Here is a 60948-nt window from a genome sequence, read left to right as displayed (position 1 = left end):
CACGGAAACAGCCAGTCATCTAATCATCACTATTAACGCATCATTACGCGTTAAACAGTAATGTAACAGAATTAAACTTGTGTTTTACTTTTTTAAACCGTTCTTTTTCTAAAGTAATATGCATATATGAACTGAACCTGTAAACCAATAAACAAGAAGTATAAATTGAAAATAAATAACCTATTACACTTGTTTTATTTCTAATGATTTCGGCAACATTTGTTGACAACGGAAATAGAAAAGGCTATTAATGGCCTGTACGATTTGAACTCAATTTATGGAATGATTATCAGCAGCATGCACTCCTTACGCATTCCATAAAGAAAATATTTTACCTTTGATTAATGTTTATGTAGATCCAGACCAGTTAAGTAGCATTAAAAGATGACAGCTTTTGTATATATAAAATCACATATTTCGTAGGCTTCAAGACAAACATATCAGTTTGCATGATAAAATAATACGTGCAGGTACCTAAGTGTATATTTTTACTCTCAAATACAGATATTGTTAAATTAACCACCAAACCTGTTTTAATATACTTGAATTTCGATTCAATGCTTTGTACAAGTAGTTAAGTGTTAATCCTTTTAGATGTATCATTGTTTCTTAGCTTAAAAAAGTCATGTAAATAAGAGTAATTATCTTTTTTAGAATAGACTTAATTGTTTTTTATCCTTTATTAACAATATCAAGATATGTTGTTGTATTTTTAGTCTCCTTCAATTTTATGAATGGATGTGCACTGAACTCTTAAATATTTGTATTTTATGTTTTGTCATTTTGTGTACATATGATACATGAATAAACTATAAAACTGCAGTGAAAATCATTTATTATGGCACATTATAAAAAATATATCAGATAACTGTTGTGAGTCACAATTGTTCAATTACTAACTAAGATATAATATGTGTTTTATTTGGCTTGCAACTCCGAGCATATTCATTTTATCTGAAGTAACATATCCGAACGTATTTGTAAGTATATGTACCTTAAATGGTTTTGAAATGAACTGTTCCCATTTATATCAGTATATAAATATAGAACACGGTTTTCTGTAATATAGAGACGAAGCACATGCGACCATAATTGCCATTCGTTATTCGCAAATAGTTGCGTCAGGTCCGTCACCCTTGGTAGTGACTGTAGGCCAAATTAAAACTTCCTCGACGTTTGGTTCGAATGTCCAATTAAACATTTTAAAATACAACTATTATAAATTATAATAAGCACTTTTGTCATTTGTGTTTATTAAATTTTTAATAAAATAACTAATACAACTAAAAAGAACATGTCGTTCTTATAGTCTGCAAAGCATTGAATATACATCAACCTTTGGGCGACACGAAAACACGGAAAGTACGCTTATTGCGAAAATATTTTTTTGAGGGAATTTCGGAATCTTTAAAGTTGAACACAATTAACTTTTCTGTTAAAAAATATTATGTTCTTTACATTTATGAATTCTTATCTAAAACATATACCTATGACAAGAAAATTATTGATAAAAATTTAAATGTATCCCAAAGGTTGTTTTCAAAATATACACACTTTTTTGAAATTCATGATTTTTCCTTAAATGCTATTCCTGCTGATTAGTGCTTAATGACTGAACCTTTTTTAAAGCGTTCAAAATTGTTTGCAAAATTGTTTTATTATTTTAAAAAATAAATTGATAGAAAAAAACACAATTACTTTTGGGCGACACAACATATATCCTATGGGCGACACGAGTCTCCCAAAGGTTGCATCAAAGTTACCCAAAGGTTGGATTGGTCTAAATATATATATATATATATATATATATATATATATATATATCTACTTAGGGCATTAAGGTGACCGTATATTTTTTACGGCATTAAGGAGACAATTTGTATATTTTTTGTTTTATACTTTATTTTGCTTTTTTGTTGATAATTTAGTATTGAAATGATCATTTATTATGAGTACAAAATTTAGGCTTCTTAAATTAATTAACAAAAAATATACGTAATTTGGGGTCTCCTTAATAATTTGTAACTATATTGCAGGTTTTAAGGGGACAGGTATATATGTAGAAGGGTTTATGGAGACCAGTGTATATATAATATTATTTTTGAGGCATTAAGGGGACCATCCATATTTTATGGCATTAGGGGGACAAATTATATATATTTAACTTTTGACAGTATAGGCTCCCGTAACCTTAAGAGACAACTTGGTAATAGTATTTTTTATAATTGTGTATACTATAATAAATCCACAAACAATGACCAGTCGAAACGGGAGGACTGCAAATTTCATAGGATATTCATCGGAAATCTTTTACAAACCATCTCATTCATTAAATGCAAGTCAGATTCAGTCACTTGGTCTCTGTACCGTTTGATAAACAAAATATATAATGACCAGGGGCGGATCCAGGAATTCTCGTTAGAAGGGGGCGTTACTTAGGGGCGTTTGCAGGAGGATTGAGGGTTACTCAATCAAGTAATTTTTAACAATTTGTAGTCGGAAATGATGCATTTATATGTGTATATTTTATTATTTTCGTCTCATATATTGACACAAATAGTAAACTTGGACGATTTCAGAGGGAGCGCACGCCAACTGCACCCCTTCTCAATCCGCTAGTGAATGGTGACTTAATATTTGATATATTATGGTTAAATAGAACTTTCAGTTGAATTATATAGAAACTGTAAATGCTAAATACAAGTTCTGTGCTTATAAAAACAATAAAAGTTTCGTCTGCACACGAATGTGTCTGTTAACGCTTGAACAGTTGTATAGCTCATGATTAATGAACATTGTTCATTGGGTTCATTGTGACCCATGGAAGTTTTTTTTATTAAATTCCAACTTCCCCTTAAATTTTACTTGCCTAAAAGTTTAACCTAAGTCAATCAGGGGCCATAACTAGTATTAAGGATATGGAGTTATGTAACCTCATTGGCTTATGGTCCTGAACAATTGTGTGAAGTATTAAGTCAATTTAATGAAGGGTATAGAACGCCTTAACCAATAGGCTACGGAGACGGTTTTAATGCATGTACTCAATTGCAGATTCAGGGGGCGGGTTGGGGTGGGGGGAATCGGTCCCAGCGCGCGCCGTCCCCCACCCCTTTGAATCGTCCGTTTATAATATGTTCTCAGTCAATATCGGGAAAAATACAATATTAAGATAAAAATGCACTATTTCGGACTATAAATTGGGGGAGTCTAACCCCCACCCCGGTCCAACATTTTAAGCCATTCAATTTCTGTTCTGAGGGAGGGACGGATGTGGAAAGATTAAGCCCATGAGTTTCACGTACCCCTTCTTAAGTCAATTCCAGGATCTGCCACTGATATCTGTAATCAGATTTGTTGTTTCATAATGTTATTGTTCCTTTAAACAGTTTAAACCTTTTATGTCATCAACATAAACAGACGCATGTTCAGTAAAAAAATGCTCTGTATACAACGTTCTCGTACTCCAGAGCGATGATGCTATGCATTATATTTATCACCATCTGACTGACTGAGTAACTGCCAAAACTTTTCCGTTAAAGAGACTCTCTCATGTTTTGGCACCAAACATATTTTTTCTCGTAATGCATCTGAAAACACTTACATGTATACATATTTATTTTACTCCTTGGTACTGAAATTGCAGAAATAATAGTAACCAGGTTGATTTTCTTACTTCAATTGCATTTTTAAAAAACGATTGAAGTATTAAAAATTAATCTTGTTCAAGTTGGGAGCAAGCACATAGGGGTGCAGATAACACATAGAATAAAAAACGGATCTCTTATCCACTCGCCCACAGGGACTCATACTAAGGTGTTGAATATTTTAACCTTAATGGAAGTTATTGGTTTATCACGTGATTATGTCAATCAACTGATTGTGCAACAGCCTTTTGTTGAATCGGGTTAGTAACGCATTTCCAAATATTGGACTTCAAAGACTATATGTTAGCACATATCAACATTTATTGAAGGGTTTCAGCCATCAATAGCTTAGCTTTAACACTTCGTTTGATACGCCATACTTTATTTCGTAATAACAATCTATAAAATCCAAGTAAAAGATGCATTTTTAAAACCCTTAACACTTCGCTTATATTCACTCAAAAACTCATGTTCGAAAGATTAAAAAAAGTATGTCATAATCATATCCTCTTTAGCGGCTGAGGAAGCCGGTCCAAACCATTCACATACTTTCCGAGTTTCTTAATACGAGGGTATAGCCAGAAGTTCGTGGAATTCCTTAATACAATCAACACATTTTAATATTTTTCAACGAACGTCAGTTCGCTATAAAATCTATTTCAGCTGTAAATGACATAGAAAACTTCAAACTGATACATAAAATATAAAGGAAACTACAGCTTTTTCATTAACATGAGATCAGTATAGCCCGCGCAGTTCAAACGTCAGAATCTGACATCAACGTCATAACTTATCAAAGTAAGAGCCGTTCGCCGCAATACAACGTCGAAGTCTCTCTACCCACTGCCGCTAAATGTCACTGAACCACTCTGACTTGTAAAAATACAGGCGTGTCTGAGCTTCACTCTGTAGTGCCTGAAAGTCATTGAAGCGTTTACCTTTAGTTCACATTTAAGTTTCGGAAATAGGGCAAAATCGCATGGTGGTAGGTCTGGCGAAAAAGGGGGTGGGGGGGGGGGTGGGGAAGGATCTCCGCTTCAAGCTGGATTGTCGCGGTAGTCGGTGCCTCCTCCGGTCTATGCGCTGATGCATTTTCCTGGTGAAGAATCCACCCATCATGCAACGCCAGTGGTCTCTTAAATGCCATCGCCCTCTACAAGTCACGCCTCAAAACCTTAAATGGAGAACATAACTGAGGCTTATAACATTTGTCGCGTTTTGCGTACTTCATCAAATATAATTAAAACTAACACTTATTCAATCCCATATTTTTAATCATAAACTTTTTAAAACATTGTTTTATGCAGATTTTATCAAGTCCTAAATATTGATAAAAATGAATTTTGTTATATATCACTTTACCTTTTAGTAGGAAGCACCCGTCACAGATTGGCTCTGCGGAACTGCATGGAGTAGGATAACACCGTGCACATCAAAGAAGAAAATGAACATATACTTTCCTATCGAGCAGGATGGTCGTGCCTTCTTCGGAGGCGGGGAACTGGTAGTCTTCCATTGACTGCTTTGCTGTTTTGTCTCGAGTCGAAATAAAACAGTCAGGTTTCATCGCAAGTGACTATTTTCTCAAGAAAACGGTTTCCTTCCTTTTAGTACCGAGCTAAGGATCGGCGTGATTCCCGTACTCTTTTGCTCATCTCATCTTCTGTCAGCAGCCGTGGAACCCAACGCGCACTCACTCGACTCATTTTCAAACTGTCTTTCATTATCCTCCGTACCGACCCATAACTCATGTCCAACATCTTGCATATTTCATAAAGAGTGACTCGACGATCAGCGTCAACGATGTTTTTCACGGCCTCGACGTCACACACTGTAGTTTGTGAAACCGGTCGCCCAGACCTCACGTCGTCACAAATGCTTTCCGCCCCTCACTGAACCGCTTGTGCCACTTGTAAACGAGCATTCGCTTCACTTGAGTTTCACTCGATGCTTCATTCATCAGTTTAAGTGTTTGCGATGGAGTTTTCCCTAGGTTTACACAGAACTGTATCACTGCCCGTTTTATCAATCTGTCTTCTGGCGTCATTTTAAACAAAATTTAACTATTCCGTTCAAGCTAAAATGTTTCCTTTGAAATAAACAAACAAACGCACTGACTTAAAACTTCACTTCATCACACGTTATTAACGTCACGTCAAATGTGCAAACCTTCGCGCCGTTTTATTGGTTTCAATGTGAGTGGTCAACAAAACAAGATATTGTCATGGGTTATTTTAGCAACTGCGGAGGAATGCGCGACCACCTGTTTCCATAGTGATCACTACGTTGTCGTTATAACATGCTTTACGATGAATCTCGCATTCTTAATTTCAAATTACCTGATTATTATTGTATGAAAGTTTAAAAGATATGCTGCATATTGTTTTCATTTTATCAAGCTTTTCCACGAACTTCTGGCTATGCCCTTGTATATAAATCTCTTATAAATTTGCCAAATAAAATTCAACATGGGTAAACAATTATAAAAAAATAACGTATTTTATGTATTGTAACATATTTATAAAAAATAGTCACTTGAATCAAATGAACATTTTCAATGTACTTTCTTTCTCGCGGAAAGTGGACATTTCATCTTACTCCAACAAGTGTGGGGTATGGTTGATTCTCTTCGTGACTGAAATCAACTTTTTTAAACACTTGGTGCATTTCAAATGTAGTCCATATAAACATCCCCTTCAGATTCTTTGACGATTGCATTTCCATGGGAGATCACTGCGTAGGATAAACATACAAGTGTTGTTTAGCCACACTGTGGTTTCAATTATGTCAGGGGCGTAGCTACCCCTCTATTCATGAGGATTCATAAATGTGCTGGGGGTTCGGGGCAAACTTGAAAATTTTGAAAACCATGGTGCAATCTAGTGCATTCTGGGCGTTCCGATGTGCATTATTTAGTACTGGAAAATAACCAGTTTAAGATTCATGTAGTCAAGTTCGCATACTGCAACTTTGGTTGATTTTTTTGTCAGAATCATGTGGATTCAGCCGCGTATTCACGTATAGGCGGCTACACGCCTCTATGTTGTGCATATGAATGTGTCACCATGTGACTTTCTCTTTCAAATTCTGTTAGAAAATTTATTGTTCTTTTTTTTGGTTACATCTTATTTTTCTATGATATTTACTTTCATAATTTCCTAAAGAGACTTTTGTCAGTCATTCTAATTGCAATTGAGTGTTTTGACATTTCTGATAAGATTTTCCTGCTTCCTCTTCTTAATTATTATCAGTTAATTATCTCAGATCATAATCATAAACCTTACTCTTTGAGACTTTGACACTTCTCAATTATCTCAGACTTAATCTAATTGTAAATTTTATTTTTGACAATAATTATTTTTGAGTGACACTTTCTAAAATCTTCGATCATTATCTTTTTATCACTTAATTCTGATTGGTAACTTCTACTCTTTAAGTTAGTAAATAAGTATGTACATTTTTCATTTAAGGAGAAGGAGAAATATATTCATTAGATATACATATAGACTAGGAACTTTGTACTTCTTTTTTTACTAAGGAAATATTTTTGAACTACTTTTTTTTGTGACTATATAATTAATTCACTTACTTTCATAACTTAATATATCACATGGACTATTGAATGTTTCTTGTTAAATAAGTCTTTGGATTTATCTTTGTTAACTATTCAACTCAAATGTGGAATTAATAAAGAACCAACTTTTAAACATCTTAATTGGACTTGAGTTGTTAATCAAAGTGAACCATTAAACGTGATCTGAACTTAAACGGTAACTCGCAGTTGTGCCAGCTAATTCCCCAAATTAATGGCCAATTGCACGTGCCCCTTAGACAGTGTGGCTCGGGCTCGGTGACCACCCCTACTATACCGGAGTGTATATACTGGCCCGTTCCCGACGCTGCACGACTTAACTGGGGTGCACGGTGCCAAATGTATAATTTGGTTTAAATGATGCATCCTTAATATAACACCTCCTTGCTGCTACACCAATAGAAACTTCATGGGATGTTAATAGTAAAAGAACTAGCACTGACGTTCCCATTTTTGTCTGGGTCATTTAAATAATAGAAAACAATTTACAAGATAAACAAATTTGTTTTGACTTCTTTAATGAATTATATAAAAACATTGTACAAAGATATCATGACACTTTTAAACAATAAGTATGGTTGTTAATTAAACAGTATGCTAGCTTTAAAGATTTAGGCAAACCATTGGAATTTTACAGCGGTCTTAAAAGGTGTATTTAAAGCTGCAATCTCACCGATTGATCGTTTTGACTACCGGTACTCTTTTATTGTTTGTCTATAAATGGACAATTTTTTTGCATAAATGTCTAGACCCAATTTTAAGTGATATAAGACTGCTGAAAAAAGATCAGATAGCAGTTTATCATATTTATGTTAAAAAAATGATGTTTTATGGCTAAAAGCATTACGAACAATTTAATGTAAATGAAATTTTCGACACTTTTACATTTCTGATGGGTTCTATTGTGAATTATCTAATATGACTGAATTAAAGGAATGATAACCAAATCAGCAGATTTTGAGACAATTTTGTGTCTTAACTGACAATCTGTAAGAGTGCAGCTTTAAGTGTTGATCTAAAGCTTCATATACACATTGTTATATTGTCAATAACTGTTTAAAAGGTCTCATGTACTAAATAAGATAATAATTTTCATACAATATCTAAAATTGATCAAAATAAATAAAGTACCATTATACCTATTTCTTAAAAGTGCCGTTTCTCATCTGACAATACCATTCAAAGCCATCATTTCAACTATGAATTTATTTTTAACTTTCAACTTTTCTATAGCATATGCAACAAAATACACCAAAAATACAAGCCATGAACAATATGATTGTTCAACTTGCATTATCTTTGGCCTTTTGAAACGACCATTTTCCAGTTTTGTCTATTTGTAAGTTATGCCCTGAGGAATAAAGTATGACTGTATGAAAATAAAAAGCAATAAAAACACTAAAAATATGCACCAACCCCTGTAATTTCTAATACAGTAGTAAAATCAAGAAATTAAACATTTAGAGCTGCACTCCCACAGATATACCGTTTTCACAACTTTTTTTATTTTTGAATGAGCAATGTTTTGCGTAATTATCTGCAAACCAATGATAAAAGATAGCTGACAAAAGATCAGATCACAGATTTCATATTTCCGTTCAAAAATTAATGTTACTAACGGTTTAAGAAAAGTGCATAAAACATCAATGTTTTAACTTAAATAGAAAAATCTGCCATTTAATTTTTCGCAAAAATTGGATGGTTCCAATCCAAGACATAAAATGAGAAAAGTTGTCAAAACGTCCAAAATGTGAGAGTGCAGCTTTAACGTTTGAAAGTAACTCTGTTTGCCTCGTGCCCCTAAACAGGGTTTAATTATATTATATGCCCAGTGGGTTTGTCCCTGTATATTTGATTGTATGATTGCAGTAATGGATACTGGTCTAATTATCTTCTGACAATTTTTCACCAATTTTAAAGAAACAGAAAACACATATTAAGCTCATATAACGCTGTACAATTTTATCTCATTCATTAGGATGAGAAAAATTCCCTAAAAATATTAATTGTGGAAACATATCTCATTTAAATACATACAGGAAATGGCGACATCATTTACCCTTTAGTATGAAAAATGCAGTTTCCTGATATTTGAATAGCTGTTCTTTATTTAAGCATCTCAATTCATTCAACATACACATAGTATGTATCAAGTTTCAAAGGAAACCAAATCATCGTAACGATGGTTTTCAAAGCAAATATTCACACTCTTGACAAACTTCTTTTCCTAGTTTCAACTTTTGAGACTTTTTGATGAGCCTGCACCTTCCCCCTCTTATGCTGTGGCTTCAAGCAATAAAGCTACCAGCTCAAGTTGCACAACTGGTGAACAAGACTGCTGATAGTCGACAAACTGCACACCTGATGCCATGATAAATCATGTCCATCGACTTCCAGAATGAAGAAATGACGCAGCACAGAATTGGTTTCAATTGGACCTCTCTGTACTTTCTCCCCCTTGTTGTAGTCAAAGACTATATCTAAGTGTGCAGTGCGGGATCTTGGGAAGCTTTCTGCTCCTCTGATGAAGTAAGTTTGGCAGAGTGTGAAACTCCTGTCTACTCATATGCCTGGACACATGTGATCTATGTCTTCTTGTGTGTGCCCAACCATCACCTGAAATTTTTTTAGAGGGAGTTAGTGCTTGATTACAAGTCAGTGTGACAAAACAAGGTCTTTCATTTATGCCACCAAGAACTAGTATTCCAAGTTTCATAACTCGTATGTTAACTCAAAGCAATTGAGCAGAAACTGTTTGGTAATTAATTTTAAGTCACTGCTTCCACTTATACTATCAGTAATATTGAACGTGAACCGACTGACCCAAATGCTATTCTAAATAATTTTTATGTGCAGAAACCTTAATCCTATTGACACAAAAGTAATCCAATAGTATGTCTTCACAAAACATTCTACAACAATATTTTGTCAATTTAACTCAAAGATTGATTATTGTTTTTTTGTCAGACAAACACAGAGATGGCCCTATATCGCTCACCTAATTTGAGAAAGGATTCTAACTTAGTTATTGTTTGGACACTAACTGGACACTTTTGGTCTGACTTTATAATGCTGCTGGTGAAAATATTAAAAGTCCCTAAATAATGGGCTTACAAAAACATGAAATAAAATGTATTTGTTTAAAAATTACAAAGGGCCATAACTCTTACAATATTTAAGTTTGTATTGAGCAGAATAAAAGGCTTTGCCTAAAATACAAACTTAAAACTATATTTACAAGTAAAACAAAACAAGAGCACCGCGAAACGGAGCATTATACGCCCGAAGAAGATTCGGCTCGAGGACTTTTAATGTAGTGATGTTTTGTATAAAGTTATTTGAAAATCGCTTTATTAGTTACCAAGTTATGGCCCGGACACGGAATTGCTAACGGACGAGTAACAAAGATGTGGCCCGGACACAGAATTGCTAACGCCCCCCCCATGGTGATTCTAGTCTTTGAGGTATGGACCTGGAAATTGCGCGCGACACACCCTTTTAATGGAGTGATGATTTGTATAAAGTTATTTGAAAATTGCTTTATTAGTTACCAAGTTAAGGCCCGGACACGGAATTGCTAACGGACGGACAGACGGACGGACAGACAGACAGACGGACAGACGATGGAGGCCATAACATAATACGACCCTTCGGGCGTATAAAAATCTACAAATATGTTTTTTGTATCTGGTTTTTGAGAGAGAATGATCGGAAGAAAACATCACACATTCACAATCATATTAAAAAATAATTTAGTTTTTTTTTTAAATTATATTCTATTTCAAAAACACTGCAAAAGACGAGACACTTACGTTTCAATTTCTTGATTTAATACATTGATGATTATCAATTCTTATGAAGCGAGATGGGTCTTACACTCTGACCAGTGCAACATGCATGTTCTTAGTTGCTCAGTTATTACCTTTCTTAAAATTCTTCTTTTGTTGTATTTTCCATCGGAATGTATAGCACCTCTGTGTTTCTGTTTGTCTCCTGAAATAGTAAAAGTTTATTAATAATAATCACAATAATAATAATCAGTGACTTTTACTGAAATTATTTTCACCGATTGTGCCTTGCACATTGGGGAACAAAGTTGACTTCTGAGGAGAAGATTTTTCCATATAGACATACAACAAAAAGTAGCTCCGCACCCTGGAGCAATGATTTTTATGAATCAATATCCGGTGAAGAAAATTCATACAGGGTATTGAAACATTTTTTTTCTTCAAATGAAGACTTTTAAAAAAGATAACTTAACTAGCTCTTCATCATATTAAATAAAAATTAGCAGTCTATGCCGCACACGGAGCCCCGCATTTGATCTTTTACCATAGTTTGATTGAGAGTTAAGTTTCACATCGACAAGTCTTTACAGGTCTATTAAAGCTGCACTCTCACAGATTGAACGTTTTGAAAAAGGTTATAATTTTTATCTTGGAATGAACCAATGTATGCAAAATGCATGGAAACCTGTGATATAAGACGGCTGACAAAAAATGTCTTTGAATTCCCGTCAAACATGTCCGAACCAAATTCAAACTTTGGATAATCACTGTGATTCACGATGAAATTCAGCACTTCTTGCCCAGTATATATACGTTTACTTTAAGCGGAAGGCAAATTAAAACAAACACATTTGTCCGAAAATTAATCAAGCTTTAAATGGTAGTAGAATTGTCATTTGTTCATGTAATTTTCAAGAATCAGGAAAGGAAATAAATGTTCTCATGTTGCCAATTTAGTCTCGATTATCTAGACGCTTGTATCCAGATCTATATCGTTCATTGACTCTAATTAGAGCGGCTTCATGATTGAGACTAGCCGGTTCTTTGATAATTGTTACGATCGAACAGTGGTTGAAAATGTAAAGTGAGACCAGTTTTTTACCTGTTATTGAACAAACTATTATGTTGGCAGGACTGTCCTCCTCAGCAATGCAAAGAACAGCAATGACTGGCTGGCACTCTGTAAAATGGCGATTAAAACATTATGTCCAATTAAAACTGTCCCATTCTAAACAATCCATCAGCAATATATATAAATGAGCTGCGCCATGTGGAAATGTGTCTTGGGAAGTTGACATCATTCCATGTAATGATGTCATAAAGATGAGCAGAAGACATTACTTACTATGCAGTAAAAGTTCTTACTTTAACAGTAAAGATATCTTTTTTTGAGGAAATTAATCAAAGTGAGCTCTTTTATGTCATGTTTCTACAGTACCGTAGGTCTTGTACACATCTATGTTACATATATAAATAATAAACAGGAATAAAATGAGGAGTTGTGTACACACTAATTCCTCCTTATGTACTGTGTAACTCAAGAAAAAACAATTCATAATTCTAGTAAAAACAATCCATAATTCTAGTAAATCTCTAGAATTCCCTTACTTTTCTCGCTGTACAAAAATGAATGAGGAGTTGCAAACAAGCAGGGCCATAAAACTTTTGCCATTTAAACTGTACCACAACAGCAATTTAAAGACAGTGATACTCATTGATGGAATAGGCACTTAGACAGCTACATTTTCTGAGAAATGGAGATCAGACTAAATTCTCCAGAGATAATTTATAGCTTTATTTGAAATAAAGAACATGTTACAGTGTTTATGTTAAACTTGTTACTTATCCCTGATAACACAATCATTACCTTCAAAATGGTGATAAAATAAAAACAAATATACCTTATTAAACACTGTTTACTATCACATCTGTACCCCCCCCCCCTCCCCCCTTCTTACATACCTAAGCGGCTCTTACCAAAGTAAAGAATGAAAGGTCCATAAGGCCAATTATAAACCATGAACCATGAGAATCCTGTTTACTAATTTGATTTTAAATCACCCAAAAGGCTTTCTACACATAATGGTTCCTTAATTTAAATCTAGCCTCCAAAGTTGTGATTTCATTGAAAGACTTGAGATACCTTATTTAAAAAAATGACGAAAGGAAAGCTTAAACGCAGAAGTCTGGACGGGTATACGAGCCTGGAAATAAATACACAAAAGCTCACCATGCTGCTAAGGATTCTTATATAATTCCCGGCCCAAGCTCAGCTGGAGATGTTGATTCCACACGGCTGGATAACCGGCCCAGTGCACCCAAGCTTGGCAGTATCTGCAAGAGGAGGGTGTATATTTGGGAAAACGCATTTATAATCAATTTGCGAAAGTTCTTATCCGCCATAAGTAGTGAACATGTATGTGGCTTATAGATTATCTGAAATGAAGTTTAATAAAGGAGACAAGGTTCGGTCTGGGATCTAAACCTGGATTTTGATGCTGAAATTGTAAGTTTTGTTCAAATGAAGTATAAACTTAAAGTGAGTACAGAGATATCTTGAAGCCCAGATTTATCACTTACCTGATGTTTGTAGGGCTACAATTTGCTGTAAACTGCAGGAACTGTCCCCATGAGCCTTTTGTCTGTTAGGGGAATGGTGGCTTAGGTGATTGGTGGTACCACTCTGCATTTCTTATCCACACACAACACAGTGTATCTGAAAATGACAGAGAATGGCCATGCACTTATGAAAGCTATGCTAGAAATACGCCGTTATGAGTGTATCAGATGACATTTCCACACAGAAATTGTGGGGCCACCAATACAGCAGTACTGACATCAATGACGAAAACATATATATCTGTCATGGAGCTGTGCTGGTTCTGTGGCGTCAAAACCACTGCAACTTGGCAATTCACTAGAAACATCTTTTCAGAAAAAAGAAACAACCAATACTGGGTAGCCTTTGTCACCCAGTGAACACCCAGAGCATCTTGTTACTTTGAGCATCTATTTACTTAGAAGTACAATGTAGCGTCATTAAGATCTCAAATTAACAAAAAAGTGTATCCGAAAGCTTTAAATACTGAACGAAGTGTAACTTTGAGGCGGGCTGCGAGCAAATACTTTCAAGGGCAGAAATCTCCCAGAAGTTTGAAAAAGATTATGCAAAGCTCTGGCTTGATGATTTTGGCCCAATTTCAAATTGTTACTCAGTAACACGACGGCGTAAATTTAATCAAACATCAATATAGTTACACAGGAAAATAAGAAATAGCTTTAAACTCTCTCACATTCATGGCAGAGTGTCTGGTGACGGTTAAACATTCAGCCTGGTGGCTGGGGTAACATATCTAAAGCCCTAAATGGATGATCTGATCCCAGCCAACAGATCAGCGAAACATGAATTGTATTGCGTGTCCAGGGGGGGGGGGGGGTCCCAAGGATATCTTGAATAATGTTTTATGATTGATTAGATAGTATATTTATAAAATATGAGATGTGAATATGTTTCTATCATGTATGAATTAGAACACTTTAGATTAGTACTTCACAACACATGCGACCACTTCGCACTTGTAGTGTTTTTTCACGAATATCGGAAATTGTGTAGTGTTCCTCAATGTTCTAGCTAAAGTCGTATAATTAATTTCAAGAAACAATACACTCGTGATTTAAAATATTTGAATACAACACAAGTGTTTTCAACATTGGACCATTTTCAATCCAATATTCATTATTATTCTTTGTCGAACTGAATGATATTACTGGCCAAATAATTTAACGTGTAGTCCATTGAAAAAAATCCCTTCTCTCTAGCACGAGTACGGTGGTTTTTTTTTTCGAACACTGTCACAGTACCGCTACATCAACATTTACAAATGTAAATAATGTTTTGTTATCATGTAGGTTGCCCGACTTTTTCTGGCAAATATAACCATTTGACCTTAAAATCTAAATAATATCTTGTTCAACTAGTTCTTGCATGAATAACATTATATATTGTTGAAAATATCTAGACGAATTCGAAAGTAACAGGCATAATAATGTAAATTAATTTCTTCACAATCGTTGTACAATGAATTCATATTAATCTAAGTATATCATATATAGTTGGGTCATAATGCTAAAAATTATTGGAAATGGCCGCAATGTAAATTGCTCATGTGTTTTAATGTTTCTTAAATGAATATGTCGCATTCCTATACCTCAAGGTCAAGTCAATGACATTTAAAGGTCATAGTACAAAAATGACATTTTCTCTAAAAGTTTGTAGTTGTAGCATTTGATGCTAATGCAAATTCATTTATATTCAATATGTGATGACATAATCATAAACGGAATATTTCTTTACAACATTTCTTTAATTGTTAAAGATGCACTCTTACTCCCAAGTCAGATTTAACACAATAAATTCAGTAGCCGCCTTGCGTTTTTGTTAACAAAGCCGGCTGACACACAGTTCATTCTCAGTTTGCATGTTGTGTACTGAAAAGTTCCAGCTTTCCATGACACTCGCAATAAACCTATCCATGAATTAAAACAAATTAACAAATAACTACCAGGTAATTATGGAAATATAAATGTCATTTTTTACTTAAATTATTGATAAATATAACTTATATTGCAGTCAAACTGGATAAAATATCAGGAAAATGTGTCCTGTTCCAAAAAGTGTGTTTTGAAGTTGCAGACAATAGTCCAAAGACCAAGAATTTAAGTGTTCAGACAAGGGCAGGCAAATCTTAAAAAAAAATCAAAATTTTAAAACTTAAATAAAACTAAAATTATACAAACCTTATATAAATCATGTGTTAACTTGAAAATACATACAAGAATACAATGTACACATAATCAAATGCTACCTCAGAGAATCATTTTTTTCAAGAACTACTTAAAGGGGTACTGCAACCCGCAAGCCTTTCGTTGTGGGCCGACACCTTTAAACCTCTTTCCCGCACATTAATTAAACACGTCTTATGTTTTGTCAGTGCCGGTTTTGATGACCAGTATAAATCCAAAAGCAGTTTTTCTGCCAAAATTTACCCAAATGATTTGGATGAATGCTTAACAAGAAAGTGCAGTGTACACAATCAAATAAAGTATTTAGTGTTCCAGCAATAATGAGCAATCTGAAATCTGACCCCTTACATTCCTTAAATATTCACAAAGTGTTAAGTTCTTGTGTTTGTTATCTTTTTATGATTCAAATGGTAAAAAAATGGTGCAAATGTGAGAAGCCCTGAAGAAGAAAACTGATATTTTAATAGAAATAGTGATGAAATCACTGACATTATGTTTACTTAGCAACTAAAGCAACAGATCAACCAGACCTACCAGTATGCTAATCTATATTTAACTGCTAAATTTTAAAAACCCAAAACATACAGATAAGATATGTGGCGCAGTTGTTTACATTGTGTGATTTAAATGCATATATTTTTGTTGGTGATTAGTTTAAATCCAACTGAAGCAATCTCTTTATCAATATAAACCTTAGTTCATCCAACAAATTAAATATTTGAATGTTAGAGGATTTGTTTTCAGAAGATCAGCAATAATGTTTTTTCTTTAATTGTCTCAATGAAAAAAATAATGTTCAAGTTTATAGGCGCTGTTTTATCTGAGAATTTCCCTGGGTGTGAACCGCTTACTGTGTCCAAGTTATCCAAGCTGGATCTAAGACATTACTACAATATGGGCAATTTGCTCTGCCATTTTTATAGATAATACCCGGTAGTGTATTCCAAAGGTATTCTTTTGGTACATTGAACTCACAACACTATTTGAACTCCTGACGTCCAGCACCGCTGTCAGATTATCTAATCAAACCACTATGCCATTGCATGCTCTTTACTGAACAAAAGATAAATGAATACTCACAATTTTGAACAGTATTTTTTTGGTCACAGATAGCAACCTTTTAATCCCACTTAAACCTGTCTTCCCTATTTGGCAAACAGAGAATTTTTAGAAAATTTGTTATCTGATGATCCTGTAAATTTTGTGTGGATTGACGAAATACTGTTCGAATTTAGCAAATCAAAACTAACATTTTGGGTTTATTCAGTGTAGACCCTAAAATATCAATTTTGATTTATTAGTATGTAGGTTTGTTTAAAAGCTCAGTACAGTTTACTTTACTTGTTAAGTTATCCAATTTCTGTAAAAAAATATTACTAAACTTGACTATAAAATACTGTAGGGGGGCGTGTCGTAAAGTTAAGAAAAAATCCAAATAATGCAACAGTCAATTGCAGCATGGGCCCCCAAGGTCCTGCTAATAGCGGGGACTTTGACTTTCGGTCCAGCCAATCCCAGGTAAAATTCCCGCTCTGCACAGACAAACAGCTGGTAAAAGCCCTGTCAAATGAATTATGATCATTTCGTAACCGCTCATTGTTGGTCATTTCGTAACCATTGTGTTAGTCAATTCGTAACCGTTAAGAAATCGAATGGTCATATCTTAACCGTTGACTCCTATAATTATGAGGAATTAATTATAATAAATACCATTTGAATTTACAAAATAAGTTTACTGTAAGTATAAAACATAAAAATAACAACATAAACAAAGTTAAATCTAGTAGTTGTATTCCTTCTTTATTCCTAATAGTGTAGTGCGATTTGCCAATAAACTCTGAAACTATGACAAATAGAAACATTCACACTAGCTATTTTTTATGTTGCGAAGGAAATATTATAAGCAGGCTGAATATTAAATGTAATAATTTTTTAATTCATAGATGTTCTACCATTGAGAGGAATTGTGACCTTAAGCCAATATTTTTTAAATATATAGACCATATTACTTTAGAATTTCTTTTTTATTAAATTGCATAGAAGTATTGTAAAATGTAGTGAGTTTGCCGAATGAGATTATGCGCTTTTTATATGCTTATTGTATTAAAAATGTGCCGATATGTTTAATTTTGTATCTTGTTATTGGAAATTAATACCATAAGGCCAAATAAAAAATAGGTGTGTTTCAGGTAACACTGCTAAAAAAAATAGGGTAGGTAGGTCGGAATATTTTTTTTTTTTTTTTTTTTGATATATTGATTTCAGTAACTGTTGACTCAGAAAGTAACAAAAATAAAAGTCATCAATTTTCAGGTTTATCAGTAGTTTTTAAACATGTTACATGCTTCAAGGGAAACATTCTTTATTTGTCTGGTTAAATACTTTTGACAATGGTGGTTGGATTTTAACTAAGTTATGGTACACCACTCTGCTATTATTTGAGACTTTCCAGGAACGGTTTTACTTTTCTTTATGCACCCGTTGGCTTTCAATCACCCTCTGTAGAATACTAACCTCCCTGAAACATAATTACATGAAGAGTGGGACAGCAAATTTACCATATAAGCCATTAGCCAAGGAAACCTCAATGCTGTCAAGAGGACCTGGGGGTTCAGGTTTGAAGAACAAGTAACATGCAGGTTTTATTGCCAAAATTGCACACTTAAGTCTGACATATCAATCCGAAAGTCAGTATCTGACACATTTGTATCTGACAAGAAAATATAGTTCAAGAATTGAAACATACCTGCCACACAAGCACAAACGTAATTCACCTTAAGAGTTCGGACATTCTATAAATTCCGACATCCATTATTATTTTCAAAAATAATTTATTTTAGGTACCTAATTTTCGGACACCCAAAGGACATCGACTGAACTTTTACAGTTACTAAGTCTCACAGACAAAAATTATTGATCTTTATCGTTACAATGCCTGGCTAGATTACCTAACCGTATACATCACTGTGATAAGTTAGTTGGTTACTACCCATCCTAAACGATTTATTGCCTGGTGAAAAGGATGTGTGATATATTCAATGGAGGATTAAAGAAACAACAAGGGCAATGCAGAGATTAAAACACAGACATGACATGTTTGTAAAACGATCCGCCAATTAACTTTGAAACTTGTATCACACTTTTAATATAGACTTTATGAAGCAATAATCGTACAGTAATACTCATTGAAACATCAATCATGCCAAGAAATACCAGCCAATTTTTCCACTTTTCATTTCTACACAAGAGCCAATTTCAGCTACACATTAACCCCTAATTGACCGAGAATCTGACCATGTGTTTAATCATGTTTTCATATCTAGGGAGTTGCTGTAGTTTGGGTCAAGATTTGGAAGAATGTATTTAATTTTGCCCAGAAAGACGTGAAGAAGTATCAAGTGTTAACTACAATTAATTAAAATTACAGAGTACTTAATTTAGTAAAAGTTATTATTTACTTATTCTTAAACAAAAATATGATGTTTTTAATGAGTAACATTATCGTTTTAGACATACATGTGTATGACAGATGTTAATGAAAATGGTATGCTTAACCAACCGTTTTATTTGGAATGAAAATGTAACCTATATTACATTATATAGGAATCTGGCCGTCTCGTAGGTCGAATTATATTTAAGGGTATGCTTTACTAAGCGTATGGATATTGATTTTAAAATGTCAGATTTATTGGGTTCACATTTTTTAACAAAAACACACACTCTTATTGTTCATTTTTAAAGCTTTGTTGTTTTTATTTCACTGTAAAAAAAATTGAGTTCGTAAGTATACGTATACACCATGGAAAATGGGAAATACAAACGAAACTTGAAAAAATATATCACATTGGCAAAACTGAATCTCCGAATGTTAATTTTACTTCAATTTTGTTCATATTATCATGAACACATGAGGCGGTTAAAATGCATTTTCGTATAACTGATTGGGATTTGTTTTTGCAATGTTTCAATCTAAAAAATTGCTTAGTTTTGTGTTCATCTGGCATTGTCTTCATACCGTGACCTGTGAAAGAACATGTTTTGACCGACATAAACTCACAACAATGGTCGCTGTCCTTGAGTGACTCCTTTTCTGTAAAATATTGACCCACCCCCACCCCAAATAATAACATGACTCAGAACGTTACTGTAAATAGGTATTTAACCCAACCGAACAGAACCGACTATGTTGGTCATTTAATATGTGTGCTCTTAAGTCTTAGTAATACAGGTGGTAATGCTGCAGCTATTGTTGTTGATACTGCCACTACTGCTTCTGCTATTGCCAATGTCAACACCACCGCCACAACACCACTGTCAGCACCACCACAACCACCACCACCACCACCACCACCACCACCGATGATGATGATGATGATGATGATAATGATGATGATAATGATGATGATGATACCCCTAAACTACTGCCGCTCCTGCTGAATTGTTGTTGTTGTTGTTGCCACTTCTACAACAACAGCTACTACTATTCCTTCTACTAACTATCATATAAATTCTACTGATGCTGCTAATCTTGCGTTAATCAATTATATGTTGCTGTGAATGAAGGAACTAAGCTTTTTGTATCAATGCGAAGACCCTTTATTTATCTATTTATAATGAGCGCAAAGTACAATGAACCCTTAAAGGGACTGTACACCAGATTCGCACCAAAAAAGTTTTCTTCTGTAACGAATCTCAGGACAATTATCTAATGGACTGTGTTACGCTTTATCATAATTGTAAAAAAAAAAGTACCAAAATGTAAAAAAAAATGTGTCGGAGACCGGGTTCTTCAGTTAGTAAGTTTCAATGCAGTGTACACATCGATGCCAAGTTTATGTCAGTTTTCGAAAATTTTCTCTTTTTTTCCGCTATTTTATCATACGGAGTATAGCCCCTTTAAGCAGATTTTCGACATCCACAGATAAACAACTCCCCGGTATCATTCTATTAAATATACATGAGTCATAACATTTTGAGCCGGAAGTTGATAAGTTTGACTGGGGTTTGTGATTCTATTTGTTTCAAAAAACTTCCTCACGCCGGCCAAATCCTAAGAGCCTCTTATAGAACAATACCGTACTCAAGTTGTTAAATTAAACGACTTGATTACGGTATTGTTCTATAAGAGGCTATTAGGATTTGGCCGGCGTGAGGAAAATATTTAGCTGTCGGGGAACTAAGAAATATAGTTAGTACATTTGTACTTGATGTTTTCAATCTTTAAACATAATTAAACATAATAACAAGAGTGTGGTTTAGATAGTTAAATATTGTTATCAAGGAGATTGTTCATAAACAATATCAAAGATGTAATGCTTAGCTTAGTTAATTAATAATTATACTTTTTATAGTTAAGAAAATCATGTCAATACTTGATAATAAACTATTATTGAATTTTTATTTTTATTTTTGACAAGTGTCGTTATCAACAAAATGAGATGAAGCGTTAAATCTAAGAACCATGCACTATAGAAAGATTTTTCTGAAAAATGACCAAAATTATTGCTCCCCTGAATTTCATGCTGGTCGTAATGGCCATTAAATGAAATGAATTAGCTGTAACAGCAGATAACTGATAAAAATTTCATGGAGAACCAAGTCAGTCCTTTAACCCTTAGCACAAAACCACTGAATGGAACATAATGCATATGCTGCTAAAATCCAGGTATATGCTGGCATACAGGGGTTTCCTTCTTAATTGAAAATTGGATAGGATTTCTTGGCATGAAAACAATAAAGTCAACACATTCAATGATACAGGTAACTATTAAATGTGATGAATTAAAGTTATAAATGCAATACTCAAGTTACAATAAAAAAACACCAAACACATTAATCCTGCATAACAATATCCATGCTCTCCATGAGATCCTCGTGGGTATAACTGAGTTATGTGACGTCACACAATGGGACTGTTTGATCTGAAGCCGATAAAAGGTGTTTATTCATTTCAATGCATGTATAAAATGGTGTTGAATGGGATTTTAACCATCTTGATGAAGGAGCTACAGTGACTTATAGGCGTAATAACCATTGATAACTACGGATAAATTAATAAGTGGTAAAATGCAGACATGAAGAAAAAAGGCAGGTTTACCATACATGTAAATAAAATGTAAAAATGGTTATTTTCTATGAATTCGTAGAGCGAAAAATTAATTATTTTAAGGTGTCCGAACTCTAAGGTGAAGTACGGTAAATACATTCAAAAAATCCAACTCTAATATTGTCAACTTTACGTACATACATTTCGTAACAAATGCTTTTCGTACCCAAATCACATTTTTTTCAGGGAAAAATAGGTTAGGGTCGGCGGGAAAAATAGGGTCGGTCGGGTAACCTGAAACAGACCTATTTTTTTATTTGGCCTAACAAATAATTTAAGGTTGTTTTTTGTCGGTTTCGGATATAAAGTATGCAGAATATGAATCAATTGAGAAAAAAACAGAACAAAATTTTGTTCGTTTTAAACAATTCAAACAAATATAGTCAATGAAATAGGTCAAGAATGACCATTTATGTAAACGTAATTTTACTCAAAAATACATCGCGATCAGTCTTTAATTATTGTTTATAAGTAAACAAAATGTAAGAAAATAATTAACATATTTTGGTAGTATAACAAATCATTTCTACTTTAGCATGATATATATATATCTAATAACTATTGAGTAACAAAAATTATTGGCTTGTTACTAGTGAGAATTCGAGTAATGTCTCCCAATTGGTGTCTTGGTTGCTGTGCAATATACATCCAGGTTCGAACAATACACTTAACGAGGTGCTAAGTGTACTATTTATCACCTTGTTAAATGGTGGTTATTATATGAGCAATTGACCTTACGACAGGATTTGATTGACAGGTCCTATCAGCCAATCAGAATGTAGGGCTGATAAGCCGTGTTGCTATCCGCCATTTTGTCCGTCAAACTGACCAGAGTCCGTCATATACATGCGCTGGCAATTCCTCGCCTTTTTAAGTATTATGGTAAAAAGGTGTTGTCATGGCACTTGTAATTCGGATACAAGGTAGCCAGGCCGACTAAAGATGGCTTACAATTCGTTCTGTATTCGAAACCAGTGAGTTATTTAGAAAAATGCAAGTGCTGTATCAGACTCTGTGGAAGACCTCATCAACAGCTGAACTTGGAAATTTTGAAAGATCGTTCAAAGGCGAAACATCTATACGTCTGTACAAAAGTATTTTTTTGAACAAAACTACTTATTTCAATCCGCTCAAAATTTATTTAATACTGAAATTGTCCGTGCATGACCTAAATAAGTGTTACTATTTTTAAACTATAAACATCGTACATTTATGCTTTGGCTTGTGTTGTCAAATCGGCATTAATGGCCATTTAATATCAGGTTCAACATGGACACGATTGATTTCATTCAAGATAGAGGTATTTTTGTTGATACCGTTATGTAGTTTTTATAAACTGCTTTGCTTTCAAAGTAAATCAGGAAATATCGTACAACTAGATTTTTGTCCGAACCATCGCATGCTTTCGAATCTCATATACTCGTATGGTTCCTATGTAAACAATGGCTTTTGTAGCTGTCATTCCGACACATTTCATAGATTTCTTATTTTCATATCAGCACTTTGTCGACGGGAAATCCAATCAAGAAAACACTGACCCTCAAGCAGCTACTGTATTTGACCAGCTCACACCAGCTAGGCCTCCTCCAAAACTCAGATAAATATTTGAGCCACCAAAACAAAACGAGAACAGATCGGTCTGAATCGTTAAGGTTTTATTTTCTGTATAAAACAATTTATTTCACTGTACATTTAAATCAATTATTATGTTCATTAGAACTTGATTCTGCCAAACATGTGCTGTAAAGACTTAGACTTATTATGAATAAAGAACGAGTCAAACATGCATGTATTTTCATTGTTATTTTTATATTTTGGGCCATTTACGTAAATCTACAATATTTAATGATAGTTCATCCAATGTTCAGAGTCCGGATCACATGCACACTCGATTAACAGTTTTCTTAAAGTTGCACTCTCACAGAATTCTAGTTTGACACTTTTTGTCTCAGAATCGGCTTATTTTGGCATTCTTTAAATTAAGACCTAATATATAAATCACAAAGCAAACTTCTCAAGCCAAAACATGATAAATGCAATCGAATCCTGTGTAAGTTGTCAAAGTGATCAATCTGTGAAAGTGCAGCTTTAACAGTGAAAAATAACTTCTGCTAATGCTATATATTTTAAAATATATTTGCCACTGCAATAAAGAGATATTCACCTACAATATCATACATAAACATCAAAGAAATATCAAAGTTTAAGTAATGTTTGCAAAACAACAATGTATTTAATAAATCTGATATTAAATATGCAACAACTGGTGTTATACTCCAGAACTGAAGCTAACATCATAGAGGTACATCCTTCCAAGAATCCATCAAAACAACATGCTGAACAACTTCAAGAACTCTCTTCAAAAGACCACACTTTCCTGAAATAAATAAAAGATGCCAATATTAAAATAAATCAGTTACATGTATTGTTAAATATTTTAATACTAGCTGTAAATGCTACTGCCTTTGATGTTTGCTTTCTACATGTATATCATAATGAAATATTGACAAGATACTAGCTGATGTTTTGTGGTTGTTGTTTTTCTCTGGACAAATAGTCCATTTCTTTTGTACAGCAAAGTAAAAACTAAATGTTATAAAAAGCTTTAAAATAGGTCCTACCGTTTATTTGTAAAACTTGTCATCACTGGTTTTCTCTTGCGGTTGACATTGCCTGGACTGGCAAATATCATGTGTGTGTGTGTGTGGGGGGGCGGTTTCCGGTCTTATGCTAGGTCCCCTGTGGCGGTAGGCTTGTTGAAGACAATAATAAGGGGACTTCCTTATCTCCATCAATCAGAATACTTTAATGGTGTCAACGGTAAATAGCAGGAGACCCTCCACCAGCCTTAACCGGTAAATGGGGGGAGGGTAGTGTGTGTGGGTTAGAACCAGCTGCCCAGTCAGCTTAGTTGGTTAGAACGCCAGGCTAGTGTTCTGGTGGTTGTGAGTTCGAGCCCCACACCGGGGGCACTTTTCCTCCCAGGTCTACTTTTACAGCCAGAGTGTGTGAACATGTTCCACAATTTCTGTAAGAACAAAAATCAAAGCATGTGAATGTTTGAGCAATGCAAAAGTTACAGATTGGTATCACCCACGATTGTCACTTGTCAACTATTACATTATTATTCATAAGGGGGAGTGTTCAATCGCTTAGAACTGAAACTTTTTATGCATAACCCCAATAAACCATTTCTGCTCATACTATAGAATACAAGGTTATACTGTATAGCTGGCAAGTAACTGTTATTTAATGTCACTTCCGGGTTCCCCATTCGGGCCATTTATGATTTACTCATATTGTGCGATGATTTAATCTTTGTTTCAACAATACTGTAAGAAGGACCGGTGTTATTAAAAGTTAAACTTACCCTTGTTTGCATTTACAGTATGCGTCACACACACGCTTTTCCTTTGTATCGATGTCAATGTTGACAACATGGCGGCTATCCGATTTTCTCTGACTTGGATAGATTTCACCCCGTAAATGTTAGATATCGTCATTTTCTAAAGATATATCGAGCCTTCCGATGTAGCAGCCAGTTACAAATTCCTTTGACTTCTATTTTTTTCGCATTGTAATGTCACATTTATGATAATTTGTCAGGAATATCGGAAAGCGAAACGACGCGAGACGCCATTACTTCCTCGTTTGTTTGACGGACATAGACAGAGTTCGCTCCCTTGATATCAGGGGGCGTGGCTTAGAAGCCGCTGTCGTAAGGTCAATTGATTACTTGACGGTTACGAATTGACTAACAGAATGGTTACGAAATAACCAAGATCAGCAGTAACGAAATGGTAAGGTTACGAAATGACCAGATCCCCGTCAAACGCCCCTGGGGACATCCTAGGTTAGGCCCATTCCCTGTTATCAGCGCAAAAACAATAACACCGCATTCACTCAGCACTGCCGGTCCACCTGGAAGGTAAAAACATGGCCCATTTCCCCTGCTATCCCCGGTATAAACAAGACCTGGGCGCCATTGTTACAATTGACTGGTGCATAACTGTGGCAGAATAAGGGAAATATTTTATTGTTGCATTTATTATCAAATATGAGAATTTAAGACACATGCAAAAAGCCACAATACGAATTGGTGATAGTGTTTGTTCTGTTCTGCTATTCAAAGGTGATGAGACTGACTAATGACATGACATTGACAAACAAAATGTAAGGCATTTGTATCCTTTCGTCTTTTATTTATTAAAATCTGAGATGTTATGGGAGCAAATCATTTTTTAGATTGGAACATACCAAATAATAATAAGCGACGATGTACAGTAGTGGTAAACCAAGTTTGCTAGAAATCAATCGAGTTTCTCCAAAATACAAGCAAAAATTACACCGGATGTTGATACTAGTGATTTAGTTTCGGATGAACAAAATCCGGATAAATCATTTGCTTTTCATCCAAAGGGTGGACGATTTATACAACTGTACAAAAGTCATAAAAATAAACGAAAAAACGTTGAATATGTATTTTAAACACTTACCAAGTTACCATTCTCTTTCTGTAAGAGATGAACGCCATACTGCATAATTGCACGGAGATAGTACCACGGAGATACCCGAAAATTTCCGTTATATTCCGGAAAGTTAAATTTCTGTATACTTGAAAATTTGGATGCTGATGGTACACGAAATATCGATTTTCCTCATTTCTGTTTTTTATGGAATGAAACTTCGGGATAATATACAATAAGCTTTAAATAAAGTAAAACAAATAAAAAATGCTTAGTATATAGCTATTTTTGACCAAAATTATGATTTTTTCCCTGGTCGCCTTAATAGCTATTTTTATGGATACACAAATATACTAACACAAAATTTTAAGAATATTTTTTTTTTAATATTAAAAGAGAATAATATTTAAAACAATGAAATGATCACGTAAATAAACATTCAAGCTTATCAACTTACTGTCAATGGACATTTTTATTGACATTTGATACATCAAATCTGGACTGAAAATATTAAGGAGACCAATTTTTGTCGCCTTAATCCAACGGTCCCCATAATACCTAGATTAATATATATATGGTCACCTTAATATCTGTAGTAGATATATATATATATATATATATATATATATATATATATATATATATATATATATATATATATATATATATATATATATATATATATATATATTGAGATTAATTATATGTATTGCTCTTTTTAAAAAAAAACATTCACATTTACACATACAATTATACATACAAATACATTCACACAAATAACACACAAACAAATTTGTCTGGGCTTCAAGTTATTATACATTTAATTTAAGCACTTTCCTGACGTCACTGCTACTTCAATTCCGTCTATTTTTAAGGGCACAAGCAAACGGAAAGGACAGTATAGTTTAAGACCACATGCCTTTCGTTGCTGGGTTTGACATAATGTGAATTAGGAGAAAATAAAGGGAACATGAACCGGAAAAAGTGCTTACCTTGCACTTGAATAAATATCATATTTAAAACCACCACTTTGTAGCAAATCCTCATGGTGAAGTTATGAACTGAACAGAATTAAAACTCCTTTTCGTTAGTATGTAACCATTAAAATTACGACACTTCTTTTTTATTTAAAACAAATATATACTTGAATGATTTATTAAGTTTTGCTTCCAATGAATTACGCTTTTAAGATTAGTCGACGTTTAAACAAATGTTAACAGTCTGTTCCTCGTCTCTACGAAACTAAGGAAGTTAAATCAGATATATTTGCTGACTGTTATACCGGATACACAACACCAGTGTAATGGATCAATTATTAAACTCCATTAATACTTCGCTGATTTAAGATTTTGTGAACGCCGTCAGTATAACATGAAGATATGGCCTTGTCTTAAACGTGCTGTCGGTGGAGAGTAAGTAATATACCCGCATCTGTATATATATCGAACGAATTTTATTTGTTCGCTTCATACTGGCCACAGGATAAAAGAAGTACATGTAGGCAATAGGTAATTAAGGCACTGCCTTAAACGTGCTGTCGGTGGAGAGTAAGTAATATACCCGCATCTGTATATATATCGAACGAATTTTATTTGTTCGCTTCATACTGGCCACAGGATAAAAGAAGTACATGTAGGCAATAGGTAATTAAGGCACTGCCTTAAACGTGCTCTCGATGGAGAGTAAGTAATATACCCGCATCTGTATATATATCGAACGAATTTTATTTGTTCGCTTCATACTGGCCACACGTAAAAAAACACGTACGCAATCACTCAATGGAGCACGTGCGAGTTGCCTCATATTTTTAAAACGGTAAGTTGAAAGGTTTATAGGGACTTAATTCATCAAAATATTTAAAAAATGTTAAATCAATTATTATTTTTTATAAACCTTGCAAAATTTGGGTATTGTCAAAAGTAGTACATATTTACTACGTTTCATTTCAAGACCTTACAACGAAATTGTACTGCAAAGGATGTTTGAAGCATCAGGGTTTTTTTCAAAATTCCAAAATAAAAACAAGAACTATGAGCCTATCCTTTTAACTTTATTTTAAAAATGTTTTGATCTTGGATGTTGTGGTGCAAATTTTGTGACTTTGAAGTTACCTCAAACAAATGCTAACATCTGAAAGCTCACATTTATAGAAGATCGGTAATGATCGGTGAATAAGAACGGGATATTACCTATAAGAAGTATTGCATTCAATTTTACCGATACAATGTCATATATTCGACGGGCCCGTACAAATGCCCCGAATATACTCATGCAGCTACTTTACGTAAGCCCCATTTAAATTGTTTAAGCGTCGCACGGATTATTATTAGCTAAATCCAAATGAAGTAGTGTGTACCCTTTAACAGTTTATCCATTGTATCCCTTTGATCAGAATATTTTAATATGACCGATAAGTTCGCGAACTTGTATTCAATTACAATCGTATGTTTAAGTACAAATATACTAAGCTTACAGAAACTCTATAACACAGCCATTCACAAGATTCGCGATCGAAAAATTGATTTCAAGCTGCTTCCCTATTGTAATTTAAAATGTTCAAGATCATATTAAATATTATGGTAATAGGTATTCAAATACAAATATTTTATAAAACAGATATGACTGATATTTATCATTATTTTAAAATTCACATTCTTCTAGTTGTCCAATTCAGGGAGGAAAGTAGTGTTTTGATTTGATTACCGCAATGGCCGCCATTGGACCAGGTGAGAAAACACTGGTGGAAACTGATTTGGCGGGCTAATTGTATAACTATCTGGAAAAGCTTTTCTCGATTTTTGAAAAAAAACAAAACATAGTCAATTGTAAATAATTTTGAAGTGAATTGGTATCATTGGCGGAGGAAAATCATAGCGTGTAACTTAAAAATAAACAAAAAACTATCAACATCTATTATTTGTTTTAAACAATTTAAAAAACTTGGAAATTGTTGTAGTTATTCAAATTTAATGTTCGTTTTAGAACGTACGTACGTGCTTTCAATGACTCGAAATATATTAAAAGAATGATAAAAAGAAGAACATGTTTTGAAACCTTCGATGTATCGATGACTCGCGAAATGTCAGGATGCTCTCTTTATTCAGAGTAGCGTTTCTCTCGCACAGAAACAAAACTATTTACCCTCAAACAAGAAGACGTTTCACACATTCGAACTTTGATATAGGTTCAAGACTTTCCCACCAAATTCAATTTGGCAGTTCTTTGAAGGCAATTGACCAAATGCTACAGGAACAGAAACAAACGAACAAATACGGCCACTCGTCAGCATCGGCGCCGTCAGCAAAACCTTTTGCAGGCAATGACTGTAATATTTAGAGTGATTACAATAATATGTTTTAGACAAAAGGATCAGTAGAATACGTTAAACGTATGAAATGATACATAGCACTATATGGTCATATTACATCATACGATGTTGATAATCAACCTTTGAATGTAGATGGACCTAATTTATTGGATGAAAACCAATATTCGTATTTCTGTGTTGATGGTCGTTAGAATGCCATATGACCCTCTTTGCCATTAATGCGTCCCGTTAGTTGTCATTGTTTTCATTCAATGGCCTGGTTCGAGGTTGATCTTGGCCAAAACTTCCCTGTCAGAGGGAAGTAAGCAAGAGGAATTTATTTTGCATTTCATTGGTGTCTTTATGGCATACACCCTTTTAGTGCCAAGTATGTGGCCTTCACTTTCATTACAGAAGCAGGTCAGAAACATTCGGCTCACTTAGGTCGATGTAAGTGATCATTGGTTACAATACAATTGTGTTTTTATGGTGGCATTCGGTTCCACTATATTGTCATATAAGCTGTCTTTGGCTCCTGTTTTGTTGTTTGCTTATGGTTTGCTCTTTTCTATAGAGGCATATTAGGGACCTTCTGTTGCAATGTTCCAATGGCTAGAAGTACGCCTTTCGTTCCCGTTGTCCGTACAATGGTGAGTCAGTAGCAATTATCTTGCAGTGGCGCGTCAATTCCCCTTATCCACCTGAGGGTAACTTACAGGTCCCCGTTATATGCCCTTTGACCCATAATGTTGCACGATATAGGTCTTCCGTTTCATTAAAGTGCACCAATATATGCCTAGTTGTTTTTTACGAGAGCGGTTTTATATTTTTCGTTCTCTAATAGCAGTGCTTCAAAAGGCATATTAACTTACTGTGGTGTTTTAGTCGCCTTCATTACAATGGTGCGTAGGTGCTCATTGCCTCCCACACACTAGTGCATGGTTGCATATGCGAGGCTATGATTTCGGTAAAATTGAGGTAATTATTTCAAAATTGGTAGATTTGAATTGATTTCGAAGCCACACAACCTAAATATAAAACACGTCAAGTTAGTGGCGCCCTGGGTCCGTTTCATGAATAAGCCTTGTGGTAAAGTGGCACTTTGTTAGTGTCTACTGATTTTAGTTTCGCTTTTGCTAAATCAATGTGTGAATTTATTTTAGTCAGTAATAAAGTATAAATTGTGTACAAATGTTTGGATTTTAAAAACAAATGCAAGCACAGCTAAAACAAATCGTAAAAAAATATTGCAGGTCCAAATGTCTACAGAAGTGAAGGTTTAAAAGTGAAAACAAGCACGTCTTCAACATTGTGAATATTCTCAAAAGTCTATAAACTATTGGCCAACTGTGAAATGCCTTGTACTGATTATTGCACAGAAGAGGAGTGGTAGCTTGATACTGCACCTGTAAGCATTGGGTATACAAAGTATTTCTATTTCGACCTAATACTATTTTTTTAATGGTATTTCCGTTTCTGTTTAATATTTGTTTTGCTAGCTTGATGCGTTTTTTAATGAACTTATTTCCTGTAGAACTAAAACAAAACCATGCTATATGTGTTCCCTTTCATTCGGGATACAAGTATTGTTTAAATATTAACACATATTCGCATACAAATTCAATCCAATGATATGTCTTCTAAAAGCTGTTAATATATTTTATGAGTTCCATTTATATTGTCAGGTTATAAACAGGCAGTTTTATTGTTTTATCTTTAAATGAAAAGAAATTCGAGCGTGATTGGGTAACTCTGGGAGATTAACATTATATTATATAGTAGCAGTTTGCTGTAACGATTCATTTTGTAAACGTCGATATTCGAGGTAAATCCACATCTATTTCTGATCCTGTTCCATTTCCAAAACATGATGATTTCTAACAAAATCTTATCTCTGTCCGTCCGTTAAATTTAGATCCCTATATAAATATAGTTACGGAGTCAATGATTTAAAATGTCTGATTTCCCCACATTCTGCAAAGAATGATACAGTGAGTACCAATAGCAAGATAACATGTAAGCAATTAATTAAAACTTCAACATACACATACTGTATGAGTCAATCTTTAATGAGCAACATAGTTCAACTATTGTCTTTCAAATAAGTAGCACAGATATTATAAGCGCAAACAATCTGAACCAGAAACTGAACGATACGTGGTTACTATTAAGGATATCAATCATATCAGCTGTGACTATCAACAAAGCAGATTTACCCATTGAACCATTGATTTCAACACACTGTTTTTGTTGTTGACATTTCACTGTCTACTCTTATTGAATATTGAGGGAGTCCCGTACTACAATACCATGTTTAATGTCAACTTTGTAGAAAGTTTCTATTGACATGTTGTCTTAAATTTAACAAACAATGTACTTTGCAAAACATAATTAAATTGCGGCATAAATTATCACTCTGCCATAAATTTAAATGATTGCCAACGTCACCCTTTGTACCATAATTTACAAGTTTAGAGCGTCTACCTGACATCGAGTGCATATGTTTAACGTATGTTCTACATCAAACTAGTACGGATAAGACGTGAAAAGTGAGTTTACCTTATATCTTATTTTATGGACACAGCGTATTTATCATGTAACAAACTAACGAAAAAATCATTTTATACTTTATATTGAAAGTATTGAATGTTTGATACGTGAACAAATAAATATATTTGAAATTAAACGCGGTGATTAAATGTACAGCAAAGGGACGTTATACCGCTTGGAGTTTGATAGCAAGTATAAGTATTAGAATGAATTATCGTTCTAAAAGTCATATGTATACACATAATTGTGAGATACAGAATAAATGAGGTATGTCTGTCATCTTTCCTTTAACACAATTATTTCATTTGCATATTTTATATGTTGTTGCAACGTAAAATTATACTATCAGATTGTACTAAACATTATGTTTAAGTGAATGGAGAATCGTATACATGGCATTATCAAAAGTTATGAATGTGTAATGTTAAATTTACTTTTGATTGCTGTTCGTATATAAGATTTTGCTTCGGTGTTTATAGATATTAGAGGTTCACTTAAACATTTAATTTCAAAGTATACATGTATCTTCTAAATATATTTTGGTTGTATGTATCAAATACAATGAACGGTATTCTTATCCCCTCTTTTATTTCCGTATCGGCAATTATGAATGTGAAGTTTTATGTTTTAAACTATATCTTAAAGCTTTTAGAAAAATGCAGTAAGATTTTGTAGTTTATATTTCATTTGCTGAAAAAAGGAAGGGCTGGAATTCAAGTGAAAAATATCAAAATGAAAGTGCTTTAATTGTATTTAATTAATAACTTCATCATGGGGATTTACTACAATGTTGTGTTTTTTGGTCTGATATTTGTTCAACTTCAGGGCAAGTATTTTTTTTCATATTTATCTGTTTCATTACTTCAAATCGGATTATTATTTATTATAAGTTTTTCTTCTCTCATATATTTTTTGCATGTATACTATGGGCGGGTTAATACTTACTGATAACTACAATTAGTTTATACTTAGTAAATAAAGGTTAACATTCTATACATTATTTTGCGGTATCTATTATATGTTTTATCAACGTTTTTTTTGCAAACTGTGATATCATCTCTGTTTAAATACTGCAGTATATATTATATGATTTATCTACTTAATTTTTTTCATGCACAACGTGACTATGTTTACTCATAGAACTATATCGTTAATAATAAACTATATAAATAATAATCAATACGATACCAATATAGTAGCAATACTATTTGAAAGATACATTATATAACCTTTAGAACTCGTTTTTATACGCCCGTTAACAAACCAGCTGCGTACGGATATTGCGTCCACAATGCTGTTAAATCAAAGCTTTCAAAACATTTGTCCAATTATCAGGAAATTAAAACATAATTCGTATAGTGATAATATCTTGACAAATTCGAATACGAGCCATTCTTCCTGAATCACACATGAGTTTTCTCTCTTTATATTTAGCAATTACTTAATTTTATGCTAGTCCGATTAATCACTTTAGAAGCTTTTGTCCGATCATCACCAACATTGGTCAGAATGTAAGTGCTCCTAATATCTTAGACAAGTTTGTTAACAATCATAATGCTTTATTCGCCTTATAGTAATCGCTCTTTTAAAATCGCTATTATCTAATCAATAATTGTAGAAGCTTTTGTTCAATCAAAACCAATTTGGTCTGAATGTGTATACAATAATATTTTATGTAATCCAGGCACATCTGTCAAGTCACTCGTGAGGTGTTTTACCCATAAGTATAGAAATTACCTAGAATCGGTCTATATAACTTAAAACACGTATATCCGAAGGTCACTAATTTTTTAACCAACTGTTAATGGATACTGTATATCGAGCAGGTACGATAAATAGCCATGTATCACATGCTAACCCTTGTTTTCCGTGTAATATACCCATTACGAATATTTTTATCTTACACATGTGTAAGATAACATATCATACATATCTGTTGGCTAGAACAATCACACGCGACCTAGATATCCATCCGCATTGTTTGTAAACCAAATGGTTTAAACGCCAACAAAAACTTACCTCAATAATGAATCTGTAGGACTTCCGGGAGACAAATGGCTAACGAATCATAGTGCCAGAAAGCATCTTGTTCGAAAACATTCTGATAACAATGTTGCGCCAACCAGATAATGCAGATTAATAGTCACAGAAATATCCAGTCAGTCAACAAATACTGCCACATTAGTGACAAACAACACGAGAACATTTCAAACATCTCCATCTTAACAGGTAATATGCGACCAATGCCATAGCATTTGCTTGCCAGTTTAATCAGCTGTCGGTTACCAAAACACAAATACGAATTCCGCAGAACAGGTTTCTTATCACACGTGCGTCCCAAGACGGCTAGAACATGTAGAACAGCTTGTTTTCTGGAAACATTCTTGATGGAACATTTTCAACATCAACATCCATGCAGTGCAAAGTAATGCTTCGTCGTAATGATCTGCATGTTGTGAAAATCCATGTACACTAGAAAAACGCTTCAAAGTCATCGTAGAAAGCAACAGCGAATAACTTTTACTACACAATTTTATACTTTTGACTTGTTTAGCACTTAATCAGAATTAAAACTTAATAACCGCTAGCTGTTTTGTCATTTTCATTTGGAATTATTTATAAGGCGCATCGTTGACATTCCACTCAGTGTACTTTGGCTGTCAAACAATGGGTTTAGAAAGTGGAACGTGGAACTAAATTGGTAATAAAAACACCGTTTTAAGCATGTGATAATAAAGATCTGACACTCGTTGTCATTTTATATAAGATCTTTATTAAACTCGTCCTTGAAAGTTGTTAGTAAGCGAGCCTACTAACAAATTTCATGAACTTGTTTAATAAAATCTTGTATTAAATGACAACGAGTGTCAGATCTTATATGTCGACTACGTCACTCAACAGTATTAACCGTTGAATTATCATCAGCAGTCTTATCCAGGGTCTGCGCCTTAGATAGCATAAAACCACTTATTACAGAGTATCCTAATGATAGGAAGGGTAAATCCTGCGACAATTGGCGCCTTTGTTTATCCAGCACGCATTAAATCATCATAAAGTCCATTCATTTTTATTTCACAAGTCTAACAGTAGAATTGTTGTTACTTGTTTTGTTTTCTTTTTTCCTAGTTACATTGGCACAAACTGAGTGTGACAACTGTGGTTGCTGCGCTTCCGGACAAGAGATCAAATGCAGTAAAAACAGTTCGTACTGCATGAATGGGTGCCTACATGGATATTGGGGTGACACGTGTCATGAAAAATGTGGATATAACTGTGCAGATTGTCACAGGTGGAGTGGTCAATGCAATTCCTGCATAAATGGATATTGGGGAGTAGTTTGCAACAGGGAATGTGGACATCAGTGTAAAACATGTAACATATGGACTGGCTGTACAGCGTGTGACATGGGTTATTACGGCACCAAATGCGAGAACTACTGTGGATCCTTTTGTATAAGTTGTAATAGGACCAGTGGATGTACCGCATGCGAAACGGGGTATTATGGACCCACATGCAATTATCAATGTGGTGCAACTTGTGATCATTGTGATAACCAAAATGGATGTACTAGTTGTATACCTGGATACTATTTATATAACGGAGTATGTCAGCAATGTTTTCACGAAAACAATGACTGCACATGTACTACCTACAACAACTGCACTGGTTGTATTGATGGTTATTTCCTAAATCAGGGAGTGTGTTCACACTGCCCTTTTTATTGCAAATCTTGCATCAGTTCTACAAACTGCACTTCTTGTACGGACGGTCGATTTGGAAATGTATGTCAGTATCAGTGTACAGAACACTGTGTTCATGGTCAGTGTAATACATCAACAGCTTCATGCCAGTGTAATGGATATTTTATCGGAGAGATGTGTGACCAATGTGTCGCGGGATACTTTGGTAACGACTGTACACAGAGATGTTCCTCGGGATGCTCTGATACATGTGCACAAACTGATGGATCTTGCACATGCAAATTCAGGTGGACAGGTGGTAAATGTGACACATGTGCCAATAAATACTCCGGAAAAAATTGCAATGAAACATGTAATAGTAACTGTGAGGAATGCACTGGGAAATATGAGTGTCAGCTTTGCTTACCTGGACGTTATGGTTATTACTGCCAATTCAGTTGTGGGAAAGGCTGCAGAAATGACAGATGTAGTATAAAATCAGGATATTGCGAATGCAAAGGTAAATACTTTGTTGCATCATCATCATCATCATCAGGATATTGTCACGATTGTGTTCTGGGCAGGTACGGTCAGACGTGTGAGAAAATCTGTCCTCAAACGTGTCATACATGCGAACAAGAGCTGAAATGTTCTTCATGCCATGTCGGATACTTTGGGCTATCCTGTGACAAATCTTGTCCATATGGATGCGAGGAGAATAATTGCAAGCAAGGGGACGGATCTTGTTTATCATGCAAACTTGGGTATTTCGGAGAACACTGCAACAACACGTGTCAGGAGTCCTGCCGATCATGTGATAAATACGGTCTATGTTCCGAATGTAAACCTACATTTTTTCCCAACAATACCGGACAATGTGAAACTTGCAATTCAAAATGCGTCGGCAATAACTGTGATTCCTCTTCGGGAAGATGCATTCAAGGATGCTATGATGGATACTGGAACAGAACCTGTGACACAGAGTGTGATGCCACATGCTTCTCATGCAAACAAACAAATGGATCGTGTTCACTATGCAAGAACAATACAAGATATGGACGTGACTGTAGACAGGAATGCAGCAATACATGTAAATCGTCAGTGTGCGATGTAAATGGAAGTTGTATAAATGGATGCATTGTAAATACATTCGGCATGCAATGTGAAAAAAGGTGTGATGAAAATTGTATACAAAAAGACAACCAAACAATTTGTTCTGAAAAGACGGGAATGTGTTTATACGGCTGCCGAACTGGATACACGGGAAAAGTTTGTCCACAAGGTAAAACAGGCTTTAATATATACTGTCTCTAATTGACTGGGGTGTATGATACGTAATTCGGATTATAGGTAATCAAACCAATGTTTAACACTGCAAGAACAACTTGCCCGAAAATAATTGACATGTTTGCCTTTTATACATGTTGTTGTTTTTTTTTGTTTATTTTACTTTTGATTTTTTAAACACACGCGTATGGTTTTCTTTACAAAGGATGCATAGTTTAATATACTAGCCACTAGCTCTGAACATATTGCGCATATATAATTAAACACATTTGACCCTTCATTATGTCAATAAAATGTCCATACGGTTATGTGGTTGGTTCGTATGCAATATACATTAACAGTCGTTTAAAACTTAGTGAATAGTAAAAGGTTAATTCTTTCTTTTGTCTATGAATGTACATCAGATACATAAACTACTTAATGTTAGTACTGATTGTCAATGAGTTATTTGCCGATAAAAAGATATAGTCATGATTTGTAGTGCAAGTATCGTGACAGTAACGTCCATACCTCTAACATTAGTCAAATGAAAATATAATAGTCACTAGCATGGCTTATAACACGGTTTGGTGTCTTAGTAAAAGTGAACTTTCTTTGACAAATTAAGTCTTCATAAACTATTCAGGAGAGCTATAACATTTGTAAAATCTTGGATTTGATTAAATTCTTATGTGAATATTCCGTTTCAAGCTTTTGTGAGAATAATTCTGACAGTATATATTGAATAAATATTGCTTACGAAGTGTTTTATTAGGTCTTGTGCATTTACTTATGTTCAATTTAAAAATAAACAACACCATAATTTATTTTAAAGTTTTGGACGTAAGACAATCGATAGATATTATTTTAATTTTTGCATCACTTATTTTAAACTTCTTTTGTAGAACTGTAAATTAATAAATGTCGTTTTTGTTTATTGCTAGTTGATTTAACTGTGTTTTGTTAAGTGCTCATGTACAATTAGGCGGGAAATACATGATCGATTGTTCTTGTTGTTTTAACATGTTTTCTTAGTTAACATCAGTAAAGTTATAATAAGTCCATGTTTACATAACCATATATTTTTTATCTTTTATGCATGCGTTCAAAATACAGTTGAGAGGCCGACAACATTGTCAGCAGCACTTGGAGGGGGACTCGGTGGTGGCATTCTTGGACTTTTAGTCATAGCAATGTTTGTAATGTGGTTGTTTCGTAAAAGGTTCGATTTATTAATTATAAATAGTAGCATTGAATTAAATATATAAATAACCATCGGCTAGGGTTACATAATAAATAAGTATTTGTGAAACGTATGCACTGGGTATTACAACTTACAATGTCGCATGATACACAAAAAGCATATCGTGATATATATATCAATGGACTGATGAAAGAAATACATTATTGTGCTGACACTATTGCGCACACACAGTCTTGATGTAAAGTACACTAAGTTCACTACGAGTGAGAACTAATTTTCCAATTATGTATTTTAGGCGAAGGTCAAACACGGAACACTATGATTTACTTCATGATGGCAAGTTTTAAAACTGAAATAACATAATAATCTAACGAACTCCCAGTCAATATTGATATATCATTGATGAACTGTCGTCATATATTGTCAATACGTTTACTTAAACACTTTTCTTTTATAATTCTTAGATTGGCTTATATCAAATTGTAAATATAAACTTATTTATATATCTTACTGGTATAGATATTATGTTGTTTTTTTGTTTTAGTCCGAATAGAATATGACACAGTGGATACTAATCTTTATGAGATTGAACTCAACGATCTTCAGTATAAGACTCTTCAAGAAAGAGATGATCACAGGATGAATGAAACAACTGACTATTCAAAAGTCTCTGAAAGGGAAAATGGCAACATGACAAACGTAAGAAATATTTATATGATACATCTTTATGTCAAGACAACTGTTTTACAAAATTAATTGTTGCCAAATATGAAATGGACTATGCCACTGTAGTTGTTGACAAAGGATTGTCTATGCCTGTTGTATCCAAGGCCACGTTGCTATTTATGTGTTTGTGTGTATGTACACCCGTTGTGTGTGCCTACCTCGGGGTTCGGGTAATCAAATTGCCGTATATTAGGGTGAACTGCATGTTAAATTGATTACGTTGAAAATATATATAACTGTTCAGTTTGCATGCACTGTGACTTTCATTCGTATGTAACCGTACGTTTGTTTCAAGTCAATAAAGATTTCATTCAATGAACTCAATACAAATTTAAAATAATGGAAACCGTATAACATTTCTGGCAATAAATCTATCATGTTTGACATCAAAAGTGGAAGTAAACATAAAATTTCCATGTCAAAAATGATATATTTTATAAAGACTCGCGCGTTTTGTACGGATTTTAAACTGAATTCGAATTGGGGATGGTCTGAATTTTCCTTATTTAAGCACATTCTTTTTTATTTCAGGAAAATGTTAGTGGCGGACCATTGTCATAGATAGATTTGATAGAACTTACATGGACGTACATCATTTTCAATAGAGATGCCAGCAATTGTGATGAGAAGAAAGTAAAAAGGTTGCAAGGAAAATCGAGTTTTACCCAGAAACGACATCATTTTTCATAAATAGTATACACATATCAATAGTAGTATTCACATTTTAATGTACGTTTGTTAAATGTTGTAACCATCAGAAATTATACATGTATACAAGACAACAGCATCAAATCGTAAGCAAGCGTATAATTTCCATGTTGATTGTAAGAGTCATTTTCATATCCAAAAAACTTTCCGATATGTGTTTTTAGGGTTAGTCTTTTACCAAAATGTGAAGTGTTTTCCTATTGTGGGATTGATACCTTCAGGGTTGTCTTTAAAACATTATACTCGAGCATCCGCATGTTTACGAGGGATGAGCCAGCAGTGTATGTTGAATAAACATAGCTAGTGTACAGTGCTATGTAAAACTTGGCGCCGAAAATACAAAGAAAATTACCAAGTATATACAGAGAATGTTTTATTTACTCTTTCATTAATTAAAATCAGATATAATCAATAAGTGATAAAATTCGCTATCTGATAGAATACAAATAACTCACAGCTCATTGTGAAATTTACATGGATTTACATTGCAGTTAGACAAACAGTCTAAAATTTACTTAAAATGTCTTCTTGATTGTCGTTTTGTTTCGATTTATATTGTTCAATTAGTTCAATTTGAGTAGATATATCAGGTAGGCACTTTAAACATCACGATATAATCACTTGTTCACCTTTGTGTTTCTGTCTTTGTGTTGTATCTTTATCTCGACGTATATCGTTTCATTTAAATGATTCATTTGTTCTTGTCATAAACAGGAATAACAAATGTTTGTGTAAGAAGAAAATGTACCGCTAGATTTAAAGTTGTTAGTTTTAAGATAGTTGTAAAAATGATATTTAATTTTGAATTTTTAAATGAATCTAGCCGGAACAGTATACTGCACTACGCCTTTTCGAGCTATTCAATTTATATGCGACCGCAAAGTGTGAAATATTTATTTTTCAAGGTTGCAGTTTTAATTGTATATGCAATGAAGGAATTTGTTGTTGTTGTACAACATTGTTAAGAACAGCGTTCAATTAATAGCAAATATATATTGAAATATCGATATTGATCCGCACGCAAATTTATAAAAAGCCTAGGGGTTAAATTGTACAATCTATCACATAAATATTCAATTTCTGACAAGGCGTCACTAACGGGACAAACACATTGCCCTTATTCATGCGATGTGATTTAAACAGTAGTAACAAATATTATGTTTTCTATCATTAGAAACGTCATAGACTTTTCGCATAATCTTAAGAAAAATGTCTGCACCGGAAACTTTAAAACAAATAGTACACCAAACAAGTGTTCATCGAACTCAGAAAGTAAATGGTTATGTTATTTTTTTACATGAGTGAAACGGCTAATGCTTGAGTTTGTGTCAAAAATGCATTTTGATTATAATTTGTTTTTTTGAATGACCAAATACTCTAGTGCATGATTAAAGCTCTTGTTATGGATATGATTTGTCGAAAGATATATTTCAAAGCATCAATTGTGTTAAAGAGAGCTTAAAATTGCAAATTTGTTTATAAGTTTTTATTTGATAGAGTGAACACCTAAACCATTCAAATATACGTTTCGTCATTTTCTGTAAGATATGATTAAGTTTGCACTATTTTACAGGTAATCAAAACTGAACACTTATATTGATACATCAGTTGTATTCTTTTAAGATCAAGTTTCTATTTAAAAATGCAATTTAATCATGTTCACTTGAAGAAAACGAAAAAGTCAAAAACTAAAACATGACGATCAAAATGTAAAATATGACATTTTATTCTGAAAAATAACGATTAGGTTCCTCTGTCATGGTCGAAAATTTTGTTTTTTTAAACACCTTACAATTCACAATTCGAAACTACGTTTTTGGATATTATCTTTTAAAATTCCTGAAAAACATGTGAGTCCTTTCAAATGAACAATAGTTAAAAACTACCGAGAAACACTTTTTCAACAGAATCATTGAGCAGGGATGGAAGCTCCAAACACTGATGAAAAATGATAGATACAAGAGAATCAATAGGCTGCAATCGGTATATACACTTTTCGTCGAGCCAGAAATCATCGGCTTGTCAAGACATATTCTATAAACAGTCTCGTTTGTGTTTGGATCAACGAATGTGTTGAATTCATTTGAGAAGAAAATCCGCCCAGAAGTATTAACACACAGTATATAACTGTTTCTTAATACGTAGAGTTCATCAGATAGTAACTCGATTTGTTCACAAAACGCAAATTTTGATAGCACGAAGTAAAAAGAACACTAATGTCACCAAAGCCTTAATTTCCTCTAAATTCTGACTTAAAATAGCACTCTTATGAGGTGTTACAGATGTAATATCAACTGGGATAACATCGGAAGATCCAGCATTAGATGACTGTGTTTTTGGAATGAAATCGAAAAATCTGCTGAACATTTGTGTTACGACAAAGGTCTTGTTATCAACACGAATACGCCACTGTATGTTCAATAAACGTTCAGTATCGGACACAACTTCAGCATAAGACTTCCGGTTGTTTTCTGTTAGCAAAATATACATGAAATTGTCACTTTTCCGTTTGTACCGTAGTAAAATAATCCTAGAATAACTGTCCAGTTCTCTGCCCATGGCGAATTGAAGTTTACTGGGAACTGCTTCCCACTGCCGTCAAGTTTTCTGACCACATCTAAGAATATGTTCATGTATATTAGGAGTCAGCATAAAGTGAAGGTGAATCTTGAATTTTGAAACTATAAGATCAAGAAAGGGAGGTCCACAAGTTCCATCTGGTTTTTCTATTCGGGTACTGGGACAAAAAAGCGTACACACCTGAAATAGACAAGGTCATATTAAATCCCTTTAATGAGAAAGCAAAATTAAGTATTAAATTATAAGATAACGATATGTTAATGTTCATATGTTTTGTCTTATTTGTTCATCAAGATGTACACTTAATCACTCTAGCTCGAGGAACTCATGTACAAGTTCACAGATAAATAAGGAGAAGAGCTTTTTCACCTCAAGTTTTCCATAAGTGTGTTGCTGCACGTACAAGAACATATACTCGTCACGTTTCTCAACCTCTCCCGTATTTCTCCCCATCGGTAGCTTTCATTGTTATATTGAATATGTTTTAAACATATTTCTGTTACAACGAGTTCACATATTTAATCAGTCGGGTGAATGCAAGTTTTGTAGTTATATTTCGGTCATAATTAAATGAAATGAATACAATGTACAAATACTTCCTGATGTTTGTCTCTCACCCAATGTAGCAATGTAAGCGCGTTTCATGTTGAACCCCGACAGGAAAATAATACGGTTTGAAGCGATAGCCTTTAACATTTGATGCTAATCAAAGTATATCACAATACAGTAGTATGAATTGTTTTTTGGAAACTATTATCCTCATGTCGGCAAAATTACAGTTAAACGCAAATAAGTGAAACAGGAAGACTAATTCATTGCAAAATACGTAGCAAGTATAACTCATTATGAAACTCTATGATCACACAGTTTTAAACGTTTTCTTTGCTAAGGCAGACTGTGTGGTATTTTTATAGTTCAAACAATAACCGCATCTTTCCTTTAAAACGTTTTTTTGAAAGTTCCTCAAGTTATTGCGCACTTTGATAATATTTACCATTTAGGTTTTTACTTTATTCGGGATGGTTGGTATAAGAGTGAGGTTGTGCACACAAGCTAGTTTAACCCCCCCAGTAAAGTAACATTTTACTGACCGTTCCAAGTCGGTACCTAACAATCATTGATACAAAAACATAGTTTTGTTTATAAAGTATATATGCACTGCCTTGTTTGTAGATTTTGATTGTGTTGTGCAATGTTTATTGTTTGTTTTTGTTTGTTCTTGTGTTCTATGTCTTAATTGTTAATCCTGTGTCATTAAACGTGATTTATGTTTAAACTTTCGGCTACTGAGCTTGTTTCTGAAGTTTTTCATATATCTATTGTCACCATGATAATGTTCTCGACTCTTTTGCACCAGATCTTCTACAATTATAGACTGATAAATGTGCCTTATGTATAACCAGGGCACAACTCTACCATTAAAGCAGCATAAATGCACAATCATTTTCCTTGAAACAAATGTTTGCAGTTAAAAATTATATTGTAGCATTAGATAAGTTAGACTTCCGGTCATGGTGACAACTTGTTACGATCAAATGCATACTTTTTAAATATATTTTAATTCAATTATTTGAAAACGCATGTATTGGCTGCTTCGTACGCATGACATTTATCATACACTTGAAATAAAACATTTAAATGTAGGTTTTTAGTCAAATGTATGTGACCATAATCTTTATCTTCCTGCATTATATATTAAAAGAAAGGCTGTCCCTCCATTGCAGCCTTTTCTAAGCCTAGCTCTCACTATCACGGTTTGGGAGTATAGAAAATCCTGGTGGTTCTTGACAAATACGGCATTCATTTGCAGCTAATTTTTAACATTTTTGGTGAATAGGGGGTGATTCCTGTTTGCATAGGGTATTAAACATTTCAAATAACGAACAACTCTTTTCTGTGACAATTATTCCTCCCGTCAGGACGAACTCTTGTTTATTCCAGATTTGGTTATTACAACACTGTGTTCATGTATCTTATAACCGAAACACTAGTGAGTTTACTCTACAATGACCATATAACTGAATGAAGGGTCACGTGATGTTTTATAATACAATTTGAATGATATGACAGTCTGTGAAAACTAATGTTAAAAGTTTAAACAGATCATCAGATCAATAAGACAAATTATTGTGATTGTTTTTAATTGCTGTCAGTGATTGTTTTTTTATGATGTTTTCAAAGTTCAACCCGATTGAAGACAACAATGTATCAATATTATTTTAATCTGGCCATATTATTACACAACCAAACATTTAATCTATTATACATATACAATTGTCATAGTGTGTATTTTGATCATATTAGTAGTTATTATAAAAATATTTATAATTAATAAGTAGCAATTATAAAAAACGTTTTATTTTTCAACTTTACTCATATTTGAAAATTATTGATAGATTCTCGTGCGTTATTCTGTGTAATACCATTCGGAACGATAAAACATACATACACTATCCTCTCGATGTATAACGGAAAGAACTGCGACAGCAACCAGGACCGCAGCAATCAACCAAACAACAGCTGCTCCGACCTTTGATTTATTCTTCTTCGTAATATTTTCTTCCGTTGCTATATATCAGCACAGAAGTATATAAAGGCATCATTTTGTATGAACATGCAGCTCTCACACATGGTTGGAATATGTCACATTTTACATAACCAGCGTCGATCTTATCAAGTTTATATTTAGAGTAATTGCATTTCCTTCAAGAAGCATTTTAAGAACCATAAACGAAAAAAATATTAAAGGTTTGCAATAAAAAAACAACTTTACTAGCATAAACACTCGTTACGTTGATACTTGGATTTACGAAGCATTAGTATCCGTTGATGTATACCATATGATGATACTCATAATATTGTCGTTGAAAATACTTACAAAACGTGTAATTGGCCCTGTTATCCTGTTATACATCCAAACAAACAGCGCCCAGTATTGAATTCGCAAATAAAGTCTACACAATGTTTGCTGCAATGTTTCATACAACCCTCACCATACCAACCATAAATAAAGCCATTACACGTTTGGCCATCATAGCACGATTCACACTTCTTCCCTGTATAGTAAAGCTTGCACGTACATGTAACGTGTTTTGTGTCGTTACATCCTGCAGAACATTTACCTTCGCAAAGTCCTATAACTTGATTATAAAATCCATCTTGACATTCAACGCAATTATTACTATTTGAACAAAAGCAAGTTGGTCTTATACAGTCAGATATACAGTTATTTTGTTTGTTCCAAAATCCTGCTTGGCAGGATACACAGTTCCATTGTTCTGTGCAAACACGGGAGCACACAATTCACACTGTCTGAACCTTACTCAAAATACTAATATAAACGGTGTTACAAAATGCATATTCGTCAATTAGCTTTTAAAATGCAATACTAAAAAAAATGATTCTAAATTTATTCCAATATTTGTTTAAAATGTACATGAAAGGGTATTCAATTTTGTATTGTAGAAGTACAAGCCCACATAATGAATAAACTTTGAATCAATATGTAAAACCAGCATTTTGTTTCCGCTTGACAAGGAAGTATATGTTGACTACAGTCTTTTTAGGTTTAAATGACATTATACAAAGTCTTCCCCATGCTTTATACATGTACGAGCGAAAGTGTTTTCCTCTAATTGGTCTGCTGATATCAAAGAGTAAACAGATCAGAACACTATGTAAGGTTCTAGATAGACACATGCATCATGAATTTGCCAATAATTGTGTTTAGTTTAAATTTGCACATTTTGGCCAAAGTCAATTAAGCGCTATTTAAGTATTTACAATCTTGGTTGGTTGACAGCTGTATACAAACAACGATTGTATTGGGATGTAAACTTACATTTAAAACAATCAATATCGAAGGTAGCATGAAGGGCCGAGGCCGAACGAAAAATGTATGATTAAGTTACATATGTTAGGTTTCGCAACAAATGTAGAATTTGATACAATTCCTAAAAGTATAGGTACTGCTAACATAGTGAGTGTAGACATATATACATGTTAAAAGCAATGTAGATAACCCTTATAGAGAAATTATGCTAAACGACACAACTATGGAATGTTCTAAGTGTGTGCATACCGCGTGATAAATTACGTCATATGTGCTACGTCAGAACATCAAACTAGAAATATAGATCAGAACTTGTATCTGGGACCTTGATCCGTTTGCCTTTATACAAGTTTAGTGCTTATTAGTTCAGGCTCCGTTATTTAGTCAGCTTAAGTCATGTGTTTAACTTTTTCTTCAAAAATTGAAAACTAAAACATATTTTTTTATGTAACAACCTGTAATTTGAATAAGGAAGTTTAATATTTGTCAATTTATATATTGCGTTTGACTATTGTACCATTGTTTATTATCCTTGTTATCCTTATACGCTCGCGTGTGAACGATCTTAATGTTTGAATACAACGAAACGTAAACAATGGATACCGCAGGGCTTCATAATATGCATTGTGATGTCAGTTCAGTAACTAACTATTAAGAAAATTATTCCGATAAACACTTTAAATAAGATAAACATAAGTCTAAGCCGCGAACAAGCTTTAAACGGGTGATAATGTTAAGCAAGTCAGTAGAAATGACGGATGGCTTGTAAATCTCAACAGAAATAAGGAAAATTTGATTTTAAAATCTCAACCAATTTGTCTAATCTTGATCTTCCCTAAAATTATATGTTTATGTATACTCTACCAGATGTTGAAATTACAACGATCTAACTATTCGGGTATGTTTTATCAATACCGTTGTCAAACAGAGCCTGATATCTATGAAAATTAAGATTAAAGCGAAAAATGTACAAGAGTGAAACAAATAGTAAGATCAGTTGAATCGTGATAGTATTCCGACCAGCAACCGAGTCAGGGTTGTGAAATGTTTACCGTAGTTTACCTGCAATGAACAAGGACTGACACTGAATCTATGTTTGCGAATTGATGACAGCCAGTCTAAAAACAATGATGGAAGTGATATCATCAGGAACATCCTTGTGAGGCCAAAAAATAATAAGTAACAATTTCTTTTACTCAGATCCATTATACAAAATTAAACGGGGAACTTAAGCATCCTTGCCTTAACTATGTGTACTGTCTAAGGTCACAAATAATAATAGTTTTTGTTTTGTATATTGGTAACGTGACGTAAAGTGCCTGTAGTGCCTGTAGATTTGATGTAAGTCCATCATTACCTTAACAATATCTGCTGGTGTTCCTTATTATTCCTAAAACATATGAGTTGTTCAATTTTAAATCGTTCTGATAGAACGGAAAAAAGGTTAAGGAAATCGGAATACTCAAATACAGAACTTGACGTATATACCTTAATCAATATGAATAATCACTTTGTAACCTCTGAAAAGGACTGCTCGGTTTCGCTTTGCATTTTCCATACAGTTTATTGATCCCGGAACCCGGCCGATACCGCTCATATTTCGAATTCTGTAGGATAGTTCTCTTACATTATTTTATAGATTGCATAGCAGGTCATCGCTTAATGTAACCATAAACAGAATATTAACGCAATTGAAGGGATATACGATAAAAAATATCGTAACAGGAAAGTAATAGAGTACTATAACAAACATGTTAACCATGCACCAATACACTAACTCATTATCAAATTTAGTGTGTTATCATGACAATATGTTTAACATTTTCAACCCATATCATTCTCCCCAAAATGCGAAAATATCGTTGTTTTCGCCATGTGTTCTATGTTAGAATCTTTCAGCATTAAATGTCTTAAAACCGTATTAAACAAACCATTTTGATCAAATGTAAACAGGAACAGTAAAAATGTGGTACGCATATTGCTTATTGTAATGATGATAATTATGTCTCTTTCAATAAAGTGTTTACTTAATAGTTCGAACATTTATAATATGACAAGTTAGAATAAGTTCACTCGTTTATAGAAATTGCATTGAGAGAAATTGTTATTTGAATTTTATGAATAATGAAACAGTTTGCATTGACAGTTATTTGAATTGGATATCATATCCCCACCTAAGGTAAAAGAACGCAAAGATTGAAAGAGTAGTCAAAACATATTCAATTACTGAAGTTACCTGTTTAAACATTGAACGAGATTGCTCATAGTTGAATAAGGAAGTTATGTTTCATTCAGGTTATACATCAGGAGGTTAAACTTAATGGACGTTTGGTTTGAACAGACCTATTTACATCAATCTAGCTAGCGTTGAAACAATCGGATTGTCCAACTTTTATTTTAAACCTCGTTTTAACATATGAAATATCACAATGAAGGATTATAATAAATTTTGACAATTCAACATAATAAACTTACAAGTGTCATAAAAACAGAAACGTTCATTTTATACTTATCAATATACTAGTCACTAGTAGTAGTGATACCCAAAAATATCAGAGAGTCTATTCTTATGATCCTACTGATCAATGCATATATTCGGTTTGTCGTCTGCATCATAATTCAGTGTTTACTTATTAGTACTTATTTTACACATGAATGTAATAATTCAGCATTTCTTGATAACCTTTTGTTAAACATGTATTATAATAGCCGATTACGTAAACACTATACTGTTTCACATGCCCCTGGTATGGAAGTCAAACCCTTTCTCTTAATATTTAAGAGTAAATTAAGTTCATGATCAAAATCAAATACCCAGATTAAGCTTAACAAAATAATGTAACTGAATTTAACTGGGATCAATTCATTTGCTTCTCAATTATTCGGTAGTTGAGCGCCAAGGAAGGACTGTCCGAGACCTTATGGAACTTCTTATTGATAATTAGCTTCAATAAAAGATATGACCAGAAGTACCAAATGACTGCATTAACGATTGGACACCAACGATTAACTAATCATTACTAATATTAAAAGAATGGTTTACTGCCATGCCATAAATAACGGACAAGAAACCATTGTAAATATTCAGTTTTCGGCTTCTCTTGCTTATTATCATATTTCCGTCTAGGCGGTAATATATCTGCCGTTTCTTATTGAAAGCATTAATCTTTGGTGTAGCAATACGTAAAGCATTTCGTACGAAGAGCTTGGATGTTGAGTGAGTGAGTGAGTGAGTGAGTGAGTGAGTGAGTGAGTGAGTGAGTGAGTGAGTGAGTGAGTGAGTGAGTGAGTGAGTGAGTGAGTGAGTGAGTGAGTGAGTGAGTGAGTGAGTGAGTGAGTGAGTGAGTGAGTGAGTGAGTGAGTGAGTGAGTGAGTGAGTGAGTGAGTGAGTGAGTGAGTGAGTGAGTGAGTGAGTGAGTGAGTGAGTGAGTGAGTGAGTGAGTGAGTGAGTGAGTGAGTGAGTGAGTGAGTGAGTGAGTGAGTGAGTGAGTGAGTGAGTGAGTGAGTGAGTGAGTGAGTGAGTGAGTGAGTGAGTGAGTGAGTGAGTGAGTGAGTGAGTGAGTGAGTGAGTGAGTGAGTGAGTGAGTGAGTGAGTGAGTGAGTGAGTGAGTGAGTGAGTGAGTGAGTGAGTGAGTGAGTGAGTGAGTGAGTGAGTGAGTGAGTGAGTGAGTGAGTGAGTGAGTGAGTGAGTGAGTGAGTGAGTGAGTGAGTGAGTGAGTGAGTGAGTGAGTGAGTGAGTGAGTGAGTGAGTGAGTGAGTGAGTGAGTGAGTGAGTGAGTGAGTGAGTGAGTGAGTGAGTGAGTGAGTGAGTGAGTGAGTGAGTGAGTGAGTGAGTGAGTGAGTGAGTGAGTGAGTGAGTGAGTGAGTGAGTGAGTGAGTGAGTGAGTGAGTGAGTGAGTGAGTGAGTGAGTGAGTGAGTGAGTGAGTGAGTGAGTGAGTGAGTGAGTGAGTGAGTGAGTGAGTGAGTGAGTGAGTGAGTGAGTGAGTGAGTGAGTGAGTGAGTGAGTGAGTGAGTGAGTGAGTGAGTGAGTGAGTGAGTGAGTGAGTGAGTGAGTGAGTGAGTGAGTGAGTGAGTGAGTGAGTGAGTGAGTGAGTGAGTGAGTGAGTGAGTGAGTGAGTGAGTGAGTGAGTGAGTGAGTGAGTGAGTGAGTGAGTGAGTGAGTGAGTGAGTGAGTGAGTGAGTGAGTGAGTGAGTGAGTGAGTGAGTGAGTGAGTGAGTGAGTGAGTGAGTGAGTGAGTGAGTGAGTGAGTGAGTGAGTGAGTGAGTGAGTGAGTGAGTGAGTGAGTGAGTGAGTGAGTGAGTGAGTGAGTGAGTGAGTGAGTGAGTGAGTGAGTGAGTGAGTGAGTGAGTGAGTGAGTGAGTGAGTGAGTGAGTGAGTGAGTGAGTGAGTGAGTGAGTGAGTGAGTGAGTGAGTGAGTGAGTGAGTGAGTGAGTGAGTGAGTGAGTGAGTGAGTGAGTGAGTGAGTGAGTGAGTGAGTGAGTGAGTGAGTGAGTGAGTGAGTGAGTGAGTGAGTGAGTGAGTGAGTGAGTGAGTGAGTGAGTGAGTGAGTGAGTGAGTGAGTGAGTGAGTGAGTGAGTGAGTGAGTGAGTGAGTGAGTGAGTGAGTGAGTGAGTGAGTGAGTGAGTGAGTGAGTGAGTGAGTGAGTGAGTGAGTGAGTGAGTGAGTGAGTGAGTGAGTGAGTGAGTGAGTGAGTGAGTGAGTGAGTGAGTGAGTGAGTGAGTGAGTGAGTGAGTGAGTGAGTGAGTGAGTGAGTGAGTGAGTGAGTGAGTGAGTGAGTGAGTGAGTGAGTGAGTGAGTGAGTAAGGAAATATTTTTAATATTTACTATCATTGATTCATTTATTACTAAAAAAGTGGCGAATAGTTCAATAAAAACACTTTTATATTACTAATGGTTTGTTTGTTTAAGTATGTTCTAGCACACACACCCCCCCCCCTCCCCCCGCCCTGTCTTCGTGCACAAACGACACTTACAATGTATTTATTTGATTGATGTCCAGCTAAGATTCATAACTCGGTAGATAATATGCAAAATAAAAGCATGCGTTCAATAACAATATAATTATTTTAGTGATGTTCGTGCAACACCAATAGCACCTCACTTGAGAGCTAGAACAACAAAACCTTTCATTTGCGTGCAACTTCAAAGTCACTTAGTCATTTAGTCTTCTAGGAAATAATTCGAAACGTTTGTATCGGTTTACATTTACTCTCGTTTAAAACCCTTCGCTTTTGTCCTTCGAGAGATAATTACCGTTTTAATGTGCTCAATCCTAAAAGTTTGTTGTGAACAGCAACATAATGTTCCCATATCTTAAGTTGTATTCATATTCCATAATCCGTAATACACTGAGATTTTAAGAAATTAGCTTATATTTTATTAATACTATATTTTAATTCTTATATGGTAATTAAAAAGAAATAAAATTGCATTTTCCAGATTCGACTTAAGATTTGACTCAATGTTCGATCGAATCGTAAAACAGTATGCACTACATTACGCAGTGATAACAACGGCAACATATCAGCGGCCATGTGTAACGGCGATAACTTCCAATAAATGCTATGCATGCATTTAAAGCTAACAGTCACAAAACTATGCGTGTTCCTGTTATATCGTTGAGCATATGCTGCTTAGGGGAACCAAAACGCAAAAAGAGCAAACTTATCAGCGTACATGAAACTCTGAAAACACTAACATATACGTAGTTAAGTTATCGTTCATTCTTTATTCGTGACCCTGTTTGTAAGCATGCTAGGTGAACGGAGTTTTGCGATTCTTTCTTCATCGTTTCGAGAACATCAGCACTGTGTTGTTAGTAGGTACACTGTTTAATATAAGTTGGAATTACAAGCTAGGATCTTTGTCAACACCTAGCTGAATGTATCAAAACAAATTAACAATGAAATCAACTTATTCTCATTCGTCAGAATGTACTCACGCATGTCTACCTATGCACACTTGTCAATTTAACGGTAGCACCGTCGTTGCTGGAGGTGTCCGTCGACCAAAATTTTAATATAGTAAAAAGCAAATACTACGCAGAAACTGTCAAAATATTGTTTCTTTTGGAGTTTTAGACACAAACATATTCGCTTGAATCTGCCTCAATATGTATCGCATGACATGATCAATGAAAACAATAATACACTTATTTTTATTTAAGGAATGAATTGCGGGGTTGATGTCATTATCGGGGTATGAACGCAATTGGGTTGGTCAATGTGTGTGGAGTCCGAAGGACTCCACGCGTACTTTGACCAACCCAATTGCGTTCATATCCCCGATAATGACATCAACCCCGCAATTCATTCCTTATATTTACACCAATAATTCATTATTTCATTCAAGAATTGTTAAAAAAAAGTCTTCATTTCATTTAAGAAAACCTTTAAGTAATCCGTTCTTACCCATTCTGTAAATAGAACGACCCGACTATAACCGGAAACATTTTTTTCAAATGACGTCACAATAACGCGGTAAAAGATCAACCACTTGAAATCACTTTAAAACGTAAAATTGAAACACCTCTGGTACCATTATATTTGAAATATAATAAACTAACACTTTTAAAAATGTGATCTATATTTTACGTGACCTGCAGACACAATACAACCAATAACAAGATCAATAGCTTTCATGTATATTGTTATACAATTAATAACGATCCGAACATATCCGAAGATGTTGCGTTCATCGATTGATGAACGCAATTGCCGAAAGGCAGTTCATTTAAGGAATGGAAGTTGAGGTGTAAATATTGAGGCATATATCCCTCAATATGAGAATAAACAAATATATTTAACTGTCCATTACTTATCAATAATATTTACAAACCGTACAATCATTTCAATCTTAATTTCATCATTAAAAGCAGAGGGATAAACTTGTTTTAACATTGACTATAAATGATGACTATAGTTGAAGACTGTATATGTATGATCTGTATGACATTGACTATAAATGATGACTATAGTTGAAGACTGTATATATATGATCTGTATGACATTGATTATAAATGATGACTATAGTTGAAGACTATAGCTATATGATCTGTATGATCTAATACCAATGATATAAAGCCATACGGCCATGCTAGACTTGTTTGAAATCGGGTCCTATGATTAAAAAATCACCTTCATGAAAACAAATTGATTTCAAAATGTTTGAATTTATTTTTAATCGAGACGTAAATTTTTACATCTCGTATTTAAATTAATAAATACATTAGGAACCAAAATCAATGTTGTTTAAATTATTATTTAGGTTTTTTTTATGAATTTATGATGAGAACTAAATGCTTAATGTTTAATTGCAGAATTTTAGTATTATTGGCAACCTCTATTTGATCTCATTGGCTTCTGCAGATTAATACGATTAATATCAAGAAACTATGAAATTAATATTGAGTATGAGGCCTGTGTTTGTTGTCGTTGGAGTAGATTTAAGAATGTTACACTGATTGTGCACGTCCTTTATATGTATTTTATAGTTCAAACTGAAAGGAATTATAGTTAAAACGACGAATAAGAATTCCTACGTCGAAGGATTTCAGCTGATATTTGATACATTTTTTTTATTTGCATTGAGTTGTATATAGTCTGCAGTCGCGTGTATGTATTTCGTTGTCCTTGGTGATAATAAGGCTACGCCCATGGTGGGTCTATTGCAATTATCAGTTAATTAACTTTGCACACTATAAAAGACAATGTTTCGCATTGAAGATGCCGCTGCGCTTTGGATAAAAACAGTCAACTGTAAGAACATGTTATTACAAATTTTAGTACTCAGTTCATACACAAGAAGAATAACAAATCAAATAATACACATGATCATGAACTTAAAGGTAGCAACAGGAAGTTTTGTCACATTTAGATATCCACACGTTCGTATTCCGTGTTGTTTGTTTGAAGTTCATTGTACGTTTCTTCTTGTACTCCAGCCGTCGTATTGTGTCGATCGCTCAATTGTTGATAGTGCCTTTCTTGCTCTGAAATAAACATAATACATGAAGCAATGTTGATGATTTTAAGAGAACTCTAATTTGATGTGAACACAATCAGTATAATTGTACATTTTATAAGGTTTTAAGAAAGTGTTCATGATTGGATTCAAACCCAAAACTTCTTTAGTGCGATTCTGTTTTTACAGATTTAATTTTAATTTTTAAATCTAGAGTTACGAATACAAAGAAAGTTATAAGCCTTGGTTAAATGTAATGAGGGCTAGCCGGCGGTATATTAAGATAACACGAGTAAATTGAGTTTTCGGTGGTCATTTGGTCATTCAGCTTCGGACAATCAAACTGATCAGACGTATATTTTTTTTTATAAATATTGTACATGCTTGTATGATATTTTCCAATGTTTCTTAAACATGATCCAGTTGACATGTAGTTTGTTATTTGAAGACGCAATTAACACAATTTTACGATTTATTAACGATTGAAGAATATAGGTCATGCTGTTGCATGTAATTGACTACTATGCAATGGTATTTATTATGTATGTATAATTGGATATCATAAAAACAGTTTGATTCTCAAACGCTTATTCGAACACAGTAAATGTATTTCAAACAAGTTTTTTTTGTAGTTTTGTAGGTCAAGGTTATAATATCATCAAGATCAGTGAATGAAGTGAAAAAAACCACATCAACTCTTAAAATAAGTTCAATGTTATACCTTCACATCATCATGAATACACTCTTGCTGTTCGCGTTAATTGAGTAAGGTTAACATAAACAAAAAAATTTGCAACACTTATAAACATGCTTTAAAATGTTCATATTATAAAAATATAAAACACAATATCTCACTTATACCTTCTATTATAAACGGATTAGGGTCACGAATTTGAAGCTGGCTTCCACTTTCAGATTGTTTCTTTTTTCGTTTTCTCCTTTCATGCAAAGAAAATGGAAGTATGTAATTTAGTTGCATTCCTTTGAAATAATCATGTATTTTTACTGATCTTGTTTTCTTCAATAATCCGGACACAACCTTGGCTAAAATACAGATTAATTAATATCATAAAAATGCTCATGAAATAATATTTTACATAAAGTTCAATGCTATCTTGTTTAAATGAAGCATATATACAAAAGGTATCAAATATCAAACATCTATACTGTTTCCTTAACAGTATATTGAACAGACCTTTGTATGCACAGAACAATTCCAATAATCACAAATATAATTGTGCTTGCACCACCTACAGCTCCTCCGATTAGACCACCAGCAGATGAATTGCCTGTATTCGCCGTTGTGGCTGAAATTATGATGTGTTATTTAAATAAACAAGCAGGTAGCTCTGTTTGAACATCAACATTTTAAAATTCATCTAAATAACTTAAATATTGCAGGTATTCAAAATGACAATGTTTGACAAACTGTTTTGAATAAAACCAATATCATTCACTTACCATTGATACAAGTGACCCCTGTGTATCCTTCAATGCACCCATGTAAACATCTACCATAATTGTCACATCTTGTTTTGTTTGGTACGGATGCGCATGTCGAGGGGCATTCTAAATCGCATTTTTCGGCGTAAAAGTTGAGATTACAGCCTTGAAGGCACCGACCTGTTTTAGCATCACACTCTTTGTTAAAACATGTATCACTGCATTGTCTTGCACATACACTTTCTGTGTTTGGTGAGAACCCGCTTTTACAAATAACACAGAACTGCTCAACCTGACTACATTTTATACAATTCACATCGTGATGTATACATAAATCTGAACAGTCTGCACCGGTATATCCGTCCTCACAACCATTTAAGCAATGGTCTTCTGACACGCACTGTCCATTTCTGCAATTTGTGCTACACTCACAGCATGTACCATTATATGTATAAAACGAGTGATTGAGGCATGATCGGCAGTTCAAGTAGTCAACACAGTATTTTTTGTTACATTTGCAGTATTTGCTTTCGATTTCGAAACCATTAGTACACCCATTGCATGGTTCACTGTTTAATTCACATTGACAGTTTGGTAGACATTTACAAGAAGGTCCGCTATATCCACCGAAACATGATAAACAGTGTTTATGATTAGTCTGAGAACATGCTTTACAAATGCTATCACATTTGTCATTGCAAGCGGCGGCTGTAAATCCATCCATACAACCATCTGTACAGAGGCCACAGCATTTATCACAACGTGATCCTAAACAATTAGCCGAGCATTGGTGTGTGCAGTCTAAACCAAAAAAACCTTCTTTACACGCTAAACATTTTTCAATTGAAGAGCAATTATAGCAACGATCCGGACAAAATGAGTTGCAATAAATTCCAAAATAGCCGTCGTTACAAATATCACATATTGCACCTTTGTAGTTGTATTCACAAATGCATGTGCCATCGTCTTTGTTACAGATGTTTCCTGTACAACCTAGCCCGCATGGTTTATCACAGGAATCACCATAATGTCCTACAACACAGGTTTCGCACCTTGCACCGGTGAAATTGGGTAAACAGTCGCAAGTCCCGTCTCTATTGCACGTTCCATTGATGCAACCATTTGTACATTGAGTGGTGCAGTTGTGGCCGTAATATCCAAGTTTGCAGTTTTCACAGTTGCTTCCGGTAAATTGCGAATGGCATGAACAGTGACCTTCATTGTTGCAAATGTTCTTACAGCCTACGGAACACGATTTTGAACAAAAAGAAGAGAAGTCCAAATAACCATTCTTACAGGAAATACAATTGGTTGAATTTGTGCATTCACAATTATCGTTGATACAATCATCATTGCAAAGTTCTCCGTATTTTCCTAGTTCACACATGTCACATTTATTTCCTTTAAAATGTTCCACACAGTCGCATGAGCCAGTATCATTGCATTTTCCCTCAATGCATCCTTTTGAACAAGCCGAATTGCAATGTTGGCTTACATCGTAAAATCCATCAAGGCAATAATCACAATCGGTTTGAGCACACGCGCAGTTTCTGTATTCACAGGCATGTGAACACTCGTCAGATGGTGCGTAAAATCCTGGCTTACATATTAGACACAAACTGTTCATTTGGTTACAAGACTGACAGTTTTCTGAGCAGGGCCACATGCAGCGGGCCTGATGATATCCATCTTTGCAGCCATCCTTACACGCCTGGTTATGGCCCAAGTAATCCCCGCAAATGTCATTCAGGCAGCACTGGCATCGACCAGGACACCAGTCACATTTAGCTGGAAATCAGAAATCAACAGAATATTTGATTTTTTTAAACAATGTCCAGTGAGAGAGTGAGTGAGTGGGAGAGCGAGCGCGTGAGTGAGAGAGTGAGTGAGTGAGTGAGTGAGTGAGTGAGTGAGTGAGTGAGTGAGTGAGTGAGTGAGTGAGTGAGTGAGTGAGTGAGTGAGTGAGTGAGTGAGTGAGTGAGTGAGTGAGTGAGTGAGTGAGTGAGTGAGTGCGTGAGTGCGTGAGTGAGTGAGTGAGTGAGTGAGTGAGTGAGTGAGTGAGTGAGTGAGTGAGTGAGTGAGTGAGTGAAACACAACTAGGAGTTTTATATTATAGCATAGACAATGCACTTCGAATGTGGCTCGAACCACTGAATATATGTTGAAAATATCAATTTAGCTAACCTGTCAACTTGTTGATTTTATCGCAGAAGTACAATCCTCCAGCCACAGATCGCTATTGAATTTATCGAGATAAACGCATTACCTAGGTTATTACGATTTTGACAACGTCGAAAGTTACAAGCGATATATAAACAGGCAATTAACTTAAAGTGACACTCTTATTCAAAATTGATACAAACACATGTGTAAAAAACATCAATTTTGAGTGATAAACCTTTAAGTCCTTACTAAATAATGCATTTGTGGAAAATGTTCATTACTGATAACAAGATTGTAACCGTGTATTTAATAGCTGAAAACACAAAAATATTAAATGATTGGTGAATGCTAAAAGATTTACTGTGATCTACTGTAGTCTCATAAGGTAGAAATACCGTGTTTTGTGCATATTTCTTTCAAATTTAACTCGATATCCTTCATAAGAACCATTGTTTTCGACATTAATTCATCCATTTTCGAATATTAAAACAATCGTTATAATTGTTGTAAATTTTATTGTGGAGTAAGAGTGCATCTTTAAGGACGCTATCATTTAAGTAAGTGGCACAATCTGTCTCGATATTGAACTATTTATTGCAGCAACGAGCATTTAATTCCAAAAAAGCTTTATGTATTGGAAAGACATGTTTATAGCTAAACTCTCACAGATTTTAGTCTTGGAACGAGCCAATTTTTGCGAAAATCCATGGACATCAGTTATGTAAGACTGCTGACAAAAAAAGGCTCGCTGATTTTTATATTTATGTTCAAAAATTGATGTTTTATGCATTTTTATTAAAACGTTAGTAACGGTTTAAGCCTTAAAACATTAATTTTCGAACGGAAATAGAAAAATAAATTACGATCTGATTTTTTGTCAGCAATCTTATATCATTGGTTTACAGATATTTACGAAAAAGTTGCTCTTCCCATGACAAAAACTAAAAAAAAATGTATAATGGTATATCTGTGAGAGTGCAGCTTTAAAGCAAGAAACTGATTACTTAAAATGGGTGTTTTTGTTTTAATTATTTCAATTGTATATAATTGGTACATATTCAAAATCATTTATGCATTTTGACATATGAGCGTTTTTCAAATCGCAAATGTAAATGAATTTTATAACAAAAGGAGGTAATAAGATCATGCAAATAGTTTTGTAAAAAGACACTAAGAATACCTAATAGCTATTTTTATTTTTATTTTCATTACTTACAGCGTCTTACCTTTCTTTTTATATTCAAAAATTCAATCGAAAACCCCTTCTGTGGTGTATTGTTCGATGTATAAATATCAAGACAACTTTATCCCCCAAAAAGCCCCCTCCCACTGCACCAACTACTGTGCCATATTAACGAAAAACACTGACTTGTGCATTTGGGTTGTTCTCATTTCAAAAATTTTTGACTTATTTCTATTAGCAGACACAAGTGTTATTAACTAGTTCTATGGCGATAATTATACACCTAAACAACATTTAATAGTACTGAAAAAAATACATTTTTCTCACAAGTTACAAATCAAACATAAAGTGCATTTATTGGTTACGCCATACCAAATTCCTTTTTTTGGTTAGCTTTATTTCAACATCTGAAAAACTTTGAAAACAATAATAGGAAACGTTACAAATGTCAAAAACATTAACTGTTTTTGATGTAAAAGAAAGAAATACAGATACTTTTCATGTCGATCTCAATATCAATTATATCCAAGCAGAACATAAAAATTATTTACTTCGATTTTTGACCAACCGTTTCAAATCCATTTCGTTCTTGGACTCTTAACGGAATCCCGTTATGGCAATTCCAGTTATGAAAAAAATGGTTAAAATCCCTGCATTGCAAAGTGAACAGAAAATATTATTCTCTTACTATAGAAAATCGTGATTGAGCCAAACCTAAATACGCATGGTTTGCGGTATACGAAGTTAAATAGTATTTGGATTTCATAAGTCAATAAATTGACAAGACCCAAACTTCCTCCCTTAAGTTCACGTGGTCTGCGTCGTGGATATATATATGATATATATAACCTCGCTACGCTCGGGAATATATGTCCACTCGTTGTCTATCCTATACATCTGTGTGGTACAGTAGACTCATGTAAAATGAACGAAAATGACATGAATAAAATCACGAGAAAAGTGGTTTATGCAAGTGTCACCTACTCGGAAACGTGAATTAGCTATTTAAAAGACACTAAATGCAAACAAGGACTTCAATATGTACGTGATTGGTTTAAACACCTGCCTAATATTAATATTTAAAACCACCAAATATAGTCATTTATAATTGGGCATTTGATATAAAATGTTCTTAATATGATATTGAATGCAGAAAACATTATAATCGACAACCAGATACTAAGAAACACTTGAGTCGAGTTTCCTATAAACCTTTCTATGTGTGCTTACTATTTGCTTATATCAACCATATACTTTTATATTGAAACGCATACATATCTTTATATGTTATCTTTTATTTAATAATTGTTGGGTTTAGCACATTGGAAAATCAGTAAGACAGGGTTTTACTTAGGATTTAAACTTATTGTTGAGAACTCGTGTTCACACTTGTCCTAATACTTATCAAAAAAGTGTTTATAAGGGTTCAATGGCAATACATGAAGCACTCACAACCAACACCTATGGAATGCAAAAAATAAACTTAAACATTAAATACATATACTTTTATTTAAATAATCTGTCCATTCGTAACTATCGTGAACGGTCATTGAAAACTTTTAGGATTCAACTGGTGATTGAACTAGTTTATTAATTCTCATAAATTACCAAAAACTTAATTCCAGTTACAGCAATTATGATAAAAACAGTTTTCAATGATTTATTCACATGAGAGCCAAATGCAAATTCAATATACTTGAATCAGTAAACCCTTTCTAGGGTCACTGCTATTGGGTTTCTGCAATCATAGGTATCAGGTAGACGTGTCAAATGCACACTGATAGACATAATAAACTGTTCTTACCCTCCCGTATTTGACACAGGACGAGGACCGTGATAGAGCTCTGAAATAAAAATAAACATGCATACATGTTATTTGCTTAACACTGTTCCACAACACTTTCCTAAATACACAAGTGGGTGGTAAACGTAAAACGTTTCTA

At 34.2% G+C, this 60948-nt stretch overlaps 3 protein-coding genes and 3 long non-coding RNA genes across 13 annotated transcripts in view; 2 read left to right on the top strand and 4 right to left on the bottom strand.

Moving 5' to 3' along the window:
- Window positions 1-8808: 8808 nt before the first annotated feature.
- On the bottom strand, window positions 8809-13353 carry LOC128204080 (uncharacterized). Its single transcript, XR_008256088.1, has 4 exons — window positions 13255-13353; window positions 12127-12204; window positions 11159-11229; window positions 8809-9852 (listed from the first exon to the last, which is right to left on the bottom strand). It is a non-coding gene; the product is annotated as an uncharacterized LOC128204080 (long non-coding RNA).
- Window positions 13354-22475: 9122 nt separating this feature from the next.
- LOC128204078 (uncharacterized) lies at window positions 22476-24445 on the top strand. Of its 4 annotated transcripts, none has more exons than XM_052905420.1 (3): window positions 22476-23019; window positions 23433-23585; window positions 24214-24445. In XM_052905420.1, exons 1-3 carry the CDS (start codon window positions 22925-22927, stop codon window positions 24317-24319), a joined length of 354 nt encoding a protein of 117 aa, XP_052761380.1. In that variant the 5' UTR covers window positions 22476-22924; the 3' UTR covers window positions 24320-24445. The 4 variants fall into 4 exon arrangements, 1 of the variants encoding a protein (XP_052761380.1); XR_008256086.1 differs by having other exon boundaries at window positions 22485-23015; XR_008256085.1 differs by having other exon boundaries at window positions 22490-23027.
- On the bottom strand, window positions 23579-25634 carry LOC128204079 (uncharacterized). The gene is made up of 3 exons (XR_008256087.1): window positions 25304-25634; window positions 24555-24961; window positions 23579-24310 (listed from the first exon to the last, which is right to left on the bottom strand). It is a non-coding gene; the product is annotated as an uncharacterized LOC128204079 (long non-coding RNA).
- Window positions 25635-32938: 7304 nt separating this feature from the next.
- LOC128204267 (multiple epidermal growth factor-like domains protein 6) lies at window positions 32939-41061 on the top strand. Of its 4 annotated transcripts, none has more exons than XM_052905671.1 (6): window positions 32939-33082; window positions 35383-37218; window positions 38319-38397; window positions 38702-38742; window positions 38951-39105; window positions 39664-41061. In XM_052905671.1, exons 1-6 carry the CDS (start codon window positions 33028-33030, stop codon window positions 39691-39693), a joined length of 2196 nt encoding a protein of 731 aa, XP_052761631.1. In that variant the 5' UTR covers window positions 32939-33027; the 3' UTR covers window positions 39694-41061. The 4 variants fall into 4 exon arrangements, with proteins under 4 accessions (XP_052761631.1, XP_052761630.1, XP_052761633.1 ...); XM_052905670.1 differs by having other exon boundaries at window positions 38319-38424; XM_052905673.1 differs by lacking the exons at window positions 38702-38742; window positions 39664-41061 and having other exon boundaries at window positions 38319-38424; window positions 38951-39095.
- A 627-nt stretch (window positions 41062-41688) lies between these two features.
- On the bottom strand, window positions 41689-45797 carry LOC128204269 (uncharacterized). Of its 2 annotated transcripts, none has more exons than XR_008256143.1 (3): window positions 45299-45797; window positions 44866-44988; window positions 41689-42600 (listed from the first exon to the last, which is right to left on the bottom strand). It is a non-coding gene; the product is annotated as an uncharacterized LOC128204269 (long non-coding RNA). The 2 variants fall into 2 exon arrangements; XR_008256144.1 differs by having other exon boundaries at window positions 44870-44988.
- Window positions 45798-54026: 8229 nt separating this feature from the next.
- The window catches only part of LOC128204268 (cell death abnormality protein 1-like), a 9655-nt gene continuing 2733 nt past the window's right edge, over window positions 54027-60948 (bottom strand). The window contains exons 2-6 of the mRNA XM_052905675.1: window positions 60810-60849; window positions 55678-57447; window positions 55412-55523; window positions 55078-55154; window positions 54027-54244 (exon numbers count right to left, since the gene is read on the bottom strand). Coding sequence (XP_052761635.1) covers window positions 54126-54244; window positions 55078-55154; window positions 55412-55523; window positions 55678-57447; window positions 60810-60849 — 2118 coding nt within the window. The 3' untranslated portion in view covers window positions 54027-54125. The remainder of the gene's footprint in view (window positions 54245-55077; window positions 55155-55411; window positions 55524-55677; window positions 57448-60809; window positions 60850-60948) is intronic.

Source organism: Mya arenaria, chromosome 10, assembly GCF_026914265.1.
Source record: "Mya arenaria isolate MELC-2E11 chromosome 10, ASM2691426v1".
Taxonomy (NCBI): domain Eukaryota; kingdom Metazoa; phylum Mollusca; class Bivalvia; order Myida; family Myidae; genus Mya; species Mya arenaria.
Note: the sequence above shows the minus strand (reverse complement) of the source record. Positions and strands in the feature narration are given on the sequence as shown.

Bases quoted from the DNA above. Each gene is read 5' to 3' on its own strand.
- LOC128204267 (XM_052905670.1), top strand. From the start codon at position 33,028: ATGGGGATTTACTACAATGTTGTGTTTTTTGGTCTGATATTTGTTCAA. The intron at 33,083-35,382 runs GCAAGTATTTTT...CTTTTTTCCTAG, and splicing joins GATATTTGTTCAACTTCAGG to TTACATTGGCACAAACTGAG. The intron at 38,425-38,701 runs GTTCGATTTATT...TATGTATTTTAG, and splicing joins ATGTGGTTGTTTCGTAAAAG to GCGAAGGTCAAACACGGAAC.
- LOC128204078 (XM_052905420.1), top strand. From the start codon at position 22,925: ATGCAAGTGCTGTATCAGACTCTGTGGAAGACCTCATCAACAGCTGAA. The intron at 23,020-23,432 runs GTACAAAAGTAT...TTTTCATATCAG, and splicing joins GGCGAAACATCTATACGTCT to CACTTTGTCGACGGGAAATC. The intron at 23,586-24,213 runs GTTTTATTTTCT...GTTATACTCCAG, and splicing joins GATCGGTCTGAATCGTTAAG to AACTGAAGCTAACATCATAG.